This window comes from Brassica napus, chromosome C9, assembly GCF_020379485.1.
Source record: "Brassica napus cultivar Da-Ae chromosome C9, Da-Ae, whole genome shotgun sequence".
NCBI classification, from domain to species: Eukaryota; Viridiplantae; Streptophyta; class Magnoliopsida; order Brassicales; family Brassicaceae; genus Brassica; species Brassica napus.
In genome coordinates, this window is record NC_063452.1 from 39,929,720 (window position 1) to 40,001,808 (window position 72,089).

Consider the following 72,089-nt stretch of genomic DNA (forward strand, 5'->3'; position numbering starts at 1 on the left):
TTTGAAGTTTCTTATCTGTTGATGGAGTTTCAGTCTCATTCCGGCGGCTCTGTTAAGGACCCGAGCCTAGGAATCATGCGATGGAGAAGTCCTTGGTGGTGGTTTAAGCACCGGTCTAGTGGGGAGCCTATTATGTTCTCAAATGCAATTGCCGGTCAAGGTATGGACTCATCAAAATCGATTCACTGGTTATGCGTCCGCTGAATAAGGTATGGGACACTGACTGCAATCTGAAGCGGTCCTGGGCAAGGAACATGCACCTCGGTGTTGAGTTGGTCTGGTCCATGGTCCTAATTCCAATCTAACGGTGATCTCCAGCTTCGGTCAAATTTGAACTCCTTGTTTAGAATTTAGTTTCAGGTTTGGTTATGTCCTTGTAGTAGTGTGGTCTAAGAGACAACTCATTTTCATCGCATGTGGTGAGATGAGTTTGTTTTCATGGTGGTTTAAGTGATCGGGTGATTGATAAGGTAATTTAGGTTCCAAATGAGTGAGCTTAAGTGATAAAGCCTCTGCTGAGGCAATGTGGTTACAATTTGTTTGTACTAAAGCCTTTGGTTAATGAAAAAAATGATGTTGAGTTAAAAAAAAACAAAAAAAACAAAACAGAAGAAGCAAAACGCACCATGTATGCCAGTTTTGAATGAAAGGCGGAAAATAAAAACTAATCTACTGACTACTCTTCCCGTACAGGTTCGAAACTAGGTAGGTCCAGACTCACAGTCAAACACAGAATGAACTCTTCGCGGTCCAATTGATTTAATCGGACGAACCAAAATTGATTCATCGGTTTAGACCCGGGTAAAGATTTAGGTTAATCAATCTCTCTCTCATCATATTTCTCGTCTTCAACCAGGAGTTGATCTCGACCTCACCCCACCATTGACAGAGAACTATAACTCACTACCAATCCGGAAGAATCAGCGCCACTCTCATCCTCCTCCTCGCTTTGCTCTCGGAACCTTTTGGTACGCTTTCTCCGATCTGATGATTGTTCTCCAATGATATGGTTGATGTTTCTATTTTCCAATCTTAATTGATTGATTAATAATGAATGGGTTACGAGATATCATTTTTGTGTATTGGGTTGCTGCTCAAGATCAATGCAACGAAGTTATTCAAAAATTTGGGGGTTTATTCATCTCTTTTGATACTTCCTTATCGTTTTTGCTCATCGTCTCGAAGAAAATCTTGTAAAAATCCGTGCCCTCTTATGTCGAACAAGTTAGAATTTGTGTCTAACAATTTAGCGTTTGGGTCAATTCGTGATTTTGTTCCTTAAGGGATGTGATTTGAAAGCTCACTGGAGTTTATGCCTTTTTATCTTTGGAAAGGGTAGAAGAAGATGAGCAGTGAAGTTGCTAGAGTTTACCGTGACATTCTTAAAGCAGTGGTGAAACATGTTGGCAAAGAAGACCACAAGTCTCATTTCACCGACTTTGTCAAGCGCGAGTTTCGCAACAACTCAAACTCACTCCACCTTGACCGCAACTACACTTATCTTCTTAATAGCATTCACTCTCACAAGGTATGTTTTTTTTTTTGAAGAAACACGGCTTGTTTTATTATGTACACTAGGATATGGACCCCCGCGGTTCGCGGGGGAAATGATACTAATTCTAAATGTAACCTAAAAATACATTATATATTTAACTATTTACAATGAAATATGATGATATTTAAAATGAAAATTTCAACTTATAAAGATTAATATATTTATAGAATACACTTATAAAATAAGAAAAATAAATTGTTTCTAACACGCTTGTTGAAAGGGAACCATGCTTTGTTATAAATTGTGTTTCCAATTTAAATACTTATTTTGCCAGTAAGATGATTTTAGTATAAAATCCATAATTTTGACTTGGTAACTTCGCAAATAACTAATATTCTAGAAGAATGAAACCATCACATCCCTAATGTACATGAATATCCACATGTGAATTATGAACGAGCAAACATTACTATGTAAAGAACATGAGCCTCCCCACTCATGAATCCTCATGTATTACTAAAACAGAAATCATTAACCTACTCAGACAGTAGTCTTGAAAATGCATCATTAGAAGCGCAACAGCAAGAATTGGCCTGCGAGAAACGTATTGAAATGTGACACTGCGGCCAATGGACTCCACTTGGGGACACCTGAGGCAGTAGTAGTCAAGGTAAAGATCAACATGCATTTGTAGATTCCTCTGTCCATTTTGGTTCCTAATTGGGTTCACATATGGCTTTGCAATGGAGACTTCAACAACACCAAGAGGAACCACAAGGGCAAGTAATTTTTTGAGGGCCATTATTTGTCTTCTACTTTGCTGAATATTAAGCCAAGTTTAGGGATGAAGAAAAAGGGGCAAATACCAGGCTTTTTATAGATCATTAGAGGCTTTTGAAAATATCCATTTGCTAAATGTCAATATAAGAAGCAGATAATACCCGTTTGCAAATATAAATCTGTTTAGAAATTGAAGAATTGCAGGAACCTTTTCACTATGAGATCAGTTGAATATATCAGCGTAAAACCCAGAAATTTACTAATTTGACAACAACGGTGGTGTGTATGAGGAATTAAAACAACTAAACACGTCAATGTATCAATCTATTTAATATGGTGCATCGTTGTAAAATACATGTGAAAGGGTATATTGTTCATATATATTTTTAAAAAGTTTACGGTGTGTCGGAGAAAAATGTCCTTTCCTTAACAGTCATATCAACCAAATAGAAGAATGTATCTTTTAAAAATTAAAAGGTAGGTCTGAAACAAGGTCATCTCAGAAAATTTTAAGGCCATGTTCAAAAAAAATATTAACTATATATTTAATGATATAATGAAGTAGTTTTAAAACTTAATAGCTTATCTATATATATTTGAAGTTTCTCTTTAAATTATAAACTATAAGTTTAAGAATATATCTAAAATTTTAAAATCTTAAACCAAATATATGTATTTATTTTTAAAAATATCTTAATATTTTTTAGTTATAGAGTCGGGGCATGTTCGACCGCTCCAGTAGCAAATGCTATTAGACGGCCCTGGTCAGAAAGGGTGTATCATTTAAAAATTAAAAAGAAACGTGCAAAAGGGTACATTGGTGAAAGATATGTCATTTAAACTTGTTACATCTGCAAAATCTGCAAATTTTGGAAGTGCAATCAGTTAAACAGCATTTCAATGTAACATACACAATCTACAAATTTAGTCAAGTAATGATTCAGAAAATTAAACAGACAGATGAGGATAATCAAATTCTGATATTCATATGTACAGCAAAAAATCATAACTTTTCGTTTGGAAAATATTGTTGACTGAAATAATTTAGGCTATTCGAGACTGCGCTTGTTACAAGACGTTCGGTTGACCCGGGGCTAGCGCTGAATCAATTAGGTGATGTTTAATCTGAGATTAATGGAAACTACTATTTCCTGTTTCATATATATACTTCATAATTGCAACATCAAACGTATATATGTCTCTTGAACTTTTTGTTTTTTTGGCTACGCTAGTTTTTTTTTTTCGCTTTTGTGTCATGAATTTGTAATTTACCAATTGCCCACGTCTCCTACCTACTACGTCATGCGATTTCCTAACCTAAATTGTTTCCTAACTTAAATTTATGCCGTCTCTGCGGTTTTTTTCATTGTAACTTCTTGTTGAATATCTTTGACATTTACACAGTTTTAAAAGACACATAACCAGACACTCGATTCCAAACTACCAGAACCTAAAACATGGAAAATGGATTACATTAATATCCCCGATTTGTTGACTGGATAAAAACGCCACGTAGCCCACCGGCCACCGGACAGGCTTCTCCGCTCAAATGGCCGTCTTAGCCGCGTTATTTTAGAACCTGTTGTAAATATAACTTCTTCTCACTGATGTTTTGACGGCCATTCAGTCTGGAGAGATACATTTTCTATTTGGAGATACACGAAAAAAAACAAGTGGTTTTGAATAGCAGATCCTATAGGCAAAATAAGAGTTGAAGTCATCAAAAAAGAAAATGTTAGAGATAGATCAAAAGCATAGGAAAGTCAAAGGGAGTCAGAGGCAAAGAAACAACAAACTCACGACGTAGGTTTAGTGGTGGTGAAATCATAAGGAATATTCCATAATGAAAAAATCTACCTAGAGAAATTTGAAGAAATGATGATAAAACTGAACAAAAATAAGAACAATGATAATTTGATGGGATAAAGAAACAAAATATAAGAAGTGAAGGGTTGTGTCTCAAAAGGTTGCTTAAAATCAGTTGCAAAAAAAAAGGTTGCGTCTCCTAAGAAGTGACGATTCAAAGAAAGGAAAGGGGAGATACCGTTTGCATGAGTATTCATGACGTAAGACTTTTAAATGAAACTATATTTTTATCCGTTAGATTGCATAGCATTAACAATCTCAACCGTATGATCTTATTTTTATTTTACTATAAAAAAAGTTGATGTCATCGGATACAGAATGCGAGTTTGCTATTATATATAGATATACACCGACTTAGTTGGCTGCTTCTTGTGTCTAGTCTCTCACGTCGATAGGTAAATTGGTTATTGCAGGATCTGTTGTTCTCATACAACATTGCAGTTGATAGAACTGAAGAAATGAAACGGGTGCTTGGCAAATCTGCAGCTAGTGTGGGGCTTCGTCTTCCCGAGGTTTACCAGCCTTGATCATTACACATTCCTCAGCCACTCTGGTTTCTTCATTTCCTTGGAGTCACATCTTGGAATAAGTGTGATCCTCTTTGTAGCCAGACAGACAGCTCTTGCATTCAAAGATCTGAGATGCATTCATTTCAATTTCTCCTTGTGTGTTTTTTTACCACATTACGTTTTGGGACAAAAAAAAGGGGGGGAATTGGGGTGTATAACCTTCAAACAAATTATAATTCATTAGATAACTAGAACCCCTAACTTTCATCTACAGTATATGTATTTTATGTAATAATGTTATATTACCCTTCAATTCAACCTGTGTAACCTGCTGAAAATTATTTATTAAAAAAAATATTAAATAAATGATTTAATAAATTGTGGTTATCATTAGTGCACATCTTTTTCTCTTCTTCCTCTTTTCCTCCAATCTATGTTTCTTTTTCATACATACGAACACAAACCACTTCATCTCAAGACGAAGAAAGTGCATGGATTCTGGGTTTGTGGAATTGAGTTTGGAGGAGAAGATTGCACCGTAGAAAACGATGAAGTGACGTCACGATTTTTTTTTTTTTTTTGAGTTTCTTTAATGTTGTTGATCTTGATTTTTTCGTTGTTATTTAAATTGTTATAAAATGCTATATTGATATGGTATGGTGAAGAATAATTACTTTGGACCAGTGAATGTGTGTATCACCATGTCTGCAAAAAGAGGAAGATGTGAAGAAGATGAACTCGCCGACTATACTATATGTAGTGAACGAAATTTATAGTCTAGTACGATTCTTATATTTTTGTACCATTCGCAAGTACCAAACTAAAAAGTATGCTACGGTAGTTGTATTATTGTACCATCAATTGTTTGATAAATTCATTATTTATCAATTTCTAGTTTACAACTATATGTACTATACTATGTATTTTGTTTTATACTATTTGGGTTTAGAGTTTATACTTGGGTTTAGGGTTTAGTGATTAAGATTTAGGGTTTAGTATTTGGAAGGTGGGGTTTGAGGTTTGGGTTTATTGACTGTATTATGTATGTTCCATTTGACGATTAATAAATAGTGTTCTATTTTGCTCACCAATTTATACTATACTATATATTTTGTTTCATTCTATTTGGGTTTAAAGTCTATACTTGGGTTTAGGGTTTAGTGATTAGGATTTAGGTTTAGTATTTGGAAGGTGGGAGTTTAGGTTTGGGTTTAGTGATAGCATTTTTGGGTTTAGTATTCAAAAGTTAGGTCTCAGTCTAGCATTGAGGAGTTGTGTGTTGGATTGGAGTCCTATATTATTCAAAAACTAGGTTTGAATTTAGTTTAATATTACATAATATTATATACTATTTTCAGATTTTGATAATTGGGTTTAAGGTTTATATTTGGGTTTAGGGTTTAATATTTAGATGGAAGGGTAATGTTTAAAGTTTAGGATTTAGTATTCAAGAGTTGAGGTTTGAAGTAAAGTTTAGTATTTACTAGATGTGATTGGATTTTGAATCCTATTATATTTCAGTGATATGGTATAGAAAAATCAGATGCATATTTATGTGTTAAACAAAAGTGTGGTGTTAGTTGTATTACGTGTGATAATTAATTGTGGAGTGTCAAATTGTTGATGTCATCAATTTTCTCACTCTATTACTAGTAACTTGAACAAAAAAATGTAGTACAGGATAAAACTTGACATAATTGTTATGGACTTAATTATGTCAAAATCAATGTTTTGTACTTAATTTCCTTTTCAAATTTGGTCATTCCGCAAATTCACCCCAAAAAATATGGTTACCAAGAACATATTTTCAGGTTTTTGATATATATACAATATGTTGTATCAAACCACCAAAGTGAAAGAAGTGATGATATAATAATGATCTTCATTGCTAATCAAATAATAGTTATGATGCTCGTCACGAACTCGTCTCATTTGTCTTCAAAAACCACCTTTTGTTCTTGATTTTTATTAGCATCCTAATCTGATGTGTAACGTTATCCAACACATAGGAACCGTGTTCTCGGTCTGTCTATGTTTAGATTACGAGATAATGATAAGAAAGGATAAAAAGACTTTTGGGTTTATCCAAATCATATAAAAGCCAGCCATCCATCCACCGCTTCAATTTTTTTCTGGTTAATGTATTTTTAAGTATTTCTTTATTTATTTATTTGATGGTGATTTCGATGCTGACCCCTTTATTTTCTTTAATCATTCTTTAAGCCTGTGGTGGGTTTGGTTTCCGTTTCCCTTAAATCTAAAAGTTGAGATCAGTACAGGTGCTTTGAGCAGAGAAGAGTTATGGGAAAAGGAGGAATGTCTCAGGGAGAAGGCTCAAAGGTGGAAGAAGAGAACATGGCTGCTTGGTTGGTTGGTCTCAACACTCTCAAGATCCAACCTTTTCCTCTTCCTACCCTTGGTAAAGCGTATTCTTCTTCTCATGGGATTTGATTGGATTTGTATGTGACCTTTTTGTTCAAATCCTTGAAGGTCCTCATGATGTGAGAGTTAGGATGAAGGCTGTTGGAATTTGTGGAAGTGATGTTCATTACCTCAAGGTACTTGTAATAATTCAGAAAGAATCTTTTATTTCTTGATTGGTTATGGGGTCTTCTTAACATTAGTTTTTGATCTTACAAAACAAAGACCATGAGATGTGCGGATTTCATTGTGAAAGAACCGATGGTGATTGGACATGAATGTGCCGGGATCATTGAAGAGGTAGGTGAAGGAGTGAAACATCTAGTGGTCGGTGACCGAGTGGCTCTTGAACCTGGGATTAGCTGCTGGAGATGCAACCTCTGCAAGGAAGGAAGATACAATCTTTGTCCTGAGATGAAGTTCTTTGCAACCCCACCGGTTCATGGCTCTCTAGCTAACCAAGTGGTTCACCCTGCGGATCTGTGCTTCAAACTGCCTGAGAATGTGAGTCTGGAGGAAGGAGCAATGTGTGAGCCACTAAGTGTTGGTGTGCATGCTTGTCGCCGAGCGGAGGTTGGTCCTGAGACAAACGTGTTGGTAATGGGAGCCGGACCTATTGGACTTGTCACCATGTTGGCTGCTCGTGCTTTTGGTGTGCCAAAGATTGTGATTGTGGATGTTGATGATAACCGTTTATCCGTAGCCAAACGGCTAGGCGCAGATGGGATTGTTAAAGTGACAACAAGCTTAGAGGTTCATTCTCTTTTTTACTTTTTTGAAACATAATGATCTGATTGTATAAGATAAGAATTTGTTCTTTTATACTATTGCAGGATGTTGGTTCTGAGGTTGAACAAATTAAGAAAGCTATTGGGTCAAACATCGATGTGACATTTGATTGTGCGGGTTTCAACAAAACCATGTCGACAGCATTAGCAGCCACTCGATGTGGCGGTAAAGTCTGCCTTGTCGGAATGGGTCACGGTATAATGACTGTCCCTCTCACTCCTGCAGCTGCAAGGTAATAACCTCTTTTGAACATCACTTTAAGAAACTTTGAAAACAATTATGGTCCTGAAACAGTTTGGTTTTGAGACAGGGAGGTAGATGTGGTGGGTGTGTTCAGGTACAAGAACACATGGCCTTTATGTCTCGAGTTCCTTACAAGTGGTAAGATTGATGTGAAGCCACTCATAACCCACAGATTTGGTTTCTCTCAGAAGGAAGTGGAAGATGCCTTTGAAACCAGTGCTCGTGGAAGCAATGCTATTAAAGTTATGTTCAATCTCTGAAACAAAAATATAAAAGTATTATTTGGTCTTCTAAGAACATTTAAGTGTTTCTGTAATAAGAATGCTTCTGTATCATCACTCTCGTAATCCTTCTTCTTGAATAGATAAATATTTTGTTATGACTGATATGATGACCCATACAAATTAAAGTGTTACAAGATAGACAGTGCTGAAACTGGACAAAACTCTCCCAGTTATATCTCAAAACTCCTAACATGGCATAGTCTCGCCTAATTTCATCAGACCATGGCCTTTGCTAGGATGGACACAACACTAGTAAAGAGAGAAACTCATATATAATGGTACAAGAAGATCGTAGGAAAGAACTCTGACAAGATTTCGAACTCCCTCAAGACATAGCCGCGGTTATTGGAGCAGTGGACCACTTCCATACTTTAACTTGACCGGTTCCATCACCCGTGAAAAATATGCCCCCTGGACCTATCTGGATCGACCGTATCTCTTGCTTTGCAAAGATTTTGCCCCTCTCCGTAAATCTAATAAATGAACCTAAGCTTTCAGATAGCAAAATGAAGAACTGTAGGTTCAGAAATCAATTAAGTGTTGTGAGACTTACGATGGCAGGTCGTAGAGACGTAAGGTACTGTCGTTGCAACAACACAGCAAAACCGGCTTGGCTTCTGCATCATGTACACCACATAACGCTAGCACTCCCTGAATCCCATATAGACAATTCCAGAAGTTGTTACAGATTAGGACTAAAAGAGAGGATACCACACGTTTAAAGAGAAACTATACATGTTTTTCTTTGTGAGTGTATGTAACTTCCAAGTCGCCTCCTTCAACTGCAGCCCATATCTAATAGAGCCCAGAAAGAAAGAAAAAAATAAACGTCAACAGGGGAATGTAGAAAAGGTTCACAAGATTCTCTGATGGATAGTTAACAATGAACCTGACCTTGACAGTGTTGTCCAATGAGCAAGACAAAAGAAACTGATCCCAGCAAATAAGAGACATCACAACTGATGTATGATCCGTGAGCGTTTGTATACATTGAAGATTATCTAGGCTCCAAACCTAGAAACACATAAACCCAAAAAAATTAGCTCAAACAAAAAACAATGGAAGTTTTTAATACTAGGACTCACTTTAATAGATTTGTCCATGGACCCGGAATAGAGCCTATTGGCCCCAACATATAGGGTAACAACACCAAGTGTATGGCCAGTCAATGATGCCGCCGGTTCAAAGCAGTTGGTGGCAGCACTATATCTCCATGCCAATATAGACCCATCCTGCACGCAAAGTAAACAACTTCTGACTTACTTTACCAAAAGCTGATATATATGTTGCGAGTTAGAACTTTACCTGTGTGCCTGCAAAGAGTAGATCCGTACCCACAACAAAAGAATACACTTGGCCAACAGGTCCACTGAGACTCTGGTCTGTATTGGTTTCGATATTCCAAGCCTGTATTATTTATCAACAACAATACTATAACTCAACAAGCAAAGCAATAAAGCGGGTTCCTCGATATTGTGACAGTCAAGGAAGACAATGCTAATAGCACCAAATTTATAACTTACCTTCACAAGATTTGGCATGCCAACCAATAGCCACGGACCTTCACTAATCACACAGCCAACTTCCGCACCAAGATTGAGTACGCTTGTACACTGATCGAAAGAGAAAACAATAGTAGCCACGATAGGTAAGCTTAAAACAGTGTCTCACAGGATCAGAAATGAATTCCTCAGATACATACATGCTTCTGAAAAGGAGAGATGTAACAAGACATGGTTTTATAATAAGCTAGAACATCATTTAATTCAAAATATTCGTTCAGGATCTAAAAGAATCTGACCTTTCTTTTCCTATTGAATAAACTTGACAAGTTGCATTCTATCAAAGATCAAATAGCACCAAGGGAGGCTGAAAAAAAAAAAAAATTACACACTTTCCTAATTTGACATGAAGACACCAATTTCCCACCAATATAGCTCATTACCGTACTTGTACAAATTGATTTCTCTCGAGTCACTCTACTACATCTAAACCAAACTATTTATTAAACAAATCATCAAGGCCCTCCCTGTGATACAAAATAAAAAAGAATGGAAAGAAGACCTGTCCAGAAGCACAATCCCAGACACGGATGGTCTCATCTTTACTCCCAGTGTAAAGCTTATCAGATCCAGAAGGCAAAGCAATCCCACTCACAAGCTTCTCATGCCCATCAAGCTGAGTCAGCAGCGAGAAACTATCTCCTTTGCTCCAGCAATGCAAGTATCTACACTTATCACCGTGACTACAGCTCCCATCCACCCAATATCTGCAAATCTTCTCCGTCTTGGTCACCGTCCTGTTCCCACCGAACCTCCCCCAGGTATTACTAGAGTTCCCGTTAAATCCGGGTCCTCTCCGGCGACCCGGACCCGCAAACCCAGATTCGTCAGCGACCCTTTTGTTCGAATAACCTGACTCGGAACCGGACCCGGTAACTCTCGGTGTAGAAACTGGCAAGGGTTCCGATTGCACCGCCCCGCCCGCCAGTAGGACCAAACCTCCTGACGTGAGCCCTTTGCCGCCGCCGCCGGACGATTCGACCCGCCGAGTCGGTCGAAGACTCGCTTGTTGCCTCCGTTCAAATTGAAATCCATTAGGCCTTTTGTATGGCCCTAACTCGCTCTCTTTCTATAGATTATCGTTTAATGTTTTTATCGGAACAAAACGAAGTTGATCAGAATTCGATCATGAATCAAGCTGTGGAATTCGAGGAAACCCTAGAAAAATTACAAAACAAAAGTAGGTTTTTGTGTTAAGAAAAAGCTTCGGATCATCTTGAGAGAGAATGAGACTATCCGTAAAGAGTTGCGTCAGCTTGACGACAGTAACTTATGTACCATTTTACCCCTAACGATATTCTATTTTACAAATTTTATTTTGTTTGTTTTACTCGTCTGTTTGTCGGAATGTCGATTAAAACCTGTTATTGTTCCTACCTTCTTTTTTTAACCACAAGTTGTTTTTCTTACCTTCAGTTTGAAATATGAATACATTGGACTTGCAATATTGTTTTATTTCCGAACATACCGGTTGTGCTTTGTGGAAAAGATGATAAGAATGGCGTACTGCGATTACATTCTAGATTAAAGAGTACAGTGCAAATAGAATTTGGTTAACATCCTCAATAAAGCTTCGCCATTAGCCATGTTCGTTTAATAAACGCCGGCGTCAGCGGCAGCGACAGAAATTAAACCTACGCATGGCAACAAATTCATTGCTGTTCGAACAAAAATCAGCCGCAACAGACAACGCGAGACATGAAAACAGAGTTGCCGTTGACGCAGATATTTTCAGCGTCAATCCAATCCGCCGGCCGTCGCGTCTTTACCCAGCCACACCAAAAACCTCACCCATCCCCATTTTACTCTGTTATCCGATATGATTCCTGTTGTGTTTTTTGTTCGCAAACGCTGACGCAGCAATTGACAAAAAAACAGAGCTATTAAGCATGTTCGTTTCATAGTCGCTGCTTTCAGCGGCAGTGTTTAAAAACATACGGTAACAGACACAAAAAAAAAGAGAATGGAAAGTTAACAGAGCCGCCGATTGATTGCTGGAGATATAAAAGACGTGACGCCAGTGTCGCTGAAATTTTCCGCGTCTGCGTCGGTGTCGGTTTTGTTTGTCATTAACTGCCGCAGCGGCGGGAAAACAAATCACCGGTGTTGTATGTTGCTGGATGAAAGGCTTAATTACCTGACGCTGCGGCTGGACACGCGATGAAGAAACAAGCAGGGGTATTGTAATTTGTGAATACAATAACAAACGCAAGCAAACCCGTTAATTCTGCTAACATGTAACAGGAGTTATGTTTGGTTTACTTCTTTAATTTGGTTTGAACATGTCTGCGGATTTTGTTATCTCAATTACGGTTTAACCTAGTATATGTAAGGCTTTGACCAATTTGGGAAAAACAATCAATCAATCAGAAACCTAATTCCTCATCTTCTTATTCCTCATCTTCATCAAACATCATCATCCTTTGTACTCGTCTTCTATGTTTTGATTCTCACGTCTTTGAATTCTAAGTGAGCTTCTAAATTAGGATCTATCCTTCCTGTTACAAAACAACAGTAACACAATCGGCACATAAAATTATAGGATACAAATATACGCTTCGTCTAGTCCAAACCAATATAAATTTTAACAAAAGAAACAAAATTGTGGTCTGAATAAACTATAAGCAAAGGAGGCATAAAGAGTGCAAGTGTGTTGTAGACTTGTAGCCAATGAGAATTTATAGTTTTTGAGTTTGAATCAAACTGTATGAGCATATGTATAAAGAAAAAGAATGTAAGTATGTTGTTTGATCAACAACCTCACACAAACGACTATCTGCCCATATCCTCCTGTCTTTACCCTATTACTAGTAATCGGATTTGGATCCCTCAGTCTGCGGCTCATGTTACTTCCATGAGCAAAGAGAGTCTACCATGAGCATAGAGAGTCTACAATTGTTGGGGTCAAAATCGGTCACGACAGAATCAATGTCTGAAAATCCGTAAAAATCGGCATCAACGTTTTTACGAAAAATAAATCTTAGAAAAAGATCTATTTTTACGAAGAATCTTGCGGAGAAAACACATTTACGAAAAATCGGAGAAAGACGCGAACAAGGTTGCTGCGTAGCAACCAGCGCAAAAGCTGGTCGCTACGTAACGACCGAGCTCTCACCAAAGCTCGGTCGCTACGTAGCGTGCTCGGTCGCTACGTAGCGTGCTCGGTCGCTACGTAGCGTGCTCGGTCGCTACGTAGCGTGCTCGGTCGCTACGTAGCGTGCTCGGTCGCTACGTAGCGTGCTCGGTCGCTACGTAGCGTGCTCGGTCGCTACGTAGCGTGCTCGGTCGCTACGTAGCGTGCTCGGTCGCTACGTAGCGTGCTCGGTCGCTACGTAGCGTGCTCGGTCGCTACGTAGCGTGCTCGGTCGCTACGTAGCGTGCTCGGTCGCTACGTAGCGTGCTCGGTCGCTACGTAGCGTGCTCGGTCGCTACGTAGCGTGCTCGGTCGCTACGTAGCGTGCTCGGTCGCTACGTAGCGTGCTCGGTCGCTACGTAGCGTGCTCGGTCGCTACGTAGCGTGCTCGGTCGCTACGTAGCGTGCTCGGTCGCTACGTAGCGTGCTCGGTCGCTACGTAGCGTGCTCAGTTGCTACGTAACGACCGAGCTCGAGCAGGAGCTCGGTCGCTACGTAGCGACCGAGCTCAAGCCAAAGCTCGGTCACTACAAAGCTCGGTCGCTACGTAGTAACCGAGTTCTTCCGAAACGTCGATACGACATCAGTCCATGCATTCTCGTCTACCCTTCGATGCTATCTCCCGAATACCGTAGCGAACCCATCTCACGTTCCCCGCCATTTCTAAGTTATCAATCAAACTTTACCGTAAAAACCGCAGAAAGTTCATTCTTTATCGAAAGAAGCCGTAATAAACGCTTCGAGTCGAAAGACGGCCCAAAGGGACCTAAGACACGACTCGAGGCCTAACTTACGATTTCTTAACCAACAGCCCGTAAACCGCATTTCGGTTTACGTTTGGTCCGCAAGGGAAGATAAATGTCAAGTTTCCGCGGATAAATACGAAATTTTGAAGATAATTACGAAGATCGGAAAAAATAGAATATCTCCATTTTTATGCTATGGCGGCTTAAGGGCAGAAGAGGAAAGGCGTAAACCGACCTTGGAGGCAGTATATAAGGGGTCCTAGGCGAGAGGCATGACCGGAACTCTTTTTAGACTCAGAACTCTCTGCACTTAGAAACTTAGGCTTATTTCTCGACAAGTTCGGTTTTTATGACTGGCACTCAATCACTAGACGAACTCGCCTAGGCAGTTCGATCTCTTGTCCAACTCTACCAATTGAACTGCGTTTGGCTTGATCCTCGAAAGACGTACGTAGGCAGCCTTTCATAAGGTTCAGTCCGAAATCAATCAAAGCCTTTTAGATATCTTTTTCGTCTTTTGTTATCGAGCTACGACTCAACTAGGATTAGGGTTTTATGTTGCTAGAACTAGTTAACTCGCTGACGGCACCTGCGGCCAAAGCCTTTGTATTCTCTTGTAATGATCGCAACGCTCTTACGCGAATTCGAAATAAGATCTACTTTCTTTGTAAATTCGTTTTATCATGTTTTCTAATATTTTCCGCATTTATTTGGTTACTTGTCGTTGGCACTCGCAGAGATCCGGGTCCTCTGGAAAATTAGGGTTTTCCTAAGTTTCCTTATTTTACGGAAATCGACAGTGTGAATTTCGGTTCCCACAGTTTGGCGCTAGAAGGAGGGGGGGGGGGGTACGGATTACTCTAACTCATAGCCGCAAAACGCTTGATCAAAACAATGTCTGCAAATACGAAAGACAAAATAGCAGTTTACAATAACGCTGGTAAGACAACTCCAGCCGCCACTGCGCCTATAGCGAACGCTTAGGCAAACACCACGGTTCTTGAGAAAATCGAAAACCTAGCCGCGACTCTTCGCCACAGGAAGTGTAACGAAACGAGCTCGCGATTTCTCTGTCTAAACGTGAAGGGAAACGATAAATTTTATCAAACCCCGTAAGTTTGGCTCATTACCGAACTAAAGAAGTCTCAACGCATAAGGGTTTTACCAAAAAACATTTTCCGAAAGCTTTTCGGAAAAGTAAAACTTGCTCTCCCCTAAACCGCAGAAAAACCCTAGGTTAATCGCGGAAAAAAGAAGCACATCGAATCGGGTACATAGCTCGCCGCTGTACTTTTTCCGAAAGATTGAGCGACCAAGACACTCGGTCGGTCGCTACATATTGAGCGACCTAGCCACTCGGTTGGTCGCTACGTATTGAGCGACCAAGCGACTCGTCGGTCGCTACGTATTGAGCGACCAAGACACTCGGTCGGTCGCTACGTATTGAGCGACCAAGCCACTCGTCGGTCACTACATATTGAGCGACCAAGACACTCGGTCGGTCGCTACGTATTAAGCGACCAAGCCACTCGGTCGGTCGCCACGTATTGAGCGACCAAGCCACTCGGTCGGTCGCTACGTATTGAGTGACCAAGACACTCGGTCGGTCGCCACGTATTGAGCGACCAAGCCACCGGTCGGTCGCTACGTATTGAGCGACCAAGACACTCGGTCGGTCGCTACGTATTGAGCGACCTAACTACTCGGTCGGTCTCTACGTATTGAGCGACCAAGCCACTCGGTCGGTCGCTACGTATTGAGCGACCAAGCCACTCGTCGGTCGCTACGTATTGAGCGACCAAGACACTCGGTCGGTCGCTACGTATTGAGCGACCTAGATACTCCGTCAGTCGCTACGTATGGAGCGACCAAGACACTCGGTCGGTCGCTACGTATTGAGCGACCTAGCTACTCGGTCGGCCGCTACGTATTGAGCGACCTAGCCACTCGGTCGGTCGCTACATGTTGAGCGACCTAGCTACTCGGTCGGTCGCTACGTATTGAGCGACCAAGCAACTCGGTCGTTTGCTACGTATTGAGCGACCAAGCCACTCGTCGGTCGCTACGTATTGAGCGACCAAGCCACTCGTCGGTCGCTACGTATTGAGCGACCAAGACACTCGGTCGGTCACTACGTATTGAGCGACCTAGCTACTCGGTCGGTCGCTACGTATTGAGCGACCAAGCCACTCGTCGGTCGCTACGTATTGAGCGACCAAGACACTCGGTCGGTCGCTACTTATTGAGCGATCTAGCTACTCCATCGGTCGCTACGTATTGAGCGACCAAGACACTCGGTCGGTCGCTACGTATTGAGCGACCTAGCTACTCGGTCGGTCGCTACGTATTGAGCGACCAAGCCACTCGGTCGGTCGCTATGTATTGAGCGACCAAGCCACTCGTCGGTCGCTACGTATTAAGCGACCAAGACACTTGGTCGGTCTCTACGTATTGAGCGACCTAGATACTCGGTCTGTCGCTATGTATTGAGCGACCTAGCTACTCGGTCGGTCGCTACGTATTGAGCGACCTAGCTACTCGGTCGGTCGCTACGTATTGAGCGACCAAGCCACTCGGTCGGTCGCTACGTATTGAGCGACCAAGCCACTCGTCGGTCACTACGTATTAAGCGACCAAGACACTCGGTCGGTCGCTACGTATTGAGCGACCTAGATACTCCGTCGGTCGCTACGTATGGAGCGACCAAGACACTCGGTCGGTCGCTACGTATTGAGCGACCTAGCTACTCGGTCGGTCGCTACGTATTGAGCGACCTAGCCACTCGGTCGGTCACTACGTATTGAGCGACCTAGCTACTCGGTCGGTCGCTACGTATTGAGCAACCAAGCAACTCGGTCATTCGCTACGTATTGAGCTACCAAGCCACTCGTCGGTCGTTACGTATTGAGCGACCAAGCCACTCGTCAGTCGCTACGTATTGAGTGACCAAGACACTCGGTCGGTCGCTACGTATTGAGCGACCTAGCTACTCGGTCGGTCGCTACGTATTGAGCGACCAAGCCCCTCGTCGGTCGATACGTATTGAGCGACCAAGACACTCGGTCGGTCGCTACGTATTTAGCGACCTAGCTACTCCATCGGTTGCTACGTATTGAGCGACCAAGACACTCGGTCGGTCGCTACGTATTGAGCGACCTAGCTACTCGGTCGGTCGCTACGTATTGAGCGACCTAGCCACTCGGCCGGTCGCTACGTATTGAGCGACCAAGCCACTCGTCGGTCGCTACGTATTGAGCGACCAAGACACTCGGTCAGTCGCTACGTATTGAGCAACCTAGCCACTCGGTCGGTCGCTACGTATTGAGCGACCAAGCCACCTGTCGGTCGCTACGTATTGAGCGACCAAGACACTCGGTCTGTCGCTATGTATTGAGCGACCTAGCTACTCGGTCGGTCGCTACGTATTGAGCGACCTAGCTACTCGGTCGGTCGCTACGTATTGAGCGACCAAGCCACTCGGTTGGTCGCTACGTATTGAGCGACCAAGCCACTCGGTCGGTCGCTATGTATTGAGCGACCAAGGCACTCGGTCGGTCGCTACGTATAGCGACCAAGACACTCAGTCGGTCGCTACGTATTGAGCGACCAAGACACTCGGTCGGTCCCTACGAATTGAGCGACCAAGCCACTCAGTCGGTCGCTACGTATTGAGCGACCAAGACACTCGGTCGGTCTCTACGAATTGAGCAACCAAGCTACTCGGTCGGTCGCTACGAATTGAGCGACCTAGCCACTCGGTCGGTCGCTACGTATTGAGCGATTAAGCCACTTGGCCGGTCGCTAAGTATTGAGCAACCAAGCTACTCGGTCGATCGCTACGTATTGAGCGACCTAGCCACTCGGTTGGTCGCTATGTTGCAACCGACCCGCGAACGAGTCGATCGTTATTATTTTTTCGGAAAAAATTAAGTAACATATGACAACCTTCGAAAATCTAACAACGATCGTAGAAAAAGAATATTGGATAACGGAAGAGATGGAACGAAATCCGAGAAAAAAAATTCGCCCAACCGCCTGTCTCCATGGTCTCACCATCCGTCCTCTCGCGCCTTGATATGTGGCCAAAACTTCATCACCTGGCGAGTCTTACTGATCATCCTTGGCATCTCTCGATCGTCCCTGGCTATTCCTAAACGCTAAAAAGTTTTCGACGAGATGCCTATTCATTTTCGTAAATCCAATGATACTAAGATTGAAACATGGATCACGAAAACCGCAATATTGGCAGCAGCCAAAACGCGGCCAGGAAAGCAGAGAAGTGCATGAAAAGTTAATATTCTTGCTATTCGAAGTGGGCAGACAGACACAAATAGAGAAGGGCAAATGAGCTAGCAAAACTAAGAAGAGACAAAACTGCATCTTCGAGAGAACTAAGGTATTTGAGACTTGAAATTTTTGAAATCAGATTTGGAGTTTTCGTAGGAAATTACTAATAAATAAAAACGCCTTTGAAACTGCCATAGAACTTTAGGGAACGTAAAACCTAGGTGGATAGTCTAGCGAACTAAGTCTTAGGTGATTTTTCCTGTCTCGATATATTGTCCCATAATTGTTCGTCCAGATCTTGCAAACCGATCTAAACTCTCCGAAAATCGAGAAACGATCGCCACGCATATCAAGCTCGCTTCCTAAGGAGAGAAAAAACTAGAGACATAAAGGTCATCTTAAATTCGGTTCGTTTCTGGCAATTCTCTCGGAACCGACATATTCCAAGTCTTCAACCTGGAAACGACCAAGTTCCATATACTACGATTCACTTTAAGCCCTCTGTGTTTTACTCGTAAAATACGGCATGTAAGGAAAACTCGTAACAGAGCTCCTATAGCTATACGGAACATCCTCAAATAGACACGAAAGAAATCTCGGAAGGCCAACACCACACAAAGCACGGTATCGGAGGATGCCTCTTTCCAGGAACAAATTTACGCGACCCCTTGGTTCTAACTCCTCGATCACAAATCAAATCCAAACAGGAACAACAATTCTGGCTGCAAACATCCGTAGTCAAACCAGAATGTTTCCCAAACGCAGGGCTAAGACTAATCCCTTGCAACATCGCGAAACATCTTCAAGCCCGCGAACATTTCAAGCGCAAAACGCGGCATACGAAAGAATAACAAATCTTCAGCATCGCGAGACGTCGCAGACGCCTGAAGATTCGTTCTTCGACGAAATTTCCTTCCTCGATAAAAACACTTTCTTGGAAGACCAGACAGTCATACGCACTAACATCTTCTCAAAACATATCCTTCGCGAAGACTCGAAACGGTAATTTTAACCATTAAGTTTGTTGCTGATCACAACAAACTCTTAACGTCCTAAACAGACTTAGCCATCTCGTAGAGATGACTCTCGTACATCCGACACAAGGATAATAGCGCTATAAAAGAAATCCAAAATTTTTGGTCAACACTTCCAGGAGGCTTAAAAATTGTCCTTGGAGAGATGCTCGGTTCCAACCATACAAGTCGTATAAGCCGAGAACCTATCGCGGACTTTAAATCGGTATGGAATCAGGATAAAACTGAAATGGGATACGTAAGTCGAATTAGTCATCGCACCCTCTAAAACCAGGAGTAAACCTAGGTCTTGCCCTAAACCCAGCGCACTGGTCTCTAACATCTCTAGGCATAGTATCAAAAACCTTGATACGAGATCCCAAAGTTTGTCTCTTTGCCAATATTCAAGCGTCTTCAGAAATCCCGCAAGTTTACACACTGCGGAAAACTCTCGAAACAGATCACGGATATAGCAGTTCACACAGAGTTAGATTACAAAATGACAACTCGTAATCTTCCTTCTACACCCATATAAAATGCCATCGGCACCAACACGCCTGATAACCGCTACATAAAAACTAGACCGTAAAGGTCTCGCTGGAAAACAAGTCATAAGAACCTTAACTCCAAGACGAACTACGAAAGGCTTGATCCCTTCAACAAGGGTACGTATGCAGCCGTCATAAGGCGCAGCCCCAATCTTATCGCGTTCTACTCTTAGAAGAGCGAGAAGACCACTTACCACAAACCTTTTCGACCATTAATTCCGCCTAACTCACCTAACTTGCCAAGCCACTCGCAAAAACCTGACGCTAGAAGCTCATGGTTCTAACGAGCTGGGGGGCTAACTGTTGGGGTCAAAATCGGTCACGACGGAATCAATGTCTGAAAATCCGTAAAAATCAGCATGAACGTTTTTACGAAAAATAAATCTTAGAAAAAGATCTATTTTTACGAAGAATCTTGCGGAGAAAACATATTTACGAAAAATCAGAGAAAGACGCGAACAAGGTTGCCGCGTAGCAACCAGCGCAAAAGCTGGTCGCTACGTAGCGACCGAGCTCTCACCAAAGCTCGGTTGCTACGTAGCGTGCTCGGTTGCTACGTAGCATGCTCGGTCGCCACGTAACGTGCTCGGTCGCTACGTAGCGTGCTCGGTCGCTACGTAGCGTGCTCGGTCGCTACTCAGTCGCTACATAGCGACCGAGCTCGAGCCAAAGCTCGGTCGCTACGTAGCGACCGAGCTCGAGCAGGTGCTCGGTCGCTACGTAGCGACCGAGCTCGAGCCAAAGCTCGGTCACTACGTAGCGACCGAGCTCGAGCAGGTGCTTGGTCGCTACGTAGCGACCGAGCTCGAACCGAAGCTCGGTCGCTATGTAGTGACCGAGCTCTTCCGAAACGTCGATACGACATCAGTCCATGCATTCTCGCCTACCCTTCGATGCTATCTCCCGAATACCGTAGCGAACCCATCTCACGTTCCCCGTCATTTCTAAGTTATCAATCAAACTTTACCGTAAAAACCGCGGAAAGTTCATTCTTTATCGAAAGAAGCCGTAATAAACGCTTCGAGTCGAAAGACGGCCAAAGGGACCTAAGACACGACTCGAGGCCCAACTTACGATTTCTTAACCAACAGCCTGTAAACCGCATGTCGGTTTACGCTTGGTCCGCAAGGGAAGATAAATGTCAAGTTTCCGCGGATTAATACGAAATTTTGAAGATAATTACGAAGATCGGAAAAAATGGAATATCTCCATTTTTATGCTATGGCGGCTTAAGGACAGAAGAGGAAAGGCGTAAACCGACCTTGGAGCCAGTATATAAGGGGTCCTAGGCGAGAGGCATGACCGGAACTCTTTTTAGACTCAGAACTCTCTGCACTTAGAAACTTAGGCTTATTTCTCGACAAGTTCGGTTTCTATGACTGGCACTCAATCACTAGACGAACTCGCCTAGGCAGTTCGATCTCTTGTCCAGCTCTACCAATTGAACTACGTTCGGCTTGATCCTCGAAAGGGGTACGTAGGCAGCCTTTCATAAGGTTCAGTCTGAAATCAATCAAAGCCTTTTAGATATCTTTTTCGTCTTTTGTTATCGAGCTGCGACTCAACTAGGATTAGGGTTTTATGTGTTGCTAGAACTAGGTAACTCGCTGACGGCCCCTGCGGCCAAAGCCTTTGTATTCTCTTGTAATGATCGCAACGCTCTTACGCGAATTCGAAATAAGATCTACTTTCTTTGTAAATTCGTTTTATCATGTTTTATCATATTTTCCGCATTTATTTGGTTACTTGTCGTTGGCTCTCGCAGAGATCCGGGTCCTCTGGAAAATTAGGATTTTCCTAAGTTTCCTTATTTTACGGAAATCGACAGTGTGAATTTCAGTTCCCACAACAATCATGATATCTTTGAAGAAACAGAGGCGTAGCCTGCTCTAAGCCCTTATGACTTCATGAATACAGTTGGTAACATTACTTCTGAATATATTAAACTAGGTTATCCACGCATTGTGCGCATAATGAACATTATATAAAAATTATTTTTATGTATTATATATTATTTTACATATTATGAAATAATAAATAAATATTAAATATTAAAAATTCAGTAATTATTACGTATATTATAAAATTGATGTGAACACATAAATAAATTTTATTAATCCAAATAAACATTTTTTATTTGATATGGTCTATAATTAAATTTAAACGATATTAACATAGATATATACTATATTTTTTATATTGATATTATTAAATAATTTTTTTTTTCATATTGTTTTTTGATCAATTGTATCTTTATATAACAAAAACTTTTTTTTATTGAATTTCAAATTTATTGATAAAAAAGTAGAAACCTTTACAAGCTATTTATATATTGATTGTTGTAAAGAATGAAAGAATAAGAGTTGCTAGTTTGGATGGACTTTCAAACCATCTGCTAAGTAGAGCCCGTAGCTTGTGGTTCCCCTTATACTTAAGCGAGGATATGCGATTTTTGATGATCTTCCCAATAGCCTTACTCGTAGTCTCCACTGGTGCGCACAACCCTCCATGCCTCCTCGAGTTCCTCTCTTTCCACAATATGTAGATAGAGGTCTGAAAAGCGAGTTTCAGAGGAATAGTGTCGAGTCTACTTCGAGTTGTTTTTAGGATAGAAGACACATTGTCTTGCCAATCTGGTGTAATCCCTGATTCAAGTAGCCCTGCAGTGATGTTCATCCAAACCGTGAAGGTATATGGACAAGCGAAGTAGAGATGATCTTTGCTTTCATCTCTTTCACCGCAGAAGACACAACCCAGCTCTATGCCTCAGCCTCTCATTCGCAATCTTGTGGAAAGTCGATCATATAACAAAAACTTTGAATCACTCATAACAAAAAAATTCATTGTGTGATGTTTAATAGTTTTTGTAATTTATGATTTTTTTTACAAAAAAATCAATGCAAAGTTTAAAATTTAACTATTAAATTGTTAGTATTTGTTCAAAGCTTTTATCAAAAAAATTGTTCAAAAATAATTTCAAAATTAAAATATTTATGTATTTTATATGGTATATAGTTAATTTAAACTATATTAATATATACATATATATATAATCTTAATATTAATTAAATGAGTCTCCATAATTATATGATTTTGTAATCATTTGTATGTTGTCATAACTAAAATTTTAAACCATGGTTCACAAATTTTTAAATGTGAGACTTTTAACAGTTTTAGTAATTTATAGTCGTTTTTCAAAATTCAAAATATAATATATACGAAAAAAACTAAATTTATATTATATGGTTAATGTGGTTTTTTAATTTATTTTAATAAGTTCAAATTGAAAAAAAAAAAATAAGAGAGGATACACTATTTTAATCATTACTTGTCATATATAATTTAGTTACATTAGGCAATTTCATAATTTTTATTTATGAAAAGAATGAAAACATTAATAATTAATTTATTGTTAGTTTAATAAAAAACTTATTATATATTTAGATGGATGAATCTATATCTCCACAGATTATAAGAATCAATGTGGTAATGACATATGGTACTTCAAATACTGTATGAGTTTCTCTTTTAATCAGTGTTTTTAAAATCGGACCGGAAGATGAACCGAAAATGTTTTGGGTCATGGTTCAATATGGTTCGACCAGGTCAAACCTGGTTCAATAATCTAGTTTAATATATTTTTAATATATAAATTTAAAAGTAATGTTAATAAATATGATACATAATTAAAATATAAGTGAATTTAAAACATAAAACTTATAAATATAAACTAGTTTTATGTTTATATGGATAGTTTATAGACTTTTGATAGTTTTAATGGTTTTTAGCATTTTAATAACTATGAAATCCAATCTGGCTACGTGACCGGTTCATGGTCGAACCAATTATTAGGCCCAACGCAGTTATGTAACCGGTTCATGGTCGAACCCGGTTCAACCATCGGGTCGGTCCGGTTTTTAAAAAACTGCTTTTAATATACAGGTGGATGGAAACCAAGAAAACTATCTTCAAAGTTGTAGGCTTTGAATGTTACGAACCGCACTACACCGCACCGCAATTAACAGTAACAAAAATTTCTACATGTACCATATATCTATATGTTTTTATAAGTGTTAGAACTGCACCTCTCAATCCGTAATTACCATTCGGAGCCTTAGCTAATTGAAAAAACAAGTTGATATTCAAATTGTGTTAGAAAGAATAGTAATATAGTAGTCGACAAAAAAAAAGAATAGTAATATAGAATTTATTAGATTTGTATATCTCCATTCTCTTTCCGTATCGTACTACCAGTCTACCAATAAAAAGTAGGTAGTTGAACTTTTGACCAATCCTAGAAATTCAAAAAATCTTACAAAATCTGAATAATAAAAGAAGATTCAAATTCTAAAAACTCCAGAGTGACACGTCAGCATCTCCGGCCAAGTCGTTATGATTCCATCCAAGTTCCGGCGGCGGCAAGAGCATCTCCTCCCCCATATTCTCAAGAAACCTTGGCATCCCCAAAACCGCTTCTTCGGCCATATAAAACACACCGTTCTCTTCCATGGTCTCCCCACCCGTTTGCCCAACCGTCTCCTCTGCCGGTTTCACTGCCTCAACCATAGTCGTCTCAGTCGTAGCCGTCTTGTTCTGAAACGCCATTGCAGCTTCAGCCGCAGCTCTCTGAATTTCTTTAGGACAAGTAGACTCAGGAATCCGTAGACGCCAAGCCGAGTCGGCGAAATTAAGACAAGCGGAGCGGCCACGAAGGGCTAAAGCGGCGACGTCGTGAGCACGAGCGGCCATTTCGACTGTCGGAAAAGTCCCTAACCAAATCCTCGACTTCTTATTAGGCTCCCTAACTTCACAAACCCATTTCCCTGAGTTTCTCTGACGAACTCCTCTGTAAATCGGATGACGTGTCTCACGAAACTTCTTTCTCCCTGCTCGTTTCTTCGGACAGCTCGAAGCTAGCTTTGGAGAACACTCACTACTGTCAGAAACAGGAGACCTGTGGTCGGGGATCGAGAGGAAGGAATCTGAAAAAGAAGTGTAAAATGGATCCATCGAATGAAACGAAAACAGAGTCTTGATTTTGGATAAGATGTTTAATTTCTCTTTCTTTCTTTTTGGATTTTAAAGTGTTTTTTGTTATAGAGAAAGAGAGGAAGTTTTGTTGTTTTTATAAGGGGAACACACGGAGTATCTGGTTACGACAGCTGTCCTATGTCTGTTGACTGACACGTGTGCTTTATTACTTAGTCTTGTGTATATGTATAGTTATTGTGCACTGTGTGATGTAGCTATTTGATGATTCAGATTATCTAATAGTTATGTTCGTGGAAAGGGGGACGATTTGGGGGAAAAAGACAAAAGAGGCTTTAGTTAAAACGAAAAGAAAGAAAATGACGTCATGGAACACGGTTTTGACAGTTGGATTGTAACTGCTTCTCTTTGGTTCGGGAGGCGCGCCACGTTAAGATGGACGGTGCGTTCGCTGTCAAGCCACGGTTTGGGGTTTTGTTTTCTGAGCCTGACCCCACGCGCTTTCTTGTGGGACCCGTATTGTTTATTTTTGAGACATTATTTTGTTTTATGGAGCTTTTTGGTATCTAGTCAACTAGAATACTACACATACGTGATACGTGTACGGGTCTAGTTGAGTTTCTTTCGTAGTTTCGTTGTATAGTTCACTTTGTGAACCGTACATCCGGAAATAAAACCGTGGAAGTTGGTTTGGTTTGATTTGGTTAGGGTAAAAAAGCCCTTTCTTTTTTTTGGTCAACTTTTCGTTTTATTAAAGGAAGCCCAGTGGGCAATTACAAACACACCCATCTATAAAATTTGGTCCAAAACAAAACCCATACAAACCAACATATTACAATGAAAGCATGATTGACACGTGGTCGATACGTGGCCGCGTTTCTTCAAACGAGATTGAGGAAGGCGGTGCCGGAATCTTTGCCGGAAAACCAATAGTCTTCATCTCAAACTTGTGTGAGCCTGTTTGCATGTTCTTCCACCTTCGATCTCCGGTAATCACAAGATCTTCTTTTCCAATTGTTAGATTTGATCCCATGGAAAAACTTTAAAATAAAAGGATAGAAACTTGTTAGAACACTAACCCTTATGGCAGCTCCGACTCATCTAGCCTCTTTCCTGAACCTCTGAAGCATGATCCAAATCTTATTTCCTGATCATCGTGGAGACTACACCTGAAAAGAGCGTAGCTTGATATCACTTCAGATTCAAGAGCCAAGCTTGTCTAACAAAGAGAAAATCAAATCTCCTAATCAACCGCCATAATCATTCAACGCAGAAGGAGAAGAACTCAACTTGACTTTATTTAACTTCAAAACTGGTTAAGAAAACATAAGAAATGAAAAACATGAAGATCAACCCAACCGGTTTTGAAAATACACAACAAAAGTCGCCCAAAGCGAAACTGATTCCTCAACAGGAAAATAGAAATCGCCAAGCGAAACAAAAGATTCAATCTTTCGATTGAAATTTATCTTACAACAAAAAACAGGGTAAATCTCATCCTCCCTCTGAAAAATATGAATCTGGTAAGAGGAACAGGAAGAGAGAATTCTCTCTCTCTCTCTAGAAAGGAGAGAGAGAGAGCCCCTTTCATGATTATTAGGGTAAGAAAGCCATTCTATTGTTTTCTTGCACTCGAAGATTATATTAGGTTTGAACTCGCAGGAAACTATGTTATGTTCGCTTAAATTTGGCCCTTTAATATTTTGAAACTAAAAAAAGAATTCAAGTAGAATCAATCATTTTTTTATCTTTAGAATTCGATTGTGAGGTTAATCTAAAGTAAATATTTACACTAAATTTTAAGTAGCTTTAATTTTTTTCAAAGGTTTTTGTATAATTTTTTTACTTATTTTATTACATAAAAACATATAAAACATCAAAAAATAAAAGGTCCACAAAGTCTTTATTGACCTCGAATAAATAAAGTCCAAACTGAAATGATCTAAAAATGGCTTAAGTTTAAACTCTGAAAACTCTAACAACCAACTTGGTCGCCGTTGAAAAGCACACATGTCACATCCCCGATCATAGATAGAATCGTCGGGGATTAGACATGGTGCGAGGAAACGAGCAAGCCGGTCGTATGACCTAAGGGCAAGCGTTCCATGATCTAAAAAGAAGGTTAAGACCATTAGAAGGGTGAGACTTAGCCAAATGAAGGAGGTATAGTGCACAAGGGAACTGGACGAGGTGTAAGGTAGCTGGACGGTGCGGGCGAGAAGCTCGACCAGCTGAACGAAGCTTGGTTAAACTCAGACTGAGTTGGATCAGTTCGACTAGCTGGACTACTATCTCACTCAGCTAGGTCAGTTGTGAGTCATCTCATCTCAGGTGGACGGAGTGTTGGATGGTTGGAAGGTTGGAAGGTTGGGTTAGGTCCGGGCGGTTAGCAGGCCGGTTGGTCGACCCAGGTCGGTTGTGGGCCGATGGGCACTTGCCATCAGGCCATGGCCTTAGGCAATCGGTCTTGGCCCAAAATTGGTCTGTTTAGGACATTCATTGGCGGAATAGGTGGGAGTCGCACAAGCACCTATTCACAAGCCAAACAACACCCATTCGTGGGGCAAGTTGCACCATTTCGCATGGGACATTGGCCGAACCTTCTCTCAATAAATAAAAGCCCTTGGGGTAGAATATGCGAAGAGATCCTTAAGGAAAAAGTTAAAGAAAGACCGAGAGAGAGAAAGGAAAGAGAGAGAAGGGTTCATCGGCCAAGACAAGGCCGATTGTGTTGGTGGTTTCATTTCCAGCGAGGAAGATCGTTTGTAAGAAGGATACTGATCCAAGATGGATACAAGAGGCAGGGAGAAAGATGTGGGCGCGCCTAAACGCACGTCCAAGGTGAGTGGTGTAACTGGCGAACTATCTCCTAGGACCATCAGTCGGTCCGGTTGTGTCCTTGGTCCGATTGGAGTTCGGTTACATCCATCTCTCTTCTAATCTGGCCGCCTCTCTTTCTTCTTATATTTACGATTCAGTTTGATAAAGTTTCAGGCGGTTTCGTGGACCAAGGCTTAGGCCGGTCTAAGCAAGGCAGTTCTTAGCCTATCGGCCGGACTTTCGATTAGGCCGATTGACCATAGACCTAAAACATGTGGCCATGACAAACCTATGTGTGATCTGGTCATGTTTAGGGTTTCATATGGATGACTTAGATTGTGTGTAAGTGTGGCTGAATGTTGTTATGATATAATGGTCTAGGATCATGCTTAGAATTGCTTGTTAGGATATCAGTTATGAATAATGTGTATTTGTATATGATTTCAGGATCTGAGGTTGATCGTGGTAAGGCAATGGAGCCGTGAAGACTCAAGCCGTGATGTGATGTGATGTGTTATGTGGGGATAGATCGGTTATGTTGTAAACTTATGATAGCTTATTGTACAACTTAAACCTATGTAGTGAATCTCATTTATGATTAAGAAAGTACCAATTTATCTTAGTATTGTTTACGGGTCTTGATCGATTGTTTATGAACCTCATGTGTTGAAAAATGGCGTAAGAATATTGGACTTAAACTGAATTAAATGGCTGATCATGAACTAGGCCTGGCATTTTACTCGGACCCGAAGACCCGAACGGGAATCGACCCGAAAATACAGGTTCGGGTCCGGGTTCGGGTCCATGCTAAGTACCTATTGGGTCTTCTTTTTTTGGACCCGTGGGTCTCGGTTTGGGTCCGGGTATCCGAAGTACCCGCAAATAATTGTATATACTAGGTATATTTGGGTGATTGGGTATATTTTTGGTATTTCAGATTTTTTTTAAAGTTTCGGGTTTGGATTTTCGGGTATAATTGTAGGTTTCAGGTGAAATTTTAGATTTTTAGAAAATATAATTTGGGTATTCGGGTATATTTTGGATTTTCGGGTCTGATTTTTGGGTATTTTTGCGGTTTTTCGGGTATTTTTAGAGTTTTCAGGTCCAGTTCGGGTATTTCGGGTCATAAATACCCGAACCGACCCGGATCCGAAATATACCCAAAAATTTTGGGTATTTTACGGGTATTGAAATTATAGACCCGAACCGATCCGGACCCGACAAGACTCGACCCGGAACCGACCCGGAAAATTATAGGTACATATATGAGTCTAAATTGCTAGGATCCAAAGGACCCGGACCCGACAATACCCGACCCGAACCCGACTCGAAGACCCGGATGCCCAGGCCTATCATGAACTTTCTTAAGGTCACAAATCTAGATTGGTTTAGATACCCGGGGTTGGGTCTTACAACACACCCTTTTAAAACGGAAATCACCAAGGCAAACATGAAATCAAGGAGGGATAAAGCATGAGCAGGACCGGCGCAAGAGCACATCGACAAGACTGCAACCTGAGATACACCAGAAGACAAAATATAATGGATTACTATAGAGGGGGAAACTCATTGAGAAGTGAAAATATAGGGTGGTGCTGATCCGGTTGTCTCCTCATGTTGCCATATTCAGCCGCTGTCAGAGCCCCCTTTCAAAACTCGTTGTCGTCCTCCAAACGGCGAGCTTACCCATCAAACCATGCAGTTCAAACATCACTAAAACCTCCCCACCGTAACGACTCACCACCTCTGTTATAGTCAACCTACCAGAGTTTCCCATGGCACGTAAAGGTCCAACAACCCGGAATGGATCAAGGATCATACGCGAAGGTTTCACTCGGGTCGTTTAAGACATCATGGACCAAGGCTTAACCGGCTAATTGAAGAAGAATCAAGATCAAGACCAAGATTAAGTCCAACCCGGTTCAATCAAGATTCCAGATCAAAACATCGTTCCATTTTAAGCTGAAGATCAGATCGTCCCAATCTTCTATTTGGCCAACGGGTAAGACCAATTCAGACTTACAATTTCTGCATCCAAGTTGATCAATCAAACTATCCAGGTTTATCCATTCAAATTGAGGTTCAGTCTACCCAAAAATGGAGGAGCCATTCAGCCATGCAAGGAAACATTTTGAATTCATTTCCTTATGTTTTCTAACTGAGTTTATTATTTTGGATCTGCGTCTTTATTTTCATTTTAGTTTATTTTATTTCAATAAAAGTTTTGGACAGATTGTTTTGCCTTTTTAGAATCAATAATTCAGGCTTTTGTTTAGCCTTGCTTTAGAGTCCAGGAGAGTCAATGTCGTTTTGCTTCAAGTCTCCTAGAAAAGCAAACTGCGTCGGATATTATATAAACCCCTTATGAGTAGCCATGTATTTTTCACCCTACTTTTGAAATATATGAGCCACTTTTCCCCCAGCAAATTCTAAGTCTTGTGTGAGAAGCAACCTTGAGAGAAAAACCATCGTCTTATCAAGTTTTTGATCCATAGAAACTTGTGATGACCTCGATCCATCTTCCATCCACCATTCGATCTTGAGAGTTATACACATCCAGTAAAACGGGATCCATCTTCATTCATCATCCATCCATTGATCTTTGCCAGACCAATACATATCCAGCAAAAAAGATCCCATATCCATCAATCTATCTCTTTTCATTTTAATTATTTATCTTATATTATCCAACCCTCCATCGTCCATCATTCTATCATAATTATCTTCATTCATCTCATGTTCGACAAAATTTCTAACAACTGGAACCAATTGCTCTCACTTCAGGTACACATGCAACAAATGATGTATTTACACCAAATATGTCAATGAATCTTCTATCAGTTTATCAACTAGAATTGATAGGATGCATGTGGACGGGTAAGGATTTTGTAGTCCACTTAATGTAAGAGAACAAGCAGTTGTCCTCAGCAAAGTGTGTACCATTCGGTTAATGGATGTTTGCGCGTTTATTAGGTTCTAGTAACCGTTTAAAGGTTATTACTCAGCTCTGCACATTGCTCTGAAACGTCCTATCAAAATCAACTCACTAGGTTGTTAAGACTTGATCAGTCCACTTGACTTGGTTGACTCGGCTCAAGTAAGACGAGAATGATTCGCTTATCTTGGTTCATTCAGCCAAGTAAGAGTTAATCAGCGAGAAAACTCGTCAGTGGACTTGCTATACACCCTATACAGTAATACAAACATAGCAGAGCATGACAACTATTCCATGTACACAACAAGTTAATGTTGCTTCTAGAATTTGATGCTTTTGTTTCCTAAAACAGACATTTATCTATCTAGAGGCATCATAAACAATTGACCAGCAAAAACAAAAACACCACACACAACTTAGCAGAATTTTTATACACATAAAGAAACACGCAAGTCTACCAAATATTTTAATTGTGTAACTATATTAGCCTCATATAAATCATAAGTCTTTAAGGAAAAAGTAGAAAAAATATAACAATCACAGAGCGATTCAGCATGCAACATAATAGATCTTAATAACCTATTTTGAATGTCAACAACAACGACCCAAAAAGCAAAAAAAAAAAAACAAAAAAAAAATCTCTTAGGACCTGAAAAAGAAGAGAGAAGAAGAAAAAGACAGCTTAGATTAATCATTTGTAACTCCAGAGACTATCTCCTTCATGATTCTCCGGCGAATCATCCTCCATCGTCGGATTTATCATTCTCGGTGGGCTCATCAGCATCCCTTCCGCCATCTCCGTCAACAAATTCGGCATATCCAACATGGCTTCCTCGTCCATAAACTCCAACGAAGAAAGCATTGCTTTTTCCTCCTCCTCCCTTCCGGGTTGACCCGGTTCCATTACCTTCTCGACTCCACCCGGGTCCGGTTGCTTCATCTCGGCGGCTCTCGCGGCGGCAGCTCTTATATCCGCAGCAGAGTTCGAAGCAGGAGCCACATACGTCAAAGCCAAACCAGGAAAATTCAAAACGGCGTCGGGGCCTTTCAGAGCCAGCGCCGCAACGTCGTAAGCGGCGGCAGCCATCTCCGGTACCGGATAAGTCCCGAGCCAAATTCGCGTCGTTTTACGCGGCTCTCGAATCTCCGACACCCATTTTCCGTTCCGTAGCCGAATCCCCCTGAAAAAAGAGTGCCGGCCGGATAATCCGGTCGTCGTTCTCTTCGTGGAAGATCCACCGGCGGAGTGAGAAGGTCTTGGTGTCGGAGATGGGGAAGAAGATGAGCCTGGAGAAGATTGAGGAGACGGATGATCAGAAGTTTTGGAAGGCAATGCGACTGAAGCTAGAGGAAACGTCGTCGTTTGTTTATTCCCGGTGGTCGGAGAATCGCTAGTGTTCGACATATTTAGAAACACAAAGAAGCTTAAACTTCTGTCTGATAATTAAACTTACTAAAGTGTCTGTGTTCAGCTTTTTTGGATCAATATGTGTTTATATATTTATATATATGTGTGCTCTTGGAGGAGAGAGAGAAAACCCGTGGGGAATTCGTGAGATCATCCGTTTTATATGTTAGCTGTATTTAGTATAAATTTAAAACCCTTTTATACTCATTGCTTAAAATGTCAACCAAGATTTGCCAATTAAAAGTAGATATGTGAACCCCATGTAGAACAGCCACTCACGATGACCAAATCGCTAATTTAACACTTCTTGATTCGATACTTATACTACTTTAGAGGTAATTTATTGCTGTACCAAATAAAATAAACGAGAAATCGCATAAAAACCCTTGAAACAGCATTACTTGCACTTAAACTTTAAAATTATTTAACTATTCAGTTACAAAAAAAGTTATTTAACCTGCATATTAAACCATCAAACTAATTTTGTATCGTAAGAAACCTTCAACCTGATTTACTTAATCATCAAGTCAAAAATATGATTGGTTTACCGGTAATTAAGGTAACTAACAATAAATAAGAAAAAATTTAATAAAAACTAAAAAGACTAAATAAAAAGTCAATTTTTTTTTAAATAATAATTTTTTCTTAAAAATGAAAAGTTTTTCCTAATTTTTAGTTTTTATTTTATTTTATGGAACATACATATCAATATTCATGAATCATCACTTTCATTCCACTTCCAGTACTTATTTTACTCGGAGCTCGACTTCTACACAAAAATTAAATTTTAAATAAGAATTTTTAATTCAAATAAAAACTCTTAAAACTTTATGAATTTTTTTTTTTGAACATATCGCCATTAACAACAATACTTTTTGTTATATCACCACTAATATTAACATCTTTTGTCATATTGCCGATGATGATGGCAGCTTCTGACATATTGACAGTATTGGTTTCTGACGCCACATCATTGGTGATACGCTGAAAAGTGTTATTAAAATGATATGTCCAAAATTATATCATTTGTGGCAATATATCTATAACCGTCACCATTAATTATCATCAATATATCATAAACCGTTACCGTGAACGATATCATCGATTTTTAAGATATATATTTTTCGAAAAACCTAGAGCTTTTATTTTATTTTATTTTTAAAAAGAGAAAATTTAACTTATTAAAAAATATTTTGATTTTTTGTAAGCTAAATTTAATTTAGTTTTTTTATTTTTATTTATTGTTATTTTCTTTTATTAATTAAATAACTAAAACTATTATTTAAAAAACCCTTGTTTACAAGTGACTTATTCCATTTTTCTACTCGGTAAAAAAGTAAGCCAAATTGAAAATGTATAATGATACAAAAGCCAATTTGATGGTTTAATATGCTAACCAAATAATTTTGTGGTTTAAAATGTAAATGAATACCATTTTAAAAGTTTTTATGCGATGTTCTCAATAAAAATACATTTAAATCGTGTATATCAAACTGAGTTGATTATCTATTCAGCCAAACGAAAAATGTTACTAAATAACAATTATATTTTAATGTTATAAATGTTGTGAAATAATAGATTTAGAGTTTGAATGTTTCTGTGTTTCATTAATGAATAAATGTTCCCTTTATATAGGAGATTACAAGATAAGTAAAAAGGAAAGTATCCAAAACCTAAATCAACTAAGATTAGGAAAGACTACTAATACATAATATGGAAAGATTACAAAGAAAAGAAATCCTAATCATACAAAGAAAAGAAAACACATGTATGTGGCCGTCTCTCTCTCCCCTCAATAGACCGACTATCTCTCCTCTCTCTCCCCTCAATAGACCGACTCTCTCTCCTCTCTCTCTCTACTGCGGATGGGCCGGTTTATGGACCGGGCTGGTGATGGACATCCATCAATTGATTTATAACACTCCCCCTTGGATGCCATAACCATACAGGGATTGTAATACGCTTAATGTTGTCTCATTAAAACCTTATCATGAAAAATCCAGTGAGACAAAAACATGATGAAGGAAAAAGAGTACAACACGTACTACTCCCCCTGATGAGAATCTCTGTGGAGGTCTTTCAGCCCACACATCAGCCCACGCATCCCAATCTGATGCGTGAGCTTCCTGAATGTACAGGTCGAAAGTGCCTTAGTGAATAAATCGGCCGAGTTATAACTAGACCGTACTTGGATCACTTTGACCTCTCCGGTCTTTTGCAAATCGTGGGTAAAGAAGAACTTAGGCAAAATATGTTTTGTCTTATCCCCTTTGATATAACCATCTTTGAGCTGAGCAATGCAAGCCGCATTGTCCTCAAAGATAATGGTCGGCTCTTTGCACTCGACCATCCCACAATCTGATCGGATATGTTGGGTCATCGACCTCAACCAAACGACCTCACGGCTGGCCTCATGAATGGCTAGTATTTCCGAATGATTGGATGATGTGGCCGCGATGGTCTGTTTCATGGAACGCCATGATATGGCCATACCTCCATGTGTAAAGACATATCCTGTCTATGATCGAGCTTGATGTGGATCTGATAAATATCCAGCATCAGCAAAGTCAACTAAAGCATCCTTATAATGGTTAGTATAAAACAGACCCAAGTCTTTCGTTCCTTGTAGGTAACGAAGAACATGTTTGATCCCGTGCCTAAGGGTCAGACATGTGCTGAACCTGGACAGGAGATTCACAGCAAAGGCTATATCAGGCCGTGTATGAGTTGCCAAATACATCAAGGCTCCAATGGCAGTGAGGTAAGGCATTTCGGGACCAAGGACATCCTCATCGTCCATCTTGGGACGGAATGGGTCAGTGTCCAGGCCGAGTGATCTCACGACCATGTGACTGGTTAGAGGATGGCAATCGGCCATGTTAAACCTCTTGAGTACTTTTTCTGTGTATGTCTTCTGATGCACAAGGATACCATCACTTATGTACTCAAGCTGTAATCCCAAACCGAATTTTGTTTTCCCGAGATATTTCATCTCAAATTCTTTCTTAAGGTATTCAACCGTTTGGGAAATCTCACCAGAGGTTCCAAGGATGTTCAAATCATCAACATACACAGCTATGATCACGAACCCTTGATTTTCGAATTTCTTTATACATGGACCGATAGAGTCATTTCTATATCCCTCTTTTACAAGGTACTCACTGAGTCTATTGTACCACATTCGTCCGAATTGTTTCAGTCCATAAAGAGATTTTTCCAACTTAATACAATGTTGGTCTCGGGAACTCTCTTTGTTTTTCAATTCTATACCCTCTGAGACTTTCATATAAATGTCATTATCCAGTGGACCATAAAGGTATGCGGTTACAACATCCATTAACCGAAAATTCAGACCCTCTCTCACGGCCAGACTTATCAAAAATCTGAAGGTCGTAGCATCCACCATAGGGGAGTATGTCTCCTCATAATCTATTCCAGGTCTCTGTAAGAATCCTTGTGCAACAAGCCGGGCTTTATACCTCATGACTTCACCATTCTCATTTCTCTTCCTCACAAAGACCCATTTGTATCCCACTGGTTTAATGTCATGAGGTGTTCGGATTATTGGAACAAACACACCTCTCTTTCTCAGTGATTCTAACTCCACGTTTATGGCTTCTTTCCACTTAAGCCAATCTGATCTTTGCATGCATGCATATATAGACGTGGGTTCTTGATCCTCATTATCCATAAGTTCAAGTGCTACTTCATAAGCAAATAAATCATCCATGTCGACATGTTTTCAGTTCCACTGTTTCCCAGACAAGACATAGTTCATTGAGATCTCATAATTATCTACACCATCAGTACCATGAATCTTGGCGTCCCAAGAATCATTGTTTGGCACATCATGGCCTGCCACTTTAGTGGCATCAGGTCAGGCCATGTCTAAAGCCGGGTTGGTCGCGGCCACATCACGGGCTTGATCGGCCGCGGCCGTGTCTGGTGTCTTATTAACCTTGGTTGCACCTTTCTTTATTTTCCGAGGGTTCTTATCTTTGGAACCGATTGGTCTGCCACGTTTCACACGCTGGCTAGACTCTGTAGCAACTTGATTGTGTCCCTCTTGAACATCAATTCTTACTGGTGCATTAGCAGCAGGTATGTATGACTTGGTCACACTTTTCGGGTCAGCAAAGGAATCTGGCAATTGATTAGCTAGCTTTTGTAAATGTATAATCTTTTGAACTTCAAGATCACACACTTGAGTTCGAGGATCTTGCCAAGAAATGGATGTTTGATTCCATGAAATTTCTTTTATCATTTTGCTGCTATCTCCCCCTAAGGTCGGATGTTCAGATTCATTAAAATGACAATCCGCATATCTGGCCTTAAACAAATCACCCGTAGTTGGCTCAAGATATTTTAAAATTGTGGGGGAATCAAATCCGACATATATCCCCATCCTCCTTTGAGGTCCCATCTTTGTTCTCTGTGGTGGAGCTATAGAAACATAAATGGCACAGTCGAATGTCTTAAGATGAGATACGTCTGGCTCATGACCCGTAAGTAATTGTAATGGGGAATACTTATGTTCACTTGATGGCCTGATGCGTATGAGCTCGGCCGCATGCAGGATGGCGTGTCCCCATGCTGAGACCGGAAGCCTCGACCTCATGAGTAATGGTCAGGCTATGAGCTGTATGCGTTTAATAAATGACTCGGCCAAGCCGTTTTGTGTATGTACATGTGCCACGAAGTGTTCCACACTTACCCCCATGGACATACAGTAGTCATTAAACGCTTGGGAAGTGAACTCACCAGCATTATCAAGACGTATAGTCTTTAATGGAAAATCTGGAAAGTGTGCTCGTAATCGAATTATATGAGCAAGCAACCTGGCAAAGGCCAAGTTCCTGGTCGACAGGAGACAGACATGCGACCATCTAGTGGACGCATCTATGAGGACCATGAAATATCTAAACGTTCCACAAGGTGAATGTATTGGTCCACAGATGTCTCCTTGAATTCTTTCCAGAAAGTTTATAGTCTCTTTAGTGACTTTAACTGGTGATGGCCTAGAAATGAGTTTCCCTTGGGAACAAACAACACAAGATATGTGCTTAGGGATGACTCGTTTCTCTTTAAGGGAATGGCCGTTTGAGTTCATAATCAGTTTACGCATCATGGATGACCCGGGATGACCCAGCCGGTCGTGCCAAAAAATGAAGTTATCAATTGCCTCTTTATTAAAAGTGGCATTAGCTTCGATCATACTGACTTTAGTGTGATAAAGACCAGTAGATAGTGCGGGTATGCATTCTAAGATTTTCTTATTGCCATGGACGAGTTCAAAGTTTTGAAGAGATTCTTTGTTTCCCTCGCCCTTGGTTTCAATATGAAATCCATTCATTCGAATGTCTTTAAAGCTTAATAGACTTCTCATAGAGTTGGGTGAATACAAGGCATCTGATATCTCAAGATGTGTACCCATAGGCAACAGGATACTAGCCTGGTTATGCCCCTCTATGAGGCTGGCAATACCCGCAATGGTTGAGATGTTGGCATTTTTAAGAGTTAAATTTATGAAGTATCTCTTATCTTTAAGAATCGTGTGGCTTGAGCCACTGTCCACAACGAGTACATCCTTGTTCTCGTTCATTTCTAAAACAAGATTCAAAAGGATGCAACTTAGAGACTTCATATATATAAGGAAAGCTTTTATTTTATTTTATTACATAGGTCTTTAAAACAAGTTTAAAATAAAAGACAACATAGAATTTTAAAAACACCAAAACATAGAAATCAGATTATAATGTCGAAATCACTTCAGTCTTTAAAACAATCCGAAGTTTCATAATCCATAAGATCGTCCTTGTCATGATCGAAGTCTTTTTCATTGTCTTGATAAACCATATGGGCTTCGGGATTCTTCCCTTTCAAACTCTCTTGATAAAGCTCAACAAGATGCTTTGGAGTTTTACAAGTCTTAGCCCAATGATTGTCCATTCCACATCTATGGCATACTGATTTACTTGATTTGGTCGAGTGTTGAGGCTTAAACGAAGATCCACGTCCACGACCATGGCCTCGTCCAAATGAGCCACGATCATGTCCATGATCTCGTCCATTCTGATTACCTCTTCCGCGGCCAAAGGAACCTCGGCCACGGCCACGTCTGTATCTACTTCCTCGACCACGGCCATAATAGCCGTTTCCTTGGACATGGTGGGACTCTTTATCGTCCTCAGTGTTGTGTGCTTCAGGTGGTGCTGCTGAGCCAACAAGTCTCATCTCACTATTTCTCATTAATAACTCATTATTCTGCTCAGCAAGCAAGAGACAAGAAATAAGATCAGCATAGGTCTTAAAACCTTTCTCTCTGTACTGTTGTTTGTAACAGCACATTGCTTGTGTGGAAAGTGGAAAAGGTTTTCTCAAGCATATCTTGATCCGTAATACTTTCACCACACAGTTTCAACTTTGAAACGATCTTAAACATGGCCGAGTTGTACTCGTCCACGAACTTATAGTCTTTAATTCTTAGATCCCTCCAATCAGACCGAGCCTTTGGTAAGATCACCGTTCTCTGGTGATCATATCTTGATTTCAATTCGTTCCAAAGCTCTAGTGGATTCTCAATGGTTAGGTATTGATCCTTGAGACTCTCAGCTAGATGGTGATGAATGATCAAGATGGCTCTGTAACGATCTTTCTCATTTGAGTTGTTGTCCTCGGTGATACATTCACTGAGACCTTTGGATTTCAATATGATCTTGGTATCAACCGCCCACTGAAGGTAATTGTCTCCAGAGACATTTAGGGCAGCAAAATCCAAGTTATTGATTTTCGTCATCTGAAATCATAGATAATATAGGTCCTTTTAGAAATAGGGTTTTTAGTTTTTTAAAAACATTCAAGTAAAACCTAATGGCCAAAGTATATGCCTTACGGCCAAGTAGAAGCCACACGGCCAAGTAAAAGCCACACGGTCAAGAAAGAGAAGCCACAAGGCCAAGATTCAATTTAGGGTTAATGCATATAGTTTTACATGTAATTGCAATCCTAAGATGGTTGGTTTCTATCAGTTCATGATTCAATCAAACAATCAAACAAACCAATCAGCCAAGTAATAGAACAAGCCACACGGCTATTTAGTTCAATTCAACATCATCCCTAGAATTAGATATAAGTTCAATTGCAATCGATCAGTAGTGATCAGGTTTGGATATGGATGCAACAAGGCCACACGGCCACATATGATGATCTAGAACAATTTAACCTAGAATGTATTAAGGCCACACTGCCACAATCTAATTCGATTTCAAAGTGATAAAAACTAGATCATTAGGGTTTTAACCAAGTCAAGCAATTCAGATTCAGGTTTAAACAATCCTAATCAATATTTTCTAGGTGATCAAACAAACAATTAAATTTCAAATCAAAATTAAAAATCGATTTTCTAATTTAGGGTTTTGGGGATTTCGAAACTTTGATCTTTGATCAAAAGGATTTGATTTGAGATTCAAAACCTTTAAGGTTATGATTTTAATTGATCAATGGATCAATCTCGATTTAGGGTTTAGGGGATCAGACTTATTCGAGCTCTGATTTACTCTTTTAGGGTTTGATCTATTGTCCTAGGGTTTTATCTTTAGAGATTAGTTTTTAGAGTTTCAATCTTTACAAACAATCCAAATTCAATTCTCATGTTCTTAGAATTAGGGGTACCTTTTGTTTGCAGATTGTAGAAACCAGACCACCAAGAGAACCTCGAACGGACGCGAGCTGGAACGAGCTGGAGTTGAAGTCGCGCGAGCTTATCGCTGTCGGGTCGCGAGCTGGCTGATCGGGGAACGCGAGCTGTAGCTGTCCGGGATGCAAGCTGAGAATGGATGGAGCTGAGACTGTGTTCGTCTAGTATTAGAAACACCTTAGGGCTCGGGCTGATCGGATGAACACTAGCTGGAACGCTTGCAAGAACAAATTAGGGTTCGTAGGGTTAGGGTTCAAGGTCGCCGGCTAGGTTTTAGGTTTAGGAGTTTTTCGATTAGGTTTTTAGGCTCATGGTGTTTAGGGACTATCTTGCTGATAACGTGTCGTGAAACAATAGATTTAGAGCTGAATGTTTCTGTGTTTCATTAATGAATAAGTGTTCCCTTTATATAGGGGATTACAAGATAAGTATAAAGGAAAGTATCCAAAACCTAAACCAACTAGGATTAGGAAAGACTACTAATACATAATATGAAAAGATTACAAAGAAAGGAAATCCTAATCATACAAGGAAAAGGAAACACGTGTATGTGGCCGCCTCTCTCTCTCTTCAATAGGCCGACTCTCTCTCCTGCGGATGGGCCGGTTTATGGACCGGACCGGTTATGGACATCCATCAATTGATTTATAACAATAAAATTATTAGTGAACAAATAGAGAATTGATGGGACAGAAGAACAACATTTCACGTTACGAATGATCAAATGTTTGCAGTATATTTTACCAAAAAAAAAAAATGTTTGCAGTATATATATTTGTACTGTCGATGGTTGTAGTGGTACAAATGGTATACATTAGAGGAAGAAGTACGAAATAACATGAAGAAAGGAAAAAAGGAAAAAAATAATCATTTGTTTTCAGTAACTATATGAGAATGTCACATAAATAACTACGAACTTAGAATAATTTAAAAAAAAAAAAAAAAAAAAAACTTAGAATAATTTAATATTTTGATAAACATAACTTTTTTGTTAGATATACAAAATTGTCGAGAAAACTATTCAGTGGACTGAAGTACTTGATTTTTTTTACTCATTTGACTTTTTGAACACATTATTTTATAGTTTAGAAACATTTTTACGGAAAGTACAAGAAATAATATCTGAAAATAAAAGAATATAAAATAATAACGAAATATAAAGTGAATATTAAAACTTTAGAAATCCTAGACAAAATATGGTTCAGAAAATAGAAAATAGAAAATAGAAAATAGTATACCAGTTGAATAAAATATTAATGATGATAATTGTGGGTGTGGTGACTTCTACCTGGAGCAACAAAATGCCATTATTCAAAGCTTAAACAAAAACGGCATTTAGCAAACATGAAAACAAAAAACGGCCATTGAACTATGACATTTTCATATGCTTTTCTAAATTGTATTTAAATCTAGTATTAAGGATTTGACCAAAAAAGAAACTGTATTAAGGAATACAATGAATAAATTGAACAAATCAGAACTTTTTGTTGTTGGAAGATAGTGGTTGATATAGCCTTCCGTACAAACTCCACTTCAGCGAGTTGTACTTGTACCAGAATGTATTTACTGTATTTACTTTTACGTTTGCCAACGAGGCAACGAGTTTTAAAAATTAATCCAAAAGCGAGGCTGCGAATGGAACACGTACTCTGCGCAATTTCATTTATTAAAAAAATAAAATTAAACTAATACAACAAACAAAACAATGATCATCCTGTTAAAGAAGTTTAAAACCTAGGCGAAAGGCGGCTGCAATGGCGATCTAGATCATGATCTTCTTCGAGATCGTGATCTTCACATAATATCTCGTTCTTTGGCGTGAGATTACCAGGAGCGTGCTGCTTTGTTCGTTGCTGCTATCCTTTCTCTCTCGAGACCGCGTATTGATCGTGATCTCTACTCCTTTTGAGATCGTGATCCTCACGTAATCGCCTCCTTCTTGATCGTTTTCTTTGCTTTCCGCACGGCGATCCTCATTGCACGGCGTTCGGCTTTGCTTTGATCGTTGGTGTTACGGTAATCCTTGTAATCGACTCGATCATCTCTCGCGTGATCTACAAGGCAACGTCTATGTTTTGCTAACTGAGGATGAATCGTCCACGTTCTGCTCATATGACATTTTCATATGCTTTTCTAAATTGTATTTAAATCTAGTATTAAGGATTTGACCAAAAAAGAAACGGTATTATGGAATACAATGAATAAATTGAACAAATCAGAACTTTTTGTTGTTGGAAGATAGTGGTTGATATAGCCTTCCGTATAAACTCCACTTCAGCGAGTTGTACTTGTACCAGAATGTATTTACTTTTACGTTTGCCAACGAGGCAACGAGTTTTAAAAATTAATCCAGAAGCGAGGCTGCGAATGGAACACGTACTCTGCGCGATTTCGTTTATTAAAAAAATAAAATTAAACTAATACAACAAACAAAACAATGATTATCCTGTTAAGAAAGTTTAAAACCCAAGGTGAAAGGCGGCTGCAATGGCGATCTAGATCATGATCTTCTTCGAGATCGTGATCTTCAAATAATCTCTCGTTCTTTGGCGTGAGATTACCAGGAGCGTTCTGCTTTGTTCATTGCTGCTATCCTTTCTCTCTCGAGACCGCGTATTGATCGTGATCTCTACTCCTTCTGAGATCGTGATCCTCACGTAATCGCCTCCTTCTTGATCGTTTTCTTTGCTTCCCGCACGGCGATCCTCATAGCAAGGCGTTCGGATTTGCTTTGATCGTTGGTGTTACGGCGATCCTTGTAATCGACTTGATCATCTCTCGCGTGATCTACAAGGCAACATCTCTGTTTCGCTAACAGAGGATGAATCATCCACGTTCTGCTCATATGGCGGATGTGAAAGGGAAATGGATATGTTACGAGGATGACGACAAGCCCATTAAATTAACATATCAAGGAGACTCTCCCACCATTTGCGATTACCGGCTTTCTCTAATCGGAAAGGTCCTGAACCCTAAGAAACAATATGTGGTGAAGCTCATTCAGACCATGCCGGCGCAGTGGGAGATGCAGGACAAGATCACTGCTAATGATCTTGGTAATGGCAAGTTCCTTCTGAACTTTGCGACGGAAGAGGATCTACAATCTGTTCTTAGGCAAGGTCCTTTCCACTATAGCTTTTGCATGTTTGTGCTCGTTCGTTGGGAGCCGGTGGTTCACGATGACTACCCTTGGATCATCCCGTTCTGGGTCGAGATCACGGGAATCCCTCTACACCTCTGGACGATAGGAAACCTCAAAAACATTGGCAAAAGACTAGGCCATATTGATACGGTGGAGCAGTTGGCAGGGCGTATGCTTATTGATGTTGATACTAGGAGGCCTCTCACATTCAAGAGGAAGATTGCATCGCCAGAAGGTGATGAAGGTTGGATCCAGATCCATTATGAAAAGATTTTTAAGTATGGTAAAACATGTGGAATGGTTACTCATGAGTTGGCTCTTTGCCCAACGAAGGAAACAACACTGGCCATTCAAGGAGCGCAATCTGATGTCTTCTCCAGGGTCCAGCTCCCGGCAAATGATGTATCTCGACAGTCCTTGCTGCGAGATAAAGAGACAGAGAATAGATATGGAAGAGATGGCTATGGAAGAGATGGCTATGGTAGGAGAGATCACCGTAGTCGATCGCCTTTGAGGGAGCGTAGGGCCGATGGCGGCTTTATGAATGATGCTAGGGCCGCTTACTCTCGCCGTGATGGTAAGGGGGATAGGAAAGCGTGGAAATAATGAGGCAAGGAAAGGAAGCTCACCTCAGAATACACACGCCAGAGCTCGCGTTATGCGCCTTATGGGAAGCAGAGGCCGACGACATGTAGGGTGAAGGAAAGATCGATGTCACGTGAGGTGTATAAGGAGGAAACGATTGCATCTCGTGCTTATGGAACGCATATACGGTCTACTGGCGAATCATCTGTGCATCAACCCGCTGATGAAATAGCCCACGATCTCCATAAGAGCAGTGGGAAGAGGATTGCAAGTCAAATTATGATGCCGGCTAGGCATGAGAATGATGACAATGTCACAAAACGTCCTAGAGTGTCTCCTCGTTTGTTGACTTTCTCTCCTACGGAGAAAGCATTGCCGGCTGATGCTCAGTTTATTGGAGCTCTAAATGGCATGGAAATTGGTGATACAATCAACACAGATGTGGAGCTACACGACCCGGTGATGGTTGTGGAAACTCAAGACGATGACCTACTGGGGGAGGATTTGATGGATATGGAGGCAGAAACTGAGGGTAATGTGCAAGAGGTTGAGCGGGAGGGAGATGTAAGTGCACTGGTAAAGCCGAGAACCTCATCTTCTTATAAGAGTGTTGGGAGGTCTGGATTCCCTTTGGGATTACATAATAAGAAGGCGGGTTTCCTTCGTCCAGGATCTCCGTAGGCGCGTCGTTCGTCTTCAAGGGACAAAGTTCATTAAAAAAAAACAACGTTCACGGCCGAGTAAGAGTTTGAGAGGCAGCACACGTAAGGGGAATGGTTTGGGGGGGGTCCAAAAACTCCTCCGGAAAGTATCCATGAAGACAATCAGTTGGAACTGTAGAGGGATAGGGAACGACCTCACAGTTCGATGCCTTACGGAGATGTGTCAGAAGCATCGACCAAGACTTGTGTTCCTTTCTGAGATGAGGAACAGAAGGCTGCTGTTGCAAAACATTCAAGCCGACTTAGGTTTTGATCATTTGTTTACCGTTGAGCCACTTGGACTCAGCGAAGGTTTAGCTTTATTTTTTATGGATGAATTTCAAGTTAATGTTTTATTTTCGAATAACCGTTTGATTGACATTGAGTCATTCATTGATGGAATAAAAGTCTATATGACGTTTGTTTATGGTGATCCTGTATTAGAAAGACGAGATCAAGTTTGGGAACGTCTTACGCATTTCTCAACAACAAGAAATGGACTTTGGTTCATGATAGGAAACTTTAATGAAATTACGGGTCATAATGAAAAAGAAGGTGGGAGACAACGTCCTGATAGTTCTTTCCTACCATTTAAGCAGATGCTTAATGATTGTGGTATGCTAGAGTTTCCTTTCACGGGGAACATGCTATCATGGGTAGGAAAGAGAGCAAGAGGCACAACTGTCAGATGTCGCTTGGACAGAGCAGTAGGAAATGCGGATTGGCATGAGAAATTTCCTCATTCTACTGTGAAGTATATGAGGTTATGGGGATCAGATCATCGTCCGATCCTTGCAGACATACTCACAAAGCCAACGAGAAGATTGAAAAAATTCATGTTTGACAAAAGATAGCTGGATAATGAAGAGTTAAGGAAAGTCATTCTTGAGGGATGGAAATTACCTGATCTTCCTCCCAATGTGACTATTATGGAACACATTGCGAGTTGCCGTAAAGCCTTGAGCGAATGGAGGAGAGAACATAATGTTAATTCCGCAAAATTAGTGGAGGAGCTTAAGGAGAAAGTGGAGGGCTTGTATGTAGATGATAATGCTACCACTGAGCAGTTCACAGCAGCATTGAAGGAACTTTCAGATGCTCTTAAAGCAGAAGAAATGTTCTGGAAACAGAAGAGTCGAGTGTTTTGGCTACGAGAAGGTGACAGAAATACAAAATTCTTTCATGCTTTGACAAAGCAAAGAAGGGCACGAAATAAGATAACGCAGCTCCGGGATGCAAATGGGAATGTAGTTGAGGATTTAGAAGGATTAGTAGCCATTGCTACTTGCTACTTTAGACATATTTTTGAATCATCTAACCCGGAGGACGTTGAAGAAGCACTGGCTCAAGTCCCTACGACGATCACCGGGCAATGAATGACAGCCTTACAGCTCCGGTCACGGAATGGGAGGTCAAATTAGCTTTTTGCTATGCATCCAGAGAAGGCTCCAGGTCCATATGGGATGACTGCGCTTTTCTACCAGAAATTCTGGGATATTGTAAAGGATGATTTAACTCATATGGTTAATAATTCCTTTTTGAGGGGACGGTGGCGACCGGCCTGAATGATACTAATATATGTCTCATCCCAAAGACTACAAAGCCTAATGAAATGACTCAATTCAGGCCCATTAGCTTATGTAATGTAAGCTACAAGATAATCTCTAAGGTCTTATGCCAGAGATTGAAGAGAGTGTTGCCAGACATGATATCGGAAACCCAGTCAGCTTTTGTGGCTGGAAGACAGATTTCAGATAACATTATGATAGCTCAAGAAATGTTCCATGCTCTGAGAACTAAACCAAGTGGTTCTAACAAAAGGATGACTATTAAGAAGGATATGAGTAAAGCATACGACATGATGGAATGGTCATTTATTGAGGCTGTCATGCGAAAGATGGGTTTTTCAGAAACATGGATCACCTGGATAATGTGATGCATTACGTCAGTAAAGTATAAAGTACTCATGAATGGACAGCCAAGAGGAAATATTGTTCCTGGTAGAGGCCTACGCCAAAGAGATCCTTTGTCTCCTTTCATTTTTATTCTATGCACGGAAGCGCTCGCTAGCCGTCACACGAGCGTGTCCTTCGGTATCCCACCTTCTCTTTGCTGATGATAGCCTTTTCTTCTGTAAGGCGGAGCCCTGTGAATGTGAAGAAGTAATGAAAGTGGTCAGGAAGTATGGTAAAGCATCAGGTCAATGTGTCAACTTCGACAAATCGTCCTTACTCTTTGGTAAGCAAATCAATGCAACTAGTAGACAAGAGATTAAAGAGGTTCTTGGAATACAAAATGAGGGAGGAATGGGGACCTACCTACGTATCCCGGAAGACATAAGTGGCTCCAAGTGTAAACTTTTTGCGTTTCTCAAGGATAAGCAAATGCACAGAGTGAATGGATGGACAGGCAGATGGCTATTGAAAGGGGGAAAGGAAGTGCTGATTAAATCTATTTTGTTAGCGCTTCCAACTTACGTTATGTCTACTTTCCTTCTCCCGTTGGAGACATGTGAAAACCTAGCAAGGGCTATTGCTCAGTTTTGGTGGAGTTCAAATCCACCAAAATGTGGAATACACTGGGCGAAATGAGAAAAAGTCTGTCTACCAAGAAAGGAGGGTGGGATTGGCTTTCGCTTGATCCATGAGTTTAATTTGGTCCTTTTGGCGAAGCAGCTATGGAGGCTTGTTTAGTTACCTGACTCTTTGGTTGCCCGGGTATTGAGGGGAATGTACTATAGACTAAGCTCGCCACTAAGAGTAATCTCTGCTAATAGCCCATCGTATGTGTGGACTAGCATTTCGGCTACAAGGGAGTTGTTGATGCTGGGAATTAGACAGAAGATTCATTCGGGTCATGAAGTCAAGGTTTGGGAAGATCCGTGGATCCCAACGACCCCTACGAGACAAGCTATCCCGGTGGCGCCATTTATGATTCCCAATATGAGAGTGAGCGATCTCATTAACCAGGAAGCGAAGGATTGGGATGAGAGTTTGTTGGAGAACTATGTCAATATGGATGGCATACCACTTATAAGGAGTTTGGCCATAAGCTCAGCTCACCGTCGAGACACTTTTTGCTGGAATTACACAAGGAATGGACAATACACGGTCAAATCGGGATATTGGGTTCCTCAGAATTTATTAAAGACAGAGGAGGAAAAGGAGATTGTGGAGCCAAGTATCACCAAGCTTCAAGCCTTTGCTTGGAAGTTAAAGGTGCCTAAGAAGATATGTCATCTTATATGGCAATTGTTAACTGGTCATGTGGTAGTTACAAGGAACTTAGCAAGGCGAAATATGAGGTATGATAACTACTGTCCAAGATGTGGAGAACTAGAAGAATCTGTAACACACACAATTTTCTAATGCCCGCCAGCTCTACAAGTTTGGTCTCTATCATCAACTCCAACGAGCCCAAATATATTCCCAGTACCGAGCGTCTACACAAATATGGACTATCTATTCTGGAGGAAAAACGCTATCATTGAGCCAGACCAGGACAGGGATCCTTATCCCTGGCTAATCTGATACATTTGGAAGGCTATGAATGATAAACTTTTCAGGGGGATAGACAGAGATCCTTTGGAGCTAGTCCGATATGCAGAAAGCGAATGTCAAGCATGGTTTGAGGCGAACAAGGTGGTACAACCAGTGGTACAAGACATCAATGCTGAGGAATCTCAAGTCATAAGCTTGGGTAATATTTGTTTGTTAGATGGATCTTGGACAGCTTCTGCTCATTTTAGTGGATGTGGATGGGCTTGGATGGACAGTGGTGGGAACATTCAACTTATGGGGCAAGGAACTTCACTCGGCGCGAATCAGCTTTGCATTCGGAAGTAGAAGCACTGCGGTGGGCAATGGAGAACATGCTTTGAGCTTTGGGACATATTGCAAGAAGCTGATTGCAATGATGAAGGAACCTCATGCTTGGCTAAGCTTTACGACAGAGTTGGAAATGATTGAGACGCTTCAGATTTGTTTTCCGGATTTCAACATCATTTATGTTCTACGAGCGCACAATCAGACTTCAGATTTTTTAGCTAAGACTGCTAGATCCTTCCATAGGGAGTTACTTTTTATTGGTTGTTCTATCCCGGGCTGGTTACCCAGATCACCTCAAGTTTGAGTAATAGAATGACTTTTGACGTAAAACAAAAAAAAAAAAAAACAATGATCATCCTTTTTTATGAAATAATTAAGGTGAACCAAAAAGGCAAAGAACGGTATAAAAGTCAAAATATAGTATTAATGGGGTAATGTCGAGCACTTAAGAATGCCAGCTAAGCTTTGGTCGGAGGACGATGAGTGTGAAAGTCCCCCACACGAAGAGAGTCACGGTAGGACTCTCTCATAGGCTTGTTTTCATATTTTTTATTTATTGTAAAATTACAGCCCACAAAATCACTCAAAACCAACGAGATAGTCATTGGCTGTAGATGTTAGGCTAGATGCAAAGTCGATATCGACATATTTCTGGCTAGATGCAACGCAGACATCGATATCTTTCTCTAATTTACTAATCGTGGACCTAATCCATATTTCTGGAATTTGTCAAACGTCTTACTATTTAATTCTATACTAATTGTATAGTAAAATCAAACCGTTTTGTGAACGTCAAACGTTTTGATTGTCAACATAATAAATGTCAATAATTTTTTTTATTAGTTGCATAAACCATGTTTTGGTTTAGCACAGTATCTTTTGAGAAACTGTTATAATCAACATGTTTTTCTTCTTCTTCTTACCTCTCTAACCTAATAATAAGAAAAAATACCTAAAAGGTAGACAAAATATTCTGATAAAAATAATAGTCAAAATCGATCTGCATATTTTAGCTCCTTTCTTTTTTTCACTAGTGGAAATCTCCTAATTAAACTTAAACCTAAAATAATTTTTATTTTAATGTTATATATTGTCTAACTCTATAGTATTATATATTGTCAATATTTTTTATTCTAAATTATTAATATATAGTGATTTGATTAATACATTTTACATAGTTATTAATTTTTATTACTTACTAATATATTTTCAAGTTAGGTACAATAAAATAACAATTTGAAATAATCAAATAGATAACCTCCTTCAAAATATTATTTTTCTTTAATTTATACATTTACATATAATACATTTTTAAAATTTATTTATATTATTAAAAAAATATGTTTAAGATAATTTATAACATGTTCAGTTTAAAAAAAAAATACTTTGACATATATCATTTTAGTATTTTACGGGATTTACAAATAAAAACACTGTTTTGTTAAAATAATATAGCCCTGCTATTTTAGTAAATTTTATACATAGTAGCATCTATCATATTATTTTAGTAAATTTTATTGATATAAGATATTTTTTGGATGTTATGATATTAAGTTTTAATTATTTTTATTTAAGAATTTAAAATATCAGATTTCTTTTAATTTTTACAACATATAAGTTTGTTTTTTCGTGGTGAATTTCAAAAAGTTATTATTTATTATCTATGATTTGTATTTTTCAAAAGTTTGGTATATTATCGTTTTGAGTTTGAATATTTATTTTAAAATTTTTATATTTTGTCAAAAAAATTGGGAAAATTGCACAACAATTTTGAGTTGGGAAGATTACATGAATTTTGATTTTTTTTTGTTACTACATTAATATATTATTTTTAAAAATATTTGATTTTTGGTAATATTTTCTAAATCTTTCTCAACAGATTTTGTTAAAATTAAAATAAAAAAATAAATTTATAGTTAAAATTTGATTTGTCATTAATATTTTAAATGAATTACCAAAGTTTCATAGTTTTTAATAACATATATTTTCTTAAATAGTATATGACCTAAAGGTTATTATATAATATTATAGTTTTGTATATAAACATTTTTAAACAAAATATTATTTATAGATCAGACCCGGACGACGGAGATGCTCCTCAGAAAATCGGCTCGTCTGCCATCACTTGATCTAGTTTACATGGATAACCGACAAAAAAAAACAATATATTATTGAGAGTTTCAAAATAAAGAGATAATATATAGTTGTACATAGAAAAGTTTAACCTATGTTAATAAATTTATTTTTGTATAAAAATATTATATAGTTTACAAATTTTAACTCATTTAAATGATGAGTGATAATTTATTTAAATGTAACAATATTTTTGATTGTTGGTGTTGCGTCTCACTGTGTAAAAAATATATATTCTTAGAAGCAAGTGGTTTCTATATGAGATCAAAATATGAACTCCATTACTAAAAACTGATTCCAAGATAAATAAATGTAACATTAAGATCAATGGTGAACAAATCATATAACATCTCAGCTAAATCTTTTCGGTTAATCTTTTCGGTAGCTCACATCCAGTGTACAAAAGAAAGTCGTGTTATCGTAGCCTCATCTAAATAAATATTTTAATGTGTTGTTATGTTGTACACACCAATTTTAACATTTTTAACTCAAAAGATCCTATAAAATAAAAATTAATTTCAAAGTTATCACTTGTTTTTTTTTCAAAAACAAAAGTTATCACTTTTCTAACCAATTTTGTTGTATTCATCAATAAATCACCAATAACGCATACATGTTCTCATTTGTTTGTTCAGTCTACCAAAAAAATTGAGCTATCTTCGTAAATGACGGCTTAACTTCAAATTACTCTCTCCGTTTCAAAATAATACTACATGTTTTAGAATTTTCACACTTTTTAATAAAACATATTAAAACTTAGTTATAAATGCATAGTTTTTTGTAATTTTATATTTCCTATATTTTTAAACCAATAAGAATTTAAAAATGCAGTTAATGTTCTTGAACTTCACAATTTTCATTATTAGTTGACAAAAATTGCATAGAAAATATAAAATATTTCATCTGTTTCATTGTAACAGTCGTTTTGGATATGTGCACAGATTAAAGAAACAATTAATTTTGTATATTTCCTATATAAAAACACAATTACCTATACACCTAACAATATTTCAACCAATAAAAAAATAAATTGTTGAATAAAATTAATAAATCTTAAATTAAAAGTCGAAAACGACACTTATTTTGTAACGGAGAGAGTATGTATCTTTTTGAAACATAATTTTTCTCTAGAATATACATATTTTTGAAACGGAGTAAGTACATTTTATTCAACCCGGTTATCGAGCATCTACAGTAATTACAAGTATCATAATATAATTCAGATGTAAAGATCTTATAACTAGAGAGTAATAACTCTAGATTGCAAGGCAGGCCCCTACCACAATAGTACCAACGTTAAGTAAAAGTCATATTTCGCCAGATGACAACTTCCGGTCCTTTAGCTTCTTATGTTTCCTCTTTCTTGCTTCTTTGCTCTTCGATCTGACTAATTGCTTTACATGTTTTTTGCTTTGTTCCTATCCTTTTCATTTTCATGTGTGATGTTTGTTGCCCATCACGTCCAAACTGCCTATGCTATGAAAACTGTCTTGACGAGCAACAAAAGCGTGCTCAACAAAATTTCTTGTCAGATGTACTATTCTCCCTATTTATATTTTAGGTTTTTGTTTTTAGATTAACTAACGATTGATTTTAAATAGATACTTCCTCAAATTCTGAAATCGACTGAACAAAAACAATATAACTTATAAACTCTTACGATTACTTCAAAAATGTTTCAGTGATATCAGGTTAAGTAAATGTCGATTCTAGATGTATTTTGCGATTTCGATATAGAGTGCCAACACAGTTAAGTCTATATGTAATAACTACGTGATGATTACTAATTACAAAATGTTTCTAAGGAAGTGGCTTGGTTGTGGAAGAACCATAGCATAGTGATCAATTTTTAAAGGTTTGTACGTTCGGTATGGGGTTCGATTTCTAAAGGATATAATTTTCTGTAGATTATAGGATGTAATACTTGTCAGATGTTTTAGAGTGTTGCAGGTAGAGCCGTTAGTTGTTTTCGTGGCCTGCGGAGATAACCTATCAATAGATGATGTCATACATGCATAATTGTCAATCGATCCGAGTCGATCCGAGTGTAATGGAGAAAACTACATTTTGGAATCGTTGTTTGTGAAAATTGTTTACCATTATCACATATCTTGTAGGTAGTTGAACATTGTTAGGGTAAAATAAAGTAGAGTTCTCCGTGATACTACAAAAAACAAGAAGTAAAGCAGTAAATCAAGAAGAATGGATCAAATGTAGTGTTTTATTGATCAATATAGCAAAAGTAAAACATATATGTTAATGAATGAATGAAGTTCCACATCAGTAGCTTAAGAGTTAATGAACTAATATATAAAGAGTTATAACCAATCCATTTATCACCAATTTGTTTTAAGTTGAAATAGCATGATAAATCCAAATTTAACATGGTATCAGAGCCATCTTATGTTGGGCCACCCTGTGGATGTTGTTCCCACGATTGTCCATGCTTAAGCGTGAGGGAGGGTGTTAATGAATGAATGCAGTCTCACATCGGTAGTTGGAGAGTTAATGAAATAATATAAAAATGGTTAGACCAATCCACTTATCATCACTTTGTTTTAAGTTGGAAGCCATGATAAACCAAAAAATAATATATGTTCATAAGCCCTAGTTTAAGCTGCCTACTTCTATTGTCGAAAGGGAATAGTTGGCGATCCCTCTTCGAGGGTTTTGGAGTCCCTGTTATATGTCATCATAGTCAAAATCTAGGTTACATCCTTCCATATTCTAAAATATGGAATAAATCTGTCTTTAGTAGAGGTTTTCCATTTTACCTGAAGGCAGGAAAACATGACCCAGAGGCAGAAATACATTTAAGGAGGAGAAGAAGGCTGACGTTCTACTCTAAGAAGGGAGACTTGCTTCCTGGATTAATTATCACCAACAGTTTGGCATTTATCTTTGGAATTCATGTTTGAACTCGGGAGATAACCTGTGCCTTTCAGTCGACCAAAATCATATCTTCACAACAAGTTTGCGGGTGGTGTGAGGAGCATGGCGTCGCTCCTTGGGTGGTTTCCTAGAAATCTTGGAAATCCAACATGAGATGCTTTATTGCAAAGGCATATGGTGATATAAGAGATCGGGTTCTCTTAAGTTGCGTGGCACAGAGCCATGTATGATCATGTGACCTTAATGGACTCATGGTTCTGAATTCATATTATAGTGGTCTACAAAATTCTTATGGTGCATGGACTAAGTGGTGCATGGTTTTATAGTTGATGGATATCATATGGTCTAGAGGGTGCATGGCCTAACCAGATGGCAAACTTGTCAAAATACTTCATGAACGTGATATCTTCTGACTTGTGAGCAGGGAGTCATGGCCTGAGCCAGTAGGTAGATTCAGCAGGTAGATTCATGGGCATGCTGAAGTGAGCAAAGACCTTAGTCTGGTTGTAGATGGTAATGTAGATTTGCCTGAATAATCAAGGAAGATCATATTTATTATTTGCCTTTCGGTTGATAAGAAGTAATACTTGACCGATGGGCTACATAAAAATGTTGTGGATGAAATTCTCCGTGATATATATTCTAATCCTGGATTTTTGATTGAGCCTTTTGGAGATTCTCCTAACTTTTAGTTTACCCTTATAGGGTGTTACCATGATACTCAATGGATCATGGTTGTTGTGCAAAGTAATTTTGAATTTTAAGAATTGAATTCTCAATTTTCAACCTTTTTCATCGTTCCTTCTTATATCAGGTGGATCATCTTGTTTTTGGATAGGAGAGATACTTCAGTAAGCCCTAGGCTCGATCATATAGGGCACACAATAAGTAGGATCTGATCCGATTTCTAAATATGTGCCTTGTGGTTTTTATTTTTGACTTCCCCGAAGAGATGGAAGAATATTTGAGCTTTTAGTCTACATGTTTCTTTCATGGGTGGCCGTTTTAAGACCCATATAGCTCTTTCAGAGTCTTTTCTCTTCTCCTAGTCCGACATTGGATAATGCCCTGGAGGTTGATTAGGTAGCTATTTACAACAGCTCACTTGAGACATTATCATCTTCTTGGTTGCGTGGAGATTGGTCCTCGTTCCGAGATAGGGGAGAGTGAGATCCTTGAGATTCGGAGAAAGTATTCCTTACCTATACCAACTTTCATAGTCCAATCGTGTTGGAGCCACTTATGATGAAGGGACATACAAAATATCGTTCTTGAGGCTTTCTTGGAGGCGGGTCTTTGAGGAGAGATACCTACTTTGAGATGCGAAATTTCCTCGTATTTTAGTATTTTTCCCTCGCACCTCAATCTATTGACTTGGAGAACGTTGATCGCCATTCACTTATTGGATGGGTTTCATAATATATGATATACCATGAATTTTACCAGTTTTTAGCCATGCTATTATAGGAGTTTTAGAAGTTATTTGTTATGTTTTGGAGTCTTTTTAGAGTATTTACAGGTCTAAGAGTGTTTTGGAGATATGTGGTGATTTTGGAGCATTTTGGAGATAAAGCTAGAAGAAACTCGTAGCTATCCATCGAACCAGTCAAGAGTCGACATTCAGTGTCAAACATATGACCGTCAATCGACAACAAAGCGCACAAGGCCCGACTTGGTTTCCAGCCAACTTATAGCTCAAGTTCCATATAAATTACATAAATACCCCTGACCGACTTTAACCTAATATTTATGTGCTCTGCCATTGTTTTGGGTAACGCACGCTTTCATACTTTTATCTTTTCACGGCAAAACATATTTAGGGTTTTTAGTAGTTTGGAGAAAAAAATCCAAGACTCCTTCAGAGCTTTGTATTGGAACTCCAGTTTTTCTACCTTATTCTATATATGCTTTCTGTTCAGATATTTGCTATGTTATACTTTGCTATGTCTGAGTAGTTACCTTTGTTAGATTTAGGGTTTAAAGTAAGGTTATGAGGGATTAACCCAAACTATAGATAAACTAAGGTGATAAAGATTTCCTTCAAGGAATTGTTTGTAATGCTTGTGTTCTAGAGTAGCTAACTAGAACCCTGAACTTAAGATAATTAGGCACACACGACGGCATGGCCTGTTACTTGAATTAATTACCTTGAGTTAGAATTGCTAGAAACAAGTGACATCTGATTTATTTAATACTAGTGAACCTATCGAACAGCTCGCTAAAGCTTGCCTAGGTAAACATTGATCGACGCTAATCTCATAGCATCGATCGACATACGAACCATATCAACAAGCGACATCTGTGATATTGGACTTAGTCAATAAGATTTATTTGCATGCGGTAGCTGGAATACTTTCCCATTAGAATTCGATTTCTAGGATTGAAAACTTTAGCATCTACATCACTATAATCCTGATTACCTCAAAACACTAGATTTAGCTATTTCTCGTAATTGTTTACAATCAATCATCTGAACAACTGCGTTGTTCACACCTGCTCTTTATTAATTACTCTGTTTGCCTAGCTTAATCATAAACTGATTAGGATCTATTGTGTGCCTTTGCTCCTTGTGGATTCGATCCCTAAGTACTATGATTGAACCTCTTATTTGAGAGAGTACAAGTCACTCCTTGGGATAATTTGAGTGATATCAATATACCTCTCGGTGTACATGAGGTATTGTATTTGTATTATTTTTCCCATTTGGATAACCAGAAAGGGTTCTATCATATCCATTCCCGTGAAGGCCAATCACTACAAGAAAACACATGCTTAACGACGAAAATTAACAAAAAAAACAATCCTCGTAAATTTGCGTCGAGTTTACGACGAATTTACGTGAAAAACTAAAGTCATCGTTATTTCCTCGTAACGTAACGACAAAACTGTTTCGTCGTAAAGTGGATGTAATTTTACGAGTATTTTACGAGGAAAAACTATTTCCTCGTAAATACGACGTAAATTTTGCGTGGTATTTACGAGGGAATAGTTTACGTGTATTTAGCGAGGAAATTTTTGAATCCACCAACTTCATAGATGTTACACGTTTTTTTTGCCCACCTAATTAATTTTCGTCGTAAATTCATAGCAAAATTACAACTACCAGATTCGAATTTTCCTATAAATATGGATGTTTGAACATCATTTTAAACACACCAACAACAAAAAACGTGAAAGAAAAAAAATGGCTGGCTCCGGGACTATTTACGAGTTGCGGAAGTGGATGTATATGCATAGAGATGCTAACGGGAGAGTGACGAAAGAATACCTTGCGGGTCTGGAGACATTTATGCATCAAGCAGATTCAACACCGCTCGCCCAAGAAAGTGGTAAGATGTTCTGTCCTTGTCGGAAATGCAACAATTCGAAACTGGCAAACCGTGAAAATGTTTGGAAGCATTTAATAAATAGAGGTTTCACAGCAAATTACTATATCTGGTTTCAACATGGAGAAGGTTTTAATTATGATCAGAATGAAGCTAGTAGTAGTAATAGCAATTTTCAGGAAAAAGAACCGGTTGATCATCATTTGCATAATGAACATAGTTACCATCAGGAGGAGATGGTAGATTATGATAGGGTTCATGATATGGTAGCTGATGCATTCGTAGCTCATGATGAAGATGAAAAACCTAATATAGATGCAAAAAAGTTTTACGAAATGTTAAACGCGGCGAATCAACCACTTTACAGTGGTTGTAGAGAAGGTCTCTCTAAATTGTCGTTAGCTGCTAGAATGATGAATATTAAAACTGATCACAATCTACCTGAAAGTTGCATGAACGAATGGGCGGACTTGTTTAAAGAGTATTTGCCGGAAGACAATGTGTCTGCTGATTCTTATTATGAGATTCAGAAACTGGTTTATAGTCTTGGGTTGCCTTCGGAGATGATAGATGTTTGCATCGACAACTGCATGATCTATTGGGGAGATGATGAGAAGCTAGAAGAATGTCGATTCTGCAAGAAGCCACGATTCAAGCCGCAAGGACGGGGACGTAATAGGGTACCGTACCAAAGGATGTGGTACCTACCAATTACAGACAGATTGAAAAGATTGTATCAATCAGAGCAGACTGCTGGAAAGATGAGATGGCATGCCGAGCATACTCAGACGGATGGTGAGATGACTCATCCATCAGATGCAAGAGCCTGGAAACATTTCAACAAAGTACATCCAGATTTCGCTAGCAATATCCGGAATGTGTATCTCGGATTATGCACAGATGGATTTAGTCCGTTCGGAATGTCAGGGAGACAATATTCATTGTGGCCAGTCTTTCTTACTCCATACAACCTGCCACCGGAGATGTGCATGCAACGGGAGTTACTATTCTTGACCATATTAATACCTGGTCCGAACCATCCAAAAAGGTCCCTGGATGTTTTCCTACAACCACTGATAAAAGAGTTGAAGGATTTGTGGTCAACAGGGGTGAGGACGTATGACTGTTCAACGAAGACGAATTTTACGATGCGAGCGATGCTTTTGTGGACCATAAGTGATTTCCCTGCCTATGGGATGTTGTCTGGATGGACTACACATGGGAGATTAGCTTGTCCATATTGTAATGGAACGACAGATGCGTTTCAACTGAAGAATGGTAGGAAGACAAGTTGGTTTGATTGTCACCGTCGATTTCTTCCCATTGGCCATCCTTACCGAAGAAACAAGAATTTGTTTAGGCACAAAAGGGTTGTGAGAGACACTCCTCCTCCATATCTAACTGGAGAACAAATTGAAGCGCAAATCGACTACTACGGAGCTAACGAAACAGTTCGTTGGGGTGGTAATTGGCATGTCCCTCGTAATATGCCAGATTCTTACGGTGTTCATCACAACTGGCACAAGAAGAGTATATTTTGGGAGTTGCCATATTGGAAGGATCTTCTTCTGCGCCACAACCTCGATGTGATGCATATAGAGAAGAATTTCTTTGAGAACATCATGAATACAATATTGAATGTCCCAGGGAAGACAAAAGACAACATAAAATCGAGGTTGGACTTGCCGGATATTTGCTCAAGAAGCGAGTTACATATTAAAAGCAATGGACAAGTTCCCGTTCCGATATTCAGATTATCTTCAGAAAAAAAGTCGGTGTTGTTCAACTGGGTGGCATCAGAAGTGAAGTTCCCCGATGGGTATGTTTCGAATCTCTCTAGATGTGTTGAAAAGGGTCAAAAGTTCTCCGGGATGAAGAGTCATGATTGTCATGTATTTATGCAACGACTACTGCCCTTTGCATTTGCGGAGCTACTTCCAACAAACGTACATGAAGCACTTGCAGGTACGTAGTGTATTATATCACAATAATTTACAAAATAATATATGACTAACAATGTGTTTAATTTTTTTTTGAATATAAAAGGCATTGGAGCATTTTTCAGGGATCTGAGCACACGCACTCTTAAAGAAGAAGTTGTGGAACAGCTTCAGGAGAACATTCCCATCTTATTGTGCAACTTGGAGAAGATATTTCCTCCCGGATTTTTTGACGTCATGGAGCATCTAGCTGTCCACCTCCCATATGAGGCATTGCTTCGTGGACCTGTACATTACGGATGGATGTATCAGTATGAGCGAGCCATGAAATATTTGAAGGGAAAAGCAAAGAACCTCGCCAAAGTTGAAGGTTCTATAATTGCTGGAAGTTTGACGGAAGAAGTTTCTCACTTCACATCGTACTACTTTGCGTCAAAAGTACGTACACGGAGAAGAGCTCCAAGAAGATATGATGATGGTGGTGTTGCGCCAACATATGCAGTTGCTGGTGTTCCAGACATCTTTAGCCAGATTGGGCGACTCGGTGGGAAGTCTAAAGAGGTTTGGTGGTCGAGTGAACAAGACGCTCATAGTGCACACACCTATATTCTACTCAATTGCGAAGATCCATTGATGCGTTATTTTGAAAGGTAACATATATTGACACTTCGAAACACATATAAGTATAATTAATTGTATAATTGCGAGAGATTCATTCCTATAAAATGTGATTTTACAGCCTATTTGTTTCTCAAGTCGAAGAAACATTTCCTGGTATATCCACAAGTGACGTAGACAAAAGGAAAGATCAACACTTCATTAAGTGGTTGCGGAATCAGGTATTAACTAAAACTTTTTTTTCATACATTATCTGTATTTCATTAACATTCTCTTTATTTTTGCAGGTTGATTATGACGACGACGATGCAGATTATCCTAAGTGGTTACACGAAGTAATTCAATCTCCACTTGTAAAGGTCACCACATCACAGATGTATTTCACACGAGGCTATACTTTTCATACATATGACTATGGTAGACAGCGGGCGACCAGTAACTATGGAATATGTGTGAAAGGGGAAACAGATTTCTACGGGATCTTGACGGAGATTATTGAAGTCGAATTTCCAGGGATACTGAAGCTGAAATGCATCCTCTTCAAATGTGAATGGTTCGACCCCGTCGTCAACAGAGGTGTTCGGTCTAACAAATTCGGTGTAGTTGATGTCAACGGTGGACGAAGGTACAACAAATTCAAGCCTTTCATCTTAGCTTCACAAGCAGACCAAGTTAGCTTCCTTCCATACCCTCGGATGAGAGATTCAGGTATAAATTGGTTAGCAGTAATCAAAGTTACACCTCGAGGACGAATCATCAGTGGAGAAGAACCACCATTGCAAGAAGAACAGATAAATGAAGTTGAGGAACCTGAACAAGAAATTGATGACATCATTCTCATTGATCCGCATAATCAGTACGAAGATCTTACCGATGATGCCACAGACGAAGCTGTTGAAGACGAGTTTAATGAAAATGATGATGTTTCTAGTGATGACGAGAATGTCGATGTATCCGATTGATGTATTTGTTTTATGAATAAGATGAGAGTTTGTTTTATGAATAAGATAATGTGGGGTTTGTTTTATGAATAAGGTAATGTGGGAGTTTGTTTTATGAATAAGCAGATGTGGGAATTGTGGTTTGGAATGGAAATAAAGATGGGGTTTGGAATATATGAAGTAGAAAATAAGGAATATGGGGTTTGGGGTTTCGGGTTTCGGGTTTTGGATTCTGGGGATTTAAACATAACAGTCGTTAATTCCACGTAAGCTTAAATCGTCGTAAAGTCCTCGTATTCCAACGAGTAAATAACGACGAAGGACTCGTTAATTCCACGTAGGACTAAATCGTCGTAAATACCACGTAGGTTGAATTCGTCGTAAAAACTACGTAGGATGAAATTGTCGTAAATATAACGTAACAAAACGAGGAAATAACGAAGAAACCTAAAAATAAATATGGGGTTTGGAATATATGAAGTAGAAAATAAGGAATATGGGATTTGGGGTTTGGGGTTTCAGGTTTCGGGTTTCGGGCTTGGGGTTTCGGGTTTTGGGGTTTCGGGTTTTGGATTTCGGGTTTCGGGTTTTGGGTTTTTGGTTTCGGGTTTGGGGTTTGGGGTTTAGGGGTTCGGGGTTTGGGGTTTCGGGTTTTAGATTTCGAGTTTTGGGTTTCGGGTTTCGGGTTTCGGGTTTGGGGTTCTAGGGATTTAACCATAACACTCGTTAAAAATTACGACGAAACTTAAAATTTAATATGGGGTTTGGAATATATGAAGTAGAAAATTAAAGATGGGGGTTTGGGTTTCGGGTTTTGGGTTTCGGGTTTGGGGGTTGGGGCTTGGGGTTTCGGGTATGGGGTTTCGGGTTTCGGGTTTGGGTTTCGGGTTTCGGGTTTTGGATTCTAGGGATTTAAACATAACACTCGTTAATTCCACGTAAGCACAAATCGTCGTAAAGTCCTCGTAGGATGAAATCGTCGTAACTACCACGTAAAATGATTTAAACAAAACACTCGTTAATTCCACGTAAGCACAAATCGTCGTAAAGACCACGTAAACGGATTTATACATAAACCCGTTAATTCCACGTAAGTATAAATCGTCGTAAATATCTCGTAGTGTACAAACTTGAAAAAAAAAGGAAAAGGAGAGAAATACCAGATTAACATGTGGCAAGACTTCCAGCAATTATAATACGTAAGTCTCGCCCAAATGAATTCTAATATCTTCTCCTTTTCCTATTTTTTTCAAATATTTATAATTTGAATAGGATTTTTTTGAGGATTGTGATTTGAGATAAGGTGTGATTTGGGAGTTTGTGTGTGGTTTGAGAGTGAGAGTTGTGGGTATATTTATAGGAAAGCAAGCCTCGTTAATTCCTCGTAAGGTAAATCGTCGTTAATACCTCGTATAAAAAAACACGGGCCTTTGTGATTCCTCGCAATTTCCTCGTAAAAAAAAAACGGGCCTTTGTAACTGCTCGCTATTTCGTCGTAAAATTACGAGGAATTTGCGGCGATATGTAATCTTATATATACACCCGAGCGCTCACTCTTTTTTTCCTCTCTACTTCCTCTCTACTTCCTCTCCATTTCGTAGCAATGGTTAGCCTCTCTGATTCCTCTCTAATTTGGTTAGTTTAGGATAGATTAGGTGGTTAGTATAAGGAATTTAGATAGGTTTGCGGATTTTATGTTATTTAGTGTTGATTAGGTGGATAATGTTGGGAAATATATTGTTGATGTTAATTTTAAAAATTTCATTTTTTTCCCAGGTTCGAAAAGGAAGACTTACTGCCCATTACAGAGAGATCTTCGGTGAGCCGGGTAGTCGTTTAGACCCGGCCTCTTCTTCCGCTCCCGTTCTTCGGGCCAGGAGACTGTCCCCGAGACTCAGTACACTCAGAGAGTCTCTGGGTCTACTTCTTCTAGTGCACCATCGGCTCCTCATGTGCCTCCTCCGATGCCTCCTCCTGTGCCTCCTCCGATGGCACCTCCGATGGTCGCCGATATTCATCCTGATCTGATGGTGCCTCCGAGTGCTCCTTACTCGCAGTACACTGTAGAGGACATTCTCAGTCTGCCAGGCAGAGAAGGTTTACCAGTCATCGACCCAGACCGACCGGACGGAACGTTGTGGTATGTTGCATTAATTTTTTTTTAATTCGTTTAAATTTCTTTTATAACATTAAAAATAATTTATATTTTAAATTTGTATTTTCCAGGTGGGGGGTTGACGGATGTCTTGCATCGGACGTAACCGACACGATCAAGGGTTACTTCTCCATGGCACATCCAAACTGGAGTAAGACGCCTCACTACGTCAGAAAGACGTGGTTCAAAATTTACGCTGTAAGTTTCTATTAATTAATTATATATATTTTAATTTTTTCATGATTTATATATATACTTTCTAAAAACTAATTGTTAATTTATTTTTTCCAACAGCAAAAATATAATTGGGCCTTGGGGATCACTGAGAGGGTGAGGAAGAAGTTTAACGCGAAAGCGAAAGTTCGCTTGTTGGACACGGTCTCCAACTGGAAGGGTGACTGGATCGTGAAGGGGTATGAGCGTGGCAAACCCGCTGAGCTCACCACGGATGTGTGGGATGGCCTCATCCGTTATTGGCGCCTTCCTGATTCCATTAGAATCGCCCAGGCTTGCTCTAACTCCCGTAACACGGTCGATGAGCACGGGAACGGGCCGATGCTTCACACTACGGGCCAAAAACCCCACGCCGGTGTCCGTTTGGAAATGGTAATTAAATATTTTATTAAATAATTTTTTTAATACATATATTAATTTATTCTAACTTTCTTAACTGTTTTTTAGGCCAAAGAGACGGGACATCTCCCGTCTCTTATGGAACTTTACGAGAGGACCCACAAGAACAAGGCGGGCGTATTTGTAGATGGCAAGTCCGAGCAAATCTACAACGACGTAGTTGCTCGGGTTGAAGACCGCCAGACTCAGCTGACCCAGCAGTCTACCGACGGATTACCCGTCACCTTATCCACACTTGAAGTGGATAAGATTTACGAGGAGGTAAATTTTCAAAAAAATTAATTTTTAATTATTCATTTAATTTAACTTTAAATTTTTACTTACAATATTTATTTTTTGTTTTTAAGGTTGTCCCTAAAAAAAAGGGACGGACGTTGGGTATTGGTTCCGTCAACGATGTTCCGAGAGCGACATCGTCTTATGGTCAGCGACGGGATGATGAAGTCACGGAGCTGCGTAGAGAGTCCGCTCAGCTGCGTAACGAGTTGACCGCGACAAAATCTCGTATGGGTGGAGTCGAGGGCTTCTTGGACGTTATTGCGGCCACAAATCCGGAATGGGAGTCCATGTTGAGGAACATGCGACAACAACATCCCATTCAAGGCGAGTCATCCGACGTACATAACGAGGCGGATGTTACGAGGAGGAGTGATGAATTCTACCGGGCGATGAACGACCCTTAGTTTTTTTTTTTGGTTGTTGTATTATATAAATTCAAAACTTATTTATATATAAAATATTTTCATATTGATTTATTTTTATTTTGAATTTTAATTTATTATTAAATTAAATAATTTTAATTATTTTTTAATTATATTTTTAAATTCTGTAAAATAATAAAAACGAAGTAAATTCGTAGCCAATGTACGACCTCTTTACGTGGAAACCTTACGAGGAAATGACGAGAAACATTTAACGAGTATTTTACGAGGAAATAACGAGGAAAATTTTACGACCATTTTACGAGGAAATCATTTCGTGGTTGTTACGTGTATTTTGCGAGGAAACTCTTTCAAGGTATTTACGTGCAGGTTACGAGGAACTATTTTCGAGGTATTTACGAGGTATTATAGCGATGTCCTTACGTGGAATATTGACGTGGTCTTTACGACGAATCGTCCTACTTCGTCTTTACGACGAAATATATTCCTCGCTAAGTTAAGACAAATTAGCAAGGAAATATGTGTTACGACAGACGTGTAACGAGCAAACGCGTTTCCTCGCTAATTCGTCGTAAAGCCTCTTTTACGACGAATTAGCGAGGAAAACCGCCCTCGTTAAGATTATGTTTTCTTGTAGTGAATCAATTATTGAGGAGCCGTTGAAGGGGGTTGAGGGTAGTATGCTCTCTGGTAGCGTTGGAACAAGAGGTACATGTTCATGAAAATTTGTGATGCTCATAGATTTCCTATGTTTTGAAGCCGTGTAGGTGAGTTTACCGAATTGGGTCGTTTGACCATTACCTTTGTTACTCCTGACTAATGTGTTTCTTGTGATCATAACTGTTACATGCTCAGTATTGCTTGTAAGGAGAGAGATTGGCGAGGGATCCGTTAATTCTTCTGAAGAAGTGGAGATGGATATCCTTCTTGGTGAGTTGGGAGGCCTTGCTCCCTAGCGTATATGGGCTATGTTTCCTTTCATGAGAATTTATTTTTGCCCGCTCTTTCAAAACGCGGCTAGTTGATATTAAAGAACATACTAAATTTCAGGATTTGCCAAATTCTGAAGGTTTTTTTTTTTGCAAAAAGACTCAAAATTCAAAGTGAAAAAAAACTAACCTATGATTTTTTTGGAATTTTCATTTGCCCTATTCACCCCAAAAGTTCGAATTATTCAAGAAAATACAACTACTTATTTTACTTTATCAGTCTCATCTTCATCAAGTATTTATAACATTGACATTGCCATGAATACACCAACCACCATGAACAACCAATTTGAAGCTCTTAATGCACCGTAAAATTGATTTTTTCTCCTCCTATCTCATTTCTTATGCACTAAAACAACATCTCTTTCACTTTCTCTCTATATTCATAAAAAAAATCCCAAGATTAACAAGTGGGTCGCTTCAATGTTGATATTCTGTGTGCTTGGAGAAGCTAAGCAAGTCATCTCACTGGTTGAAGGTATGAAATCAATTTTTTTTCCAGATATGTGGGCCAAGATGACTTCCGTATAAGTCTTTTGGTCATTGAAGACTTATACAGAAGTCCTCAGATCAATGCAGAGGTTAGTTTTGCAATTGACTTTTTGTGTGTGTTTTTAAAGATGACTTCTATGGAAGTTTTCCAACTTTTTTTGTTAATAAAAAAATTTCAAAAATACCAGAGAAGAATTACCGGTAAGTCTTCTCGGATAAACATGTTAATTTTGTAATTGACCGAATTGTGTCAAAATTTGACTTTCTTTTGAAGAATTTTCGGGGAAGTCTTCTCATCTGTTGGTGTAAGTCTTCTCACTGTCGGTGAAAGTCGTCTCATGATACTTTTTAAATTGAAAAATAAAAGTTAAATATTTACATTTATTTAGACGACTTTCATGTAAGTTTTACACGAAAGTCTTCCAAAATTTTATTCGAGATTCTGGTCAAACCTTTGGTTATCACAGAAGACTTACGTGGAAGTTGTCTAGTTAAAATTAAATATTTAATTTTAATTTTTCAATTGCAAAAGTAATCTGAGACGAATTTTAGCGATAGTGAGAAGACTTCCACCGAGAGTTTGGAAGACTTCCTTGTAAGTCGTCTAGACAAATTCAAATTTCTGACACATTTCGGCCGATTTCCAAACTAACATGTTCATCCTAGAATAATATTTACCGGGAAGTCTTCTTTGGTATTTTCGAGATATTTTCAAAAATATAAGTAAGTCAATATTTACAAAGGAAAACTTCCAAAGAAGTATGCTGTAGAGTAGACTTCTCTGAAAGTCTTCTTTTGTAAAATTTCAATTGCAAAAATATCCTATATAGAAGACTTTCATTTTCAATGTGTAATAAAATTTCATTTTCTGTAAAAATTAAAAAGAATTTTTAATAGTTTCTTGTTATTTCATGTATATTAGTTCATATTGGGGCTCCTGAATGAAATTCATAACTTAGTTGGTGATGGTTATTTGTTTACCAACATTCATGTTTATTAATGTTTCTAGCTAATGAGAGAAGACTTATGGGGAAGTCTTCTATGTTAGTTTTTGTAAAACTTGTATTTTCAACTTCAAGATATATTTTTAACTTTCAAAAGTGGTAAGTAACTTCAAGAATATCAAGTCATATGGTTTAATGTGTCTTCTTAGATCATAAGATTTACTTTTTAACTTTCATGAAATTTAAAATTTTAATTTTCGCTTAAAATTTGAGTTTCCCGCTTAAATTTTAATTTTCCGCTTATATTTTAATTTCTCGCTTGAAATTTAATTCTTCCGAGAAGTCTTCCCATAAGTCTTCCGAGAAGTTTTCCGAGAAGTTTTCCGGTGAAACTATTATATGTTTGAAGTTATGTAATGTTTGATCTTTTGTGAACTTGACTAAGTTTTCTTGAGAAGCCTTCTCCTTTAGCTGTAGTAAATTTGACTAATTTTTTTGTGTTATTGTGTTTTGCTATTGAAGTTATATCAATAACTTCAATAATGTCAAGTATTTTTGGCATGATAATATTGTAAACATGAACATATTTACCAATTGTTTTCATTAATACCTCTTCAAATGTCACAACTAAAGGAGTACACATACAAATTACAAAACAAACCATAAACAAAATTGTTATAGATTACTCCTCCACAAAGACAAGCTTTGAATCCACTTTACATGGGAGAAGACTCTGTCAGAAGACTTCCATGAAATCTTCTAGTGCATTATATGTTAGAAGACTTCTGAGAAGAATTCCAAGAAATCTTCCAAAGTCTGACTCATATCTGAAAAACCTAAACATCCAAAAACGTTCAAATGGTTTCTGTGGGAACCGAAATTCGCACTGTCGATTTCCGTTTAAATTAGGAAAGTTAGGAAAAACCCTAATTTCCCAGAGGTCCCAGATATCTGTTAAACCACACGCCAAGCAATCAGGACACACAATTAAAGACGAAAAGAAATAAGAAATCGTAAAAGAGAGCAAAAGGAGTTTTATTCCGTATTCGCGTATGAGCGTTACAACAAGGTAGAAGCCTTGGCTACGAGAGCTGTCGGCGAGATTCCTAGTTCTAACAACCTAAGACTGCAAAACCTAGTTTAGTCGCAGCTCGAAATAACAAAAAACAGAAAGTTGCCTAATTGCTCTAAGTGCTAAGTTTGCTCTGAAAAAGTCTTCCCCTCATGCCTCTCGCCTAGGACTCCTTATATACTGGCTCCAAGGTCGGTTTACGTTTTTCTTGTTCTGCCCTTAAGCCGCCATAGCATAAAAATAGAGATATTCCATTTTTTTCCGATCTTCGTAGTTATCTTTAAAATTTTGTATTTATCCACGAAAACTTGACATTTATCTTTCCTTGCGAACCAAGAGTAAACCGCTATGCGGCTCACGGGCTGTTGGTTAAGAAATCGTAAGTCGGGCCTCGAGTCATGTCTTAGGTCCTTTTGGGCCGTCTTCTGACTCGAAGCGTTTATTACGGCTTCTTTCGATAAAGAACGAACTTTCCGCGGTTTTTACGGTAAAGTTTGATCGATAACTTAGAATGGCGGGGAACGTGAAATGGGTTCGTTATGGTCTTCGGGTGATAGCATCGAAGGGTAGATGAGAATGCATGGACTAATATCGTATCGACGTTTCGGAAGAGCTCGGTCGCTACGTAGCGACCGGGTTTTGGCTCGAGCTCGGTCGCTACGTAGCGACCAAGCGGAGCACGCGCTCGGTCGCTGTGTAGCGACCCTTTTCGAGCTCTTGTCCGATGATTCGCGTTTCCTCCGCAAAGCTTTTCGTAAAGAAGAATCTATTTCGAAAAAGTGTTTGTCGAAGAAGGTTTTTCGTTTTCTTCTTCGGGGATTTGGACGCTAACTTCGTCGCAACCGTTTTTGACCCCAACAGTTAGCCCCCAGCTCGTTGGGAGCGTGGATTTCTAGTGAGATTACAATGCGCGGTACGGCGAGTTCGGATGAGATTGGTGTATTTGGGCGAAGTTCGTGTCCAAAAATCTGCAAGTAAATAGTAATTTCTCATGCCTATAAGAAGGGAGGTAATTTCTTCACAATCTTTACACTTACTCATTCTCATAGAGAGGTTTTTTTTTGAAAAGTTCTTTCTTCTTTCTCTTTCTCTCTATCATTTCCTTCTTGATAAAAAAGAAAAACACGAGATGTCGAGTAAGAAGAGGAGTTCGAAGAAAGGGTCCTTGCCCGCGATTGTTTTTGAAGAGCTTCGAGTGCTGAAGATGGAATTCGTTCCTCACTCGGTAGACCCGGCCGAGAACGAGGCATGGTGGGTGGCGTGTTACGGTTCGATCACGCCTCCCAAAGAAAAATCGTTCCCAGAGGTCCCAGATATCTGTTAAACCACACGCCAAGCAATCAGGACACACAATTAAAGACGAAAAGAAATAAGAAATCGTAAAAGAGAGCAAAAGGAGTTTTATTCCGTATTCGCGTATGAGCGTTACAACAAGGTAGAAGCCTTGGCTACGAGAGCTGTCGGCGAGATTCCTAGTTCTAACAACCTAAGACTGCAAAACCTAGTTTAGTCGCAGCTCGAAATAACAAAAAACGGAAAGTTGCCTAATTGCTCTAAGTGCTAAGTTTGCTCTGAAAAAGTCTTCCCCTCATGCCTCTCGCCTAGGACTCCTTATATACTGGCTCCAAGGTCGGTTTACGTTTTTCGTGTTCTGCCCTTAAGCCACCATAGCATAAAAATAGAGATATTCCATTTTTTTCCGATCTTCGTAGTTATCTTTAAAATTTCGTATTTATCCACGAAAACTTGACATTTATCTTTCCTTGCGAACCAAGAGTAAACCGCTATGCGGCTCACGGGCTGTTGGTTAAGAAATCGTAAGTCGGGCCTCGAGTCATGTCTTAGGTCCTTTTGGGCCGTCTTCTGACTCGAAGCGTTTATTACGGCTTCTTTCGATAAAGAACGAACTTTCCGCGGTTTTTACGGTAAAGTTTGATCGATAACTTAGAATGGCGGGGAACGTGAAATGGGTTCGTTATGGTCTTCGGGTGATAGCATCGAAGGGTAGATGAGAATGCATGGACTAATATCGTATCGACGTTTCGGAAGAGCTCGGTCGCTACGTAGCGACCGGGTTTTGGCTCGAGCTCGGTCGCTACGTAGCGACCAAGCGGAGCACGCGCTCGGTTGCTGTGTAGCGACCCTTTTCGAGCTCTTGTCCGATGATTCGCATTTCCTCCGCAAAGCTTTTCGTAAAGAAGAACCTATTTCGAAAAAGTGTTTGTCGAAGAAGGTTTTTCGTTTTCTTCTTCGGGGATTTGGACGCTAACTTCGTCGCAACCGTTTTTGACCCCAACAGTTAGCCCCCAGCTCGTTGGGAGCGTGGATTTCTAGTGAGATTACAATGCGCGGTACGGCGAGTTCGGATGAGATTGGTGTATTTGGGCGAAGTTCGTGTCCAAAAATCTGCAAGTAAATAGTAATTTCTCATGCCTATAAGAAGGGAGGTAATTTCTTCACAATCTTTACACTTACTCATTCTCATAGAGAGGTTTTTTTTTGAAAAGTTCTTTCTTCTTTCTCTTTCTCTCTATCATTTCCTTCTTGATAAAAAAGAAAAACACGAGATGTCGAGTAAGAAGAGGAGTTCGAAGAAAGGGTCCTTGCCCGCGATTGTTTTTGAAGAGCTTCGAGTGCTGAAGATGGAATTCGTTCCTCACTCAGTAGACCCGGCCGAGAACGAGGCATGGTGGGTGGCGTGTTACGGTTCGATCACGCCTCCCAAAGAAAAATCGTTCCCGGTCATGAACCATCGCCTGGTGGAGGTAGGTGCACCAAGTAGGAGTACTAGTGAATTCCTCGAGGTCATGCGGTTGTTCTACCATATTTTGGACGCGGTGGAATTCAGGGTTCCTCGTCAAGGAGAATGCGCTAGTAGTCCCCTGGAGGGTTACTTTACTTGTTACGAAGCATTCGTAGTGCGCTGCCGTTTGTGGTTCCCGATCCCCGAGATTATTGTCCGTGTGTTGGATCGTTTTGGGGGGGGGGGGGGGCGATAAGCCAACTGAATCCTCTTGGCATCCAGCACCTCATTGGAGTCCTGATCCTGAGCTACGAGCATGGTCTCTACCTCACCGTCGATCACTTCGAAGCGCTTCTTCGGTTACAGATCATCAAGGATACGGACACGTACAGGCTGGTTTCTCGGAACTTCATGTCAGTGGTAAAGGGGTTTACTTGTAACTTCAACTCGTGGAAGAAGTTTTTCTCCTTCGTTCGTGTAGACGCCGCGTCCGTTGAGGAGAGTTGTATCCCATTGTTCCGGAGGTTGCCGAACGATCGTCCCTTCATCAACCCTCTTGCTCCGTTTCCTGAGGACATTATTGCGGTGAGGGATCTGCTCAGGGACGGTCCTTTTTTCTGGACTTCCTTTACGCCGACGAGAGTTCGAAAGGCGCTGAGGTTTGTGCCATCCTAGTCCTGCTTTGGGCGGAGAAACAAGGAGTGATTCCGAGCCTGATGACCAATGTCCCGACGCCGCTCCCACGATTGCGACGGGGCTGAACTCTTCGAAGGGGAAAGATATTGACCTCGGTGACCTGGAGTTTTCGGTGGACGATTGCATGCTTCCAGGATGGGATCCAGACCTTGCTTTCGGCGATGGAAGCGGTACGAGCGAGGTCCCTATTCCGGACTTTGATGATTTCTTCGCTGGTCTTCCGTCGGGCTTCGATGCTCCTTCGGCCACGAGCGATCGGGAAGACCGAAAGTCGTCGCGGAAGGATCTCGTATCATCAACGGGGTATAAACTTTAAGAATTATGACGATTGTTATTTTATTTTATTTTTTTTATTTTTTATTTTTTTGCTTATAATGTGTCAATCGGTTTTATAGGGCTTGAATTGCTTGGATCGGCCATTTTGGCGAGCCATAGAGAGGCCATGATCTATCGCTTTAAAGCGGAGAAGGCGGAAAAGGATCTTGCTCGCATGCGAGACGAGATGTTGGCGCGAGATGCTCAACTCGCTCGTGATCATGCCAGGGCCGTTCGTAGGGCGGAACGGAAGGGCAAGAAGGAAATCGCCGAGGTGATGAAGACTCGCGCTTCTCAATTCCAGGTTGAATACGAGAATCTTAAGGACGCTTTCAACTCGCTGGGCGACTTCCATGAGTGTCGCGGCTTTGTCGGGAGCCTTTGGAAGACGCGGGCGGATGACTACGTTTTCGAGAGGGAGATGGAGTTAATGAAGGGTGGCATGAAGGATCATGCTCACGCTGAGACGCTCATTCCTCCTATCGATGGGAAAATTCAGGGATTCTGGGATCCCATCCCGGTTTCTCCTGATACCGTAGAAACCACGACTGATTTTGCCGGTGACGATGAGGAAGTGAACTATCCCGCGGATGCATTCGGAGCTTCCTTGTCTGGGAATTTTAACTTTGATCTGTGAGTGTTTTGACGGGAAGTGGTTTTTCCCTTATCTAGTATTTAGCGGCCGAGTGTGGCCTTTGTTCATATATGTCTGGCCGAGTGTGGCCTTCGAACTTTGTATGGGCCTGTTTTGGCCGTTTTTATCGGGACTGGCCGTTGGTGGCTTTGAACCCCTACCGCTATGCGGTTTATATAATGGATGTTTGTTTGAGTTACTTTGTTTCGAGTGGGTTTGAAGTAAACATGAGTTGTCGTCTCATATTTAACTTCGTTGAGGCGTTCAATCTGTTGGTTTGTTTGAGACGTGAGTTTTCGTAAAAAATATTTACGATCTTTCGGGAACGTTGAGATATGAACGAAGAGACATGTTTTAGAATCTCGTATCGTTTAGATATCATGTCTTTGAGATGTCTGAGACCAATGCAATGGGTTTAGGGCAAGACCTAGGTTTACTCTCGGTTTTAATGTTTGTGCGGTGACTAGCCGGCTATCGATTTTCCTGTTGCGATTTCTACCTGACTCGTACCGATTTATAGTCCGCGATAGGTTCTCGTCTTATACGACTTGTATGGTACGAATCGAGCATATTTCCAGAGAAAATTTTTAAGCCAACTGGAAGTGCTAGACCAAAATTTCGGATTTTTTTTGTAGCGCGCTTTCGTCCTTGTGTTGGACGTTCAAAGATCAAAAGAGTGATCAAGTTGCGTTTGTTAAAGACGGCTGATGTGTTCGTCGGGGACAATCGACGAATGGAGTGTAAGATTTGTAGTGGTCGCGTTCGCACAACTTGTTCGTATCATCTCGATTTTTAACTTGGCGACGTCTCGCAGTTATTTCGAAGACTATACGTATATTTTCGGTGCTGAAGTGAGATTTTTTTGCGATTTTGGGCCGTACGAGGCTGCTGGCAAGAGTATTAACGTTTGTAGATTTTCTAGGCGTGTTCTGAGACTTTTGCTAGTGTCTTAAAAAGGAGCGACGCATATTGATCGTAAAAATTTTCGAAATCTCTAAAGAACTCGATTACAATAACTCATCTTTTCCTATGTGGGAGTATACGAGTATACGCACCCACTCCGCCCCATTTTTAGAGAGGGGGATAGCTGAACTCGTCTTTCGACGAGCTGCCTACGTACCTATT

At 39.7% G+C, this 72,089-nt stretch overlaps 6 protein-coding genes and 1 pseudogene across 10 annotated transcripts; 2 read left to right on the forward strand and 5 right to left on the reverse strand.

Moving 5' to 3' along the window:
* Positions 1–837: 837 nt before the first annotated feature.
* Positions 838–8,489, forward strand: LOC106347637 (sorbitol dehydrogenase). 5 transcript variants are annotated; one of them, XM_013787220.3, is made up of 7 exons: positions 838–968; positions 1,335–1,528; positions 6,930–7,069; positions 7,141–7,208; positions 7,297–7,824; positions 7,905–8,092; positions 8,171–8,489. In XM_013787220.3, exons 2-7 carry the CDS (start codon positions 1,401–1,403, stop codon positions 8,361–8,363), a joined length of 1,245 nt encoding a protein of 414 aa, XP_013642674.2. In that variant the 5' UTR covers positions 838–968; positions 1,335–1,400; the 3' UTR covers positions 8,364–8,489. The 5 variants fall into 5 exon arrangements, with proteins under 5 accessions (XP_013642674.2, XP_022564883.1, XP_048624883.1 ...); XM_022709162.2 differs by having other exon boundaries at positions 856–968; positions 1,340–1,528; XM_048768926.1 differs by lacking the exons at positions 838–968; positions 1,335–1,528 and adding an exon at positions 6,739–6,785.
* On the reverse strand, positions 8,436–11,339 carry LOC106347635 (annotated as a pseudogene).
* A 12,528-nt stretch (positions 11,340–23,867) lies between these two features.
* Positions 23,868–25,353, reverse strand: LOC111211460 (dehydration-responsive element-binding protein 1D-like). Its single transcript, XM_022712556.2, has one exon. The coding sequence runs from the start codon at positions 24,684–24,686 to the stop codon at positions 24,024–24,026; it is 663 nt and encodes a 220-aa protein (XP_022568277.1). The 5' UTR covers positions 24,687–25,353; the 3' UTR covers positions 23,868–24,023.
* A 5,472-nt stretch (positions 25,354–30,825) lies between these two features.
* On the reverse strand, positions 30,826–31,946 carry LOC111209820 (ethylene-responsive transcription factor ERF025-like). The gene has a single exon (XM_022709823.2). It carries the CDS (start codon positions 31,823–31,825, stop codon positions 31,112–31,114), a length of 714 nt encoding a protein of 237 aa, XP_022565544.1. The 5' UTR covers positions 31,826–31,946; the 3' UTR covers positions 30,826–31,111.
* A 1,926-nt stretch (positions 31,947–33,872) lies between these two features.
* On the reverse strand, positions 33,873–34,208 carry LOC111209485. Its single transcript, XM_022709412.1, has one exon. The coding sequence runs from the start codon at positions 34,206–34,208 to the stop codon at positions 33,873–33,875; it is 336 nt and encodes a 111-aa protein (XP_022565133.1).
* A 3,389-nt stretch (positions 34,209–37,597) lies between these two features.
* LOC111209486 (ubiquitin-associated protein 2-like) lies at positions 37,598–38,176 on the reverse strand. Its single transcript, XM_022709413.1, has one exon. The coding sequence runs from the start codon at positions 38,174–38,176 to the stop codon at positions 37,598–37,600; it is 579 nt and encodes a 192-aa protein (XP_022565134.1).
* Positions 38,177–42,369: 4,193 nt separating this feature from the next.
* On the forward strand, positions 42,370–43,272 carry LOC106350362. The gene has a single exon (XM_013790258.1). The coding sequence runs from the start codon at positions 42,370–42,372 to the stop codon at positions 43,270–43,272; it is 903 nt and encodes a 300-aa protein (XP_013645712.1).
* The last annotated feature ends 28,817 nt before the right edge of the window (positions 43,273–72,089 follow it).

What these genes read in the sequence shown, in the direction of transcription:
- LOC111209485 (XM_022709412.1), bottom strand. Translation starts at nt 34,208, where the DNA reads ATGACCCAACATATCCGATCAGATTGTGGGATGGTCGAGTGCAAAGAG.
- LOC106347637 (XM_013787220.3), top strand. Translation starts at nt 1,401, where the DNA reads ATGTTGGCAAAGAAGACCACAAGTCTCATTTCACCGACTTTGTCAAGC. An exon ending in TTTTCCTCTTCCTACCCTTG is followed by an intron (nt 7,070 to 7,140) that starts GTAAAGCGTATT and finishes AAATCCTTGAAG; the next exon opens with GTCCTCATGATGTGAGAGTT. An exon ending in AAGTGACAACAAGCTTAGAG is followed by an intron (nt 7,825 to 7,904) that starts GTTCATTCTCTT and finishes ATACTATTGCAG; the next exon opens with GATGTTGGTTCTGAGGTTGA.
- LOC106350362 (XM_013790258.1), top strand. Translation starts at nt 42,370, where the DNA reads ATGGCGGATGTGAAAGGGAAATGGATATGTTACGAGGATGACGACAAG.
- LOC111209486 (XM_022709413.1), bottom strand. Translation starts at nt 38,176, where the DNA reads ATGTGCTGTTACAAACAACAGTACAGAGAGAAAGGTTTTAAGACCTAT.
- LOC111209820 (XM_022709823.2), bottom strand. Translation starts at nt 31,825, where the DNA reads ATGTCGAACACTAGCGATTCTCCGACCACCGGGAATAAACAAACGACG.
- LOC111211460 (XM_022712556.2), bottom strand. Translation starts at nt 24,686, where the DNA reads ATGGATCCATTTTACACTTCTTTTTCAGATTCCTTCCTCTCGATCCCC.